We start from the raw sequence: 72,089 nt of genomic DNA, 5'->3' as shown, positions 1-72,089 counted from the left end.
CAGAGTCAGACCAATGAGTGTTGAGTCAGACAAATGACTGTTCTTGGAATGTCTACCTATAGCTACATCTATAACACTGCAATAAGGCCTTCCCAAAGTACAAGAGATGAAAATTATTTGGCTTTCAAATGTAGTTCACATTGTACCGTCTGACGTGGAAACAAATAGCTCACTCTGTATCTAATCCAATGTGAGCATTTCTCTGAGTCACCTGAGCCTGGTAAAATACAGCAATGCAGATTCAGTGAACAAAAAGACCATTCTCTCTTCTTCATGCAATCGTTTGTGGTTAGATTTTTCAAAAAAAATTATATCCAAGTTGCTTGGATGTCACAGCTTCTAGAAAGGTCCAATCCAGACCTGTCTACTGTCAACGTTAAAGGTTTACTTACTTATACTAGGCTACAAAAACCAGAAACCAAACTGCCATGGTGACTGTTCTGGAGAAGCAGAGAGACAACTTGGAAGGTAAAAAGGAAACCAAGGTGCTCATTCAAGAAGATGAAGCAAGGACTATGGCTGATACTTCACAGCTTAGTCTTGTAGATACTTGCACACAAACTGTCATTGTCCTGTCATTGAGAAAATATGAAAAAGGCAATTCATATAATATTAATACCAGCCTGAGAGACAAGAGGAACAGGGAAGGAATTGTCTCTTATTAATCACATTGCAGTGTATAACAAAACTGTCCTTCTCGGTTTCTTCTCTGTGACATTTTCAAAATAAAAGACCAGAATGACATCTTCAGCCCATCTATTTCCACCTTGTTTCTTTAGTTATACTTTCATTAGAGAAACATCAAGTATAGCAGATCTCTTCGTATTGTTGAGCACCGAACAGGTATCATCCCTTCCTGGAAGCAAGAGAGTAGCTGGCCTAGTAGGTGGTGGAGGACAATACATCCAATTTAGCCAAAATCATTTTCTTCCCTTTTAAAGACAGAATTTGAGCTCTTTCTAAACCTAAAGGAACCTTGTGCTGTTTACACAGTCTTAATAAAATGGAGAATGAGAGAAAAAAAGGAGAGGAGAGGAGAGGAGAGGAGAGGAGAGGAGAGGAGAGGAGAGGAGAGGAGAGGAGAGGAGAGGAGAGGAGAGGAGAGGAGAGGAGAGGAGAGGAGAGGAGAGGAGAGGAGAGGAGAGGAGAGGAGAGGAGAGGAGAGGAGAGGAGAGGAGAGGAGAGGAGAGGAGAGGAGAGGAGAGGAGAGGAGAGGAGAGGAGAGGAGAGGAGAGGAGAGGAGAGGAGAGGAGAGGAGAGGAGAGGAGAGGAGAGGAGAGGAGAGGAGAGGAGAGGAGAGGAGAGGAGAGGAGAGGAGAGGAGAGGAGAGGGAGACAGGACTGGCGAGACAAACTCCAAACCAAGCCACTTAGGAAGCATCACACAGTTTTAATCATACCATGTGATATGATGATGACAGGCTAATTATCTTCTAGCACCATCACTCCTGGTTCTCCTGGTAATTTCAAAATTTTTTCCTTAAACACATAGTATATTTTTCTCTTCTGCCCCTGCCTGAGCAATGCTTTATCATCACTTAAGCAAATGAATAGAGAAAATCCATCTCTGCTAAAGCAAATGGAAAAAAATCTTATTTGACTTCCTTGGAGTCAGGATGTCACTGAAAAACCAGGTCCTGAGTAAACAAGCAGTGTATGCTGCTTTCATCCAGAGGCTGAATAGAGTGCAAACTCCATTGCCATACACTGCAGCACAAAGGCCTTGTGCAGCAACTGCAGAATGAAGTACAGCATTATTTTTATAAAGGATAGACAAAACTGAAAAAACACCTCCAAATATAAGCTGGAATTAATGGTATTCAAAGCAGATTTTAGCAACATGAAAGGAACACCACAGAAGACAGTGTGAATATTAACAGATGCACATTAGGCACACAGCCCACCCACGCGCTGAAAGTGCCTGTAATGGCTAATGATACATTTCTAAGATGGGTGAGACAGAGCATGTGAAATCATTTGAACAACAGGAAAGGTGCTCTCTAAAGAGAAAAATATTCCTGTGACCCAGTAAGGCAGGAGGAAAGGGGGTTTCCATTTTTTGTGGGTAGAAATTAGAGAACCTACATTGGCTTCGGGGGAATGACCCCATGACACCTAAGTTGTCAATGGGTAATGTTGTTATGAGGATGTGTTCTTATAGAATCATAGAATGGTCTGGGTTGGAAGGGACCCTAAGGATCATACAGTTCTTCTCCAAGAGTTTCTGAAACAGAATTTTTCCTTGTAGCTATGTGATTTTATTTAATCATATTAAGACCTCAATTAATACTTTTGTTCCTTCACACTTTTGTAAAACTGAGCCAAATATTTCCCAAGAAGAAATAGATGCATCAGATTTTTACTACTTTGGTCATTAAGAATCTTTTGTGAGAATAAAGCAAACTTTGAATAATTTTTTGAGAAAAAAGTTTTAATCCAAACCAAACTTTTTCATGGTCATATCCTGTTCCTTTTTAAGAACTTATACATAAGTTTTGGAACATATATACCACTAGAAAAGTGCAACATCTTGACTTAAAAATACAACGTGATTGTTCTTTTGTTTTTATCAGGGAAAGCTGTTAAAGCCACCAGCAAACAATTATTTGGCAGAGACTTTGGCTGCACGGATCAGCAATATGTTGGCAGGTGGGTAAACACGGTAGCCTGTCCTTCCCCATCCCTGATTTTATGATTTCTGATATAGAAGACAAAATTTACACTTTTTCACAATGACATGATGATGCCTCAGAAACATACCATTCAGCTACCCAAGCTCATCACATGAACCCATCTTTTGTAACACACAGGTACTCTAAAGTATATACAGTAAAGATGTATTGGTCATTTTCTGAGACAAATGATCATATAACAACAGCTGGTGTGGCTGGATTCAAAAGTAATTTCCATCCATTGTCAGTGCAGTGGAAATCTGGGAAAACTACTTTTCAAGGTTTTTCATCCAGCTTGGATAGGGCCTTGAGCACCCTGGTCTAGTGAGAGGTGTCCCTGCCCATGGTAAGGGGGTTAGAACCTAATGATCTATAAGGTGCCTTCCAAGCCAAACCATTCTATGATTCTAAGGATTGTAACTACCTGGAATTTCTTTCAGTTCATAAATACCTGAAATGTGTCTTTAAGGTCGTGTAATAATCTCCCTGCAAGGAGAAGTTCATTTTATGTTCTTCGCTACTATTAAGTCAACAGTCACGGATGAGCAGGAGAATATCAGGAGAAAAAGCCAATAAAACCAACATTAATGCTACGACTAACACTAACACTAGCACTAGCACTAACACTGACACTAATAATCCCACATGAAAATGTTTTAGTAGATAGGGATACCTGACCTTTTTGAATATTTTATTAAGCTGCTATGACATTTTTTTCTCCTTCTTTTTGGATCAATCCCAAAGGAACTTCAAACTGAGTTTGAACTGCATTTAAACCATTTAAAGTGAAGATTTACATCAGAACAGCAGGGTGGTGCAAGATTAACACTCTCACATTCTCACACTATGATTATATTTGTTCTTAAGAATGAAGGGCATTTCTGAAAGCAGAAAAATCCTTGCGTGAATTTTTAAGCACCATCAAATTTTAAAGTCAGTTAAGCTTCTTCCTGTCTTTGTATTCCATGATGGAATTTGATAAAAATTCCAGCCATCACTGTCTCCTTCTTTTGGCTTGGAAGGACACAGAGTCATGGTAGAAAGTTTCCCCCATGAATGAAAAGCCTCTACCTCACTTAAACAAGAACAAAGCTTAAGGAATGGTTTCTGTCCAGTGGCTTTGGTCCTGGGGTTATTGTTTATTGTTTTAAATCCATAATTCCATAGCAGAAAAAAATTCCCTATGCATATTTTTCACTTTCTTGGTTTTGTAAAGAAGCTGCAATGTGGTTCTTTTTTCATGTGAAAAAATAAAATACGTAAAGTGACAGCAGATGCATTTCTCAGGTTCAAGGATGGAGTTCTGCATCCTATGAGGCAAAAAGTAGTTTGTGGATGGATATTTTTGGGCTTTAGAATTATCTCTCTGTCTGCAAGATATTAAGTCTGAAGTATCTTATCTCCCATCCCATTCCTACTCCTTTTTCTTCCCACTGTTTCAATTCATCAGCTGTTTCAAAAGCACTCCCTGCTGTATTATGTTACATTTAATATCTGCAAGAAGCCACTTACAGAAAGACATTCACTACTATTAGAAGGGAAAAAAAAAACCCAACATTTTTTCCTGTTTCTATTAACAAGTTTAAAGCAACCTATTTAACTTTTCTGTCTTCGATTTTTTTCAACTTTTTTTTATTATTATTCAATTTGCCTCAGATAACCTTTTCTTTAGTGTATTAACTATAGCTACTCTGTCTGGAGAGATACACGAGATACACGTACACTCAGTGCCTGAGGGCTTTTGTACCCTCCAGGATGGAAATTCAGTATGATAATTTTAGCCTAATCAATTGAAATACAAGATTGAAAACTGCTGTTAATTGACTGAACAAATTAAAATTAGCAAATGTCATAATGTCAGTTTACTCATTGAAAAGTTTCTCACTGACTGTTTTCAGAAGAGGGTGCCTGAAATTCAGGGGTCGTGGTCAGGTGAGCCAGGGGAATCATGGGATAAAGACAAGGTATTAGTTTGAATGAAGCTGTCTTCTATCTTGTTGCAAAGTTGTCTGTTTTGTTACTGGAAACAAAATGTGTGTGGCCTTAAAAGAGTTTCCTCATAATATAAAGGAAGTCAATGATAGTTGGAAGAACAGAATAGAAATTTCTTTCACCCATTTCTTTCCTATTCCATTTGTTGCTTTCATAGGAATGTGAAAAATCTTGTCCTTCAGTAGGACAACCATGAGTACTCTTGAAATAAAAGGGCTGAATATCAAAAAATCATTTGCTTATTAAAGAAGTTTTTAAGTCTTGCTCTTGGGAAGGACTATTTCAGCATCTAGTAAGTCTAATTAAATTCATCATCATCTAAAAAAAAAAAGAATTCCAGATTTCTCAAAAGTTGTCTTTGAATTTAGATGCTCTCAAACAAACAAAAAAATATTGAAATTCCACAGGTTTACTTATGGGTGACAGTTACCTCACATACGGATCTTCAGCACTACCTAAACTGCAGTCAGATACTTTGATTATGTTAAGGGGATATTAAATCTTGCAGTGGCTTTTTATCAGAGGCAACCTTCACTTAAAATTTGCTGTTTATAAATAGCATTTACGTAATGCAATACACCGAAATTACTGGAGGTTTTCATACCACTTCACCACCAATGTTTTTATACCTCTGGATAAAATTTATAGTTGATCTCTTTGCAGAATTTTTATGATGCAAATCTTATAGGGAGCAACTTATATCCTGTAGGGATAGAGTTCATAAACTTTAGTTTCTCCAGCTGATATCCTGACAGAAAATAGAATAACTGCTAGGCACACACATTTTTCCTCAGATCTTGTGTTTTCAAAAGACCATCTTTTTTTCCCAAATATGTCAATGGATGTAGTATGAAGGAGTACTTCTGCCTACAAACCTGGTTTTGTCAATATCCTCAGACAACACTGGATACAAGTGCAACTCTCCAGTGAGAATAAATATGGAATTTTAAATTATTTAATACATTTTTACATATTTACACAGAAATCTTTTAGCTATCTGGAGCTTGATCTTTACTGTTGATGATACTTAACCCTTGTGTATACAATCGCCCCTTTACTATAGATATCTGAGGCAAGGTCAATGAAGCTGACCTTGATCATCCAATGAGGCAGGGGTATGCTGCAATTAATAAACTTAGAAACAGTTGATACAAAAAAAAATTCCTTGAAATTTTGTTTCCTAAGACTCTTTTAATCTTCCTGCAGTTCAGTAACCTATAGAGCTTGGTTTCAATCCTTACCTCCAGAGAATGACATGGAATTACCTTTTTCTCCAATGCAGTCTCCTAAATCCCCTCTTTGACTGGCACTTAGTTCACATGACATGAAATGTGCTGCAGGTATGGTACTCACAGCCTACTTTACATCTGCACTCATTCAAGTGTATTAGTCATTCTCTGGCTTGAGCAATTAAAAGAGTTGTTGTGTTTCTGAAAGTTTTCCTGCTTAAGGTTGTCCTTAGTTTCACAGGAGACAAGGGTTATGACTCCAAAATAATGCCACTAAACATATTTTACTTAACAAAGATTTCTAATGAGAACTGGCTTTGAAACTGAGTGAGAGAAATAGATGTGGCAAAACCACCCTTATGCGTCATTTTTGCTATGTCTATAAGTGAGGTATGTACATAAACTGGGACTAAAATCACTGAACTTTTTCCTGTTTGCAACGTTTGTCAATCTTGTTTGTTGGAATTTCCCTGTTCTTCTCTTCCTTCCCCTATATTCAGTGTTTTTTCCGTCTAAAGCAGGACAAGTTAAAGGGGGTTAGGAGTCAATGATCTCTGGAGATCCCTTCCAATCCCTACAATTCTGTGAATTAAAGCCTTTGCTTTTCCTAAAGGACTTTTTTTAAGTATTACAATGCTGATGGGAAAGGCCTTCAGAAGAAATTAAGGCAAAGTGTGCAACTTGACCAGTACTATTCCAAGCTATTAAATAAATTTGTTCATCTGTTGCATTCTCCAAGTGTTTTTTAAAAAGAAAATATCATCACATAGGTTGCGATGCAAATTGGTGACCATCAAATTCTCATGGCATTTATTTCTCAGAGGAGTAACTGCAATAGTTTAAATTGCAACAAATGATTAATACAGACAGGAGGACTAATTGTTCTGACAGTCAGAAGGTTGGAATGTTTTACAAAACTCAGGGAACTGATAAAGGTCTGGACCTGGGTGCCAAATACCAGTCATTCTTGCCACTTCTTCACCTAGGAAAAATTAGACATATTACACGTTTAGACCCACATTTAGACTCCAACGTAACTTTAGACTCCTGATCCAACTGAAGATGTTTGCCAAACTTTCCTTGGCAGACAGAGGAAAGGAGAATGAACATGACCGGGATGTTTATTTGGGCCTTGGACCTGAGTATAACCAAACGATTTCATGTTTCCTTAAACAATTTCATGGTCTTTTTTTACCTCAAACACAACATGTTTCTTTTCATATCCATAATTCTCATCAGATCTGCCAAGAGAATACACAAAAATAAAGGTCTGCAGTAGTGGGAATGCAGAAACTGCTTGAGAGTGGGAAGAAAATGCAGCTTCCAGGCTCGAATCTGTGTGATGAATTTAGTGATAAGTATAAATACGATTTCCATCACGGTAGAGTTCTGATTTGCATAGAAAGCAAAGCAGGGGATGCAATTTGTTTACACAAACAATTTAACTACCTTGTAACAAGGAAAAAGGAAATACACAAAAAAAAAATAACAGGGTTGCAGAAAAAGCCTTCCAGTAGTGACTCGATGCTGTCAAGGATGGAGATGAAATGACTCTGGTCCATATCCTTTGCAGAAAGGAAAGATGGAGTGTGATGAAAGGCTGTAGCACAGAAGAAGGAACAGAACCAGAACCAAAGAGTGAAAGTTTAAGCTTAATATTTGTGGCAGAGGAAATGAGTAGCTGCTGGTAAAACAAACAAAGAAACAAAAAAAAAAAAAAAAAAAAAGAGAAAAATGAATATGGTATCCTCATGAGTTTCAATGCTGTACTAATGCTTTTGTGGGGAATCTGTCTTGATAGGATCAGTATAAAGGTCCATAGGTAGAAATTGCTGGCCTAGTGGAAGTCAGAGCAGATGATCTAATAGTTTCTTCTGATCTTAAAATCAGAAATTTGGGCATCAACTGCCTCATAACTGCAAGAATCACAGGCAGTGAGTGCTGATGTCCATTCATTTTATGAGTAGAGTGGATTATTCTTGTAACGAGCCATCATGATATAATAGATGAAGGAATAGGAACCAGATCTGTTATTTAGGCCATGGAATACAGCATGGGACAGACAGGAAAAACTGAATGAAGTCCATAATGTTTTGCAGATGCTTTTCTAAAACAAAGGATTTATTGTAGGTAAGAATATTTCATTGCTGATGGGGATGAAAGTCATCTTCTGAACACCAGACTGGGGACAGTCCTGTGTTCTGCACATTAACCAGATGTGCTGCTCTCCAGTCTGTTGATGGGGACTTCATATATTTGCTTATGTGGCAGGGTAACAGTCTTTTCCCATCACGCATCCTGGTGTATAACAAGCATTGCAAGGACAGAAATGATTGTCAGGACAGAACTCCTCTTAGATTGCAGATAAATCACTTAAACTCATATTTTGTAGTCGTAGAAATAAGTTTATTGACCTAGATTTGCAAAGACTACATCTCCTCAGCTAAAACACATTCTGTTTGTTCCTTGGTAAGACATCCTCACAATGTCCCTTTGATGATTCTCGTACTGCTGTTTAGTAATATTAGTATTCAATTCTGATCCCTGGTTATGTTAGCACATGAAGGGAAGCACAGAGAGAGAACACTTTTTTTTTTTTCTTTTTTGCAATGACTTGAGAAGGGGTTTTTTTTATTAGCTGGAATATCAAAAGTATCCCTTTGTACAGTATTTCAAGTGTTAACTAGCAACCCTCGGACTAAGAGCAGCTGCTAGCTGATTAGCTGCTCTACATCAAGAACATCTTGGTTCATATTTTTTTCCTATGAACTGCCTAATAGTCCTATAGATAGGTGTGTATGTAATTACTATAATTAATATGAGATAACTAATTAACAGTGCTATAGGAAGTACACAATCAAATTAATGTTCCTGTGGTAATTTGGAAGAGAACAAAGATGTTCAGAGCAGGGAGATCATCACATTTCTCAACCCCGATAGTGTTCACTTGGGCAGCTTGCATGATTGCAGGCTGTGGTTAAAGCCCTAGACAATACAACCGAGTGCACTGGGTTTTTATCAGAACAAATATGAAGTTAATAATTCAGGGTGGAAAATTGAAAGCGCTCTCCCAATCTGCTCAAGTATGCAAAATACCTTTTTTAATTTTGTGCAGCTTTTACTCAGTAAAGTTTCTTCAGCCGGTTTAGTTCACCCTGACATTGAGTACTCACTTCAAAATAATGTTAAACCATTTCCAGGCAGCTCTGCCTGCTTTGGAGTCATGGTAAGTGTGTTCTCAGCCCTACAGACACCTGATTTGGAAGCTCATGTCCAAGCTGCTAGACACAAATAAGACTAAAAAACTTTGAAAAAAATAAACCTGCAGTATGACTGGTCAAGATTTTCTCATTAAATCTTTTTTCTTCCATCATGATTTGCCATTGTCCTCAGAGACAGCAGCACCTAGGAGGTATAATTTTACTTGTAAGTCTACCCAGTAATATAGAAGTGAAGGCCTGGGCAATGAAAAAGAATTCCCATAATCCTAAAAGGTTAGCTCAGGCATGGTGAGATTAGTGTCAGACTGACCTCAGGTAAACCAGTTCTGCTTGGCTGGTAAACTAAGACCTTTTGGTTTGATCTCTTATTGATCTTATCTTTGTTTTGATGTACTCCCATAATCTTTCCCAAATCACAGTGATTTGGAGTAAGATTACTGAATTTCCTTTAGGGGGAGTAAAATAATCTAGGTTTCCAAGGAATAACATGAAATAATTTTCAGGTGTTTTTTTTTTCAGAAAAGCAAGCTAAAAATCCATCATGTTTCTCAGTTCATTCTATTACAGTGAGCAATAGTAATTTCCAACCTTTTTTCACAATGATGATTTTATACAAGTTCAGAAACTGTCATTTGAGAGCTTGTGAAAGTCTAATACCTTCTTAGTATTGCGACCAATAAAAAGAGATAGACTGACATAATCATTTCCGTGTGAGTACAACACTAGAAGGGCAGTACTGATGCTTTGGCCAGGACATGTACCCTCACTGCAGCCAACTATGGCTTGTTCTGACTTTAAGAGATGAGTGAAATGGATTCACTGCATTTTTCAGGTTCAAGTCCATACTTTCCTACTATCCTCCTCAGTGCTATAATGATTAGAATATGTCACTTGTATATCCTTCCTTCCTTCCTTCCTTCCTTCCTTCCTTCCTTCCTTCCTTCCTTCCTTCCTTCCTTCCTTCCTTCCTTCCTTCCTTCCTTCCTTCCTTCCTTCCTTCCTTCCTTCCTTCCTTCCTTCCTTCCTTCCTTCCTTCCTTCCTTCCTTCCTCTCCTTTTCCCTTTTGTGAAATATGACACCCAAAATTCACATTATTCCCCACAAAGCATTACTAGTTTATTTGAGATGGTTACAGAATTTCATATTAATAAATCTAATTCCCTAATTCTTACATATTTGAAACTTCTAAATGTTTGTTTGGGTTATTTAGAAGTTATACTACATGAATTCAAACTGAAATATAATGAAGAAATTGTTAACCTACAGTATCCGACTGTCTCAGATGATAAACAACAAGAGAAGGAAGCTGTAATGCTTCCCAAAACCAAAGTTGAGGACCAAAGACAAAAATTGTTCAGCATAACAACTACAGCTTCATATTTCCTTCCAGATTATGTTGTAAAATTGAACTTCTAGGGAACAAAATCTAGACGAATCATAAACCAGTTTACAAACCAACAAGCTGACCCATCAGGAGACCGCTAAACGAATGTTCTATTTTATTTTGATGCTGATTTGGAGTCAGGTTCCCCTTTTCCACAAGCAACCACAAAGACATGAGAAGGGAAAACTACGGCAGCCTGGTGTCTGGTTTTAGGAAGTTCTTTATCACCATCTGCTGGAAAGTGTGACTCATTGCTCTGGGAAGCGGTAGATAAAATAAAGGTAATGGCTGTTTCATCTGAAGATATAAATATATAGCTTGTTTTTCTCCTACTCTTAGAACCATACGAACTCCTGAGTTGGAAGGACCCAAAAGGACCATCGAGTTCAACTCCTGGCTCCACACAGGGCCAGACAGGTCAGAGCATGGGACTGAGTGCATCATCCAGATGCTTCTTGAACTGAGCCAAGCTCAGTGCTGTAACCACTTCCCTGGGGAGCCTGTGCCAGTGACCGACCATCCTCTCAGTACAGAACCTCTTCCTAATATCCAACCTAAACCTCCCCTGTCGCAGCTTCATGCCATTCCCTCAGGTTCTATCCCTGGTCACCGAAGAGAAGAGACCAATGTCTACCCTTTTGCTCCCCCTTATCAGGAAGCCACAGAACACGATGAGGTCTTCCCTCAGCTGCTGCTTCTCCAGACTGAACAAACCCAGGGCCTTCAGCCTCTTCTCCTAAGACTTTCCCTCCAGACCCTTCATCATCCTCACTGCACTCCTCTGGACACTCTCCAATAGTTTTGTGTCCCTCTTGTACTGTGGTGCCCAAAAATGCACCCAGGACTCGAGGTGAGGCCACACCAGCACAGTGCAGAGCCAGACAATCCCCTCGCTGGACCAGCTGGCCATGCCGTGCTTGCTGGACTTGTGGATACAGTTGGCCCTGCTGGCTGCCTGGGCACTATTAATTTTGTATATCTAATAGCAGTTAAATCCACACATCAGCAGATGTTTTCCACAAGGCCAATAATTTTTATAGCTGAAGTTTTGTGAAAAATCTGACATAAATTTATAGTTTCAGCTGTCTCTGAACAGTATTTTTCAATAATCAATAGCAGTGTTAGAAACAAAACAGAACTTCCCAAGACAAAACACTCGTGCTCACATGCACTTATGATCTCTTCTGTGCTCACAAGTTTATTTTTAATTCATTGCTTAAAGAGTACTTCAATGTGAAAATATTTTAATTATTGACTGAAGTTTATTACAGTAACATTTAGCTATTCTGAAAACTGCTGGAGTTTAGAACTATGCATAATAAACTGACAGGGAAAGGTCAAGTAAACAGTAATACAATAGCAGTACATCAACATCTTTTATTCAGAAATAAATTTCTGTCTTCTGCTAGAGATGGGGTGATCAATGTGTTTAAGGAAGAGTTATTGGAATAAATTCTTCCTCTTAAAACTTTGCAGAAGTTGAGATGTTAACTGCAATGTGTGAGTTCTTCCAAGCCTTCTCCCTCAAATTGCCCATAAAAATCCCAACAATTGATAACCAAAGAACACTTCTCCTCACAGTAACAATTACTGTGTCTTTTGGAAACTTTGCTGCTATCTAAATTTAAGCACCTAATTGAAATGCTTTGCTTAAATGTAGGTGTTAAGCGTCACAGTTGGAGAGTGTCCAAGAGCTGTCTCCAGCTTCTGCTCCAGGAAGTTTTCTACATGCAAAGAAGCTGTGGTATCTGCCATGTTGAGGTTATGAATACCAGAGGGTTTGAAATGCTTTTGTTTTGGCAACTGATTTGTGGCTTGGTGTCTTCATGTAGGTGTTATCCACAGCAGGATAAAATAAGTCACTGCCGAGGCTATTTTGATGATATTGCCCAAAACTGGATGTTAAACACCCAGAAAACCAGTAAGCATCCATGTGTAGACGCAGTTGTCTTAAGGACTTGACTCAGCTGCCAACACAAGAGCATCTAGTGTCAGTTGCAATATTCCAAGCTATTATGCCTGGTCTGCTGCTACTGGTGCTCTGGTGAGCCCTGGCCACATTTTTGTGGGAGCTATCAGTGGCTGTGACTTCTCAGATGGCACTTAGGCACGACCTTAATTTTGGTTTAAATCACACCTTTGTTAAGTCCACATTCATATGAGTTAGCAGTCTAAGTCACTAAGTCAAGTCTGAACAGTTCCAATGGGCAATACCTCCTGAAATCTTGAACACCTAAAATAATACCCTGAAACAGATTATCCTCTGGGATACTTATTTCCTTTCTCTGATTACAGTGGAAGGGATGCTAAGAACACATTTCTTTATAACTTTAACAACAGATACAACTTCAGCAGCTCATGCAGTATCCTGAATTCTGCAGAAACCTCCCTTTTGCTCCTGCAAAGTTGTATATAGTATATTTAGCATTTTCCTGATATCTGAAAGTGTACACTATCCTCCTCATTCTTTCCTTTTACATGCATACACACATTGGTTCAGATCACATTTCATAAATGTAGTATCTATAAAGTATCTGGCTATCCTGGGATATCCCAGTTGGCATCTAAAAGATAGCACATAGGTCTGTGTTCTGCATGCAAACCCACATAGACATGCTGGTGTCCCTACATTATTCCAAATGGTAGTAGAGCTTGTGTTTAGGCAACTGAGTCAACTTCACACCTTTAGTGTTGTGGTTGTATTTACCAATAGCTTTAAGACTAAGTAGTGAAATGCTAACAAACCTTTGTTAACTTCTCCTGAGAAGACAGAGGTGTAAACAAGGGAAAGATTACTGTGATTGTGGGAAGAGCTGAAGAAAAAAAATCAGAATTTAGTTATTTTTCCAAAAGGTGTATGCATCCCATAGGAGAAAAGGGAATGGTAACAGCACCTTAATTGGTCTTTGATCATAAGGGGGAAAACTTACAAATAGAGTAAACATGACAAAAATTCAGATTCTTGCCAATATGTCCTGCTAAGGCTTCCTGAGTAGGTCAGGTAAGATTATATATTTTATTCAAGGCATAGTTTCTGATGGACTGGTAGCATCCATTATCCTATTAAATATTTCTAGGAAAGGTGCCTGATCTATTGTCCTTAAAGTTTGGGGTTTTTTCTCAGATAACCCATACTGTTTCCTCTGGGGAAGATGTTGATTTTTAACAGTACGAACCACCTAGGTGACTAACAAAGATTTACACAACCATGATTTAGGCCTCCAATATTGTAGGAATGTAAATCACACAGAAGGCTGGTGTGTAGTCTGTGCAGGAAAGTGGCAGGGGATTTTCTGAGTTCAGGGGATTTCTGCTTTACAATGTCACTCTTCCCTTTTTCTGTGAATAGCAGAGGTCGTATAACTAGCAGCTATGTTGATTCACAAGCTTTTCCCTGCAGCTAAGACAGCAGTGGGTTACTATCTGTTGCTGATCTGTCTTCTGCTTTTCTTTGGGTGACTGGTCCACTAAGGTTAGTGGAACAATTGAAGAATATTCCTGGTACAAAGTGGTATGTTGCACAAGCAACATTATCTAGCAAAATATATTCATGCTTTGCTTTAAACCAGAAATGATTCCTTTGATGTAAACTAAATACATGCAGAAATGCTTTGGTGGGTTGGGGAGAATGCTCACCATACCGTGATAATGAATACCTGGGTTCATGAGCAAATACCCTTCTTTGCATGTGAATGCAGCTGTTTCCTATAATATTCTCCTATTATTTCTCTGCATGAGCAACAGTGCAAAGAGGAATCAAAACCACCTGTTTGAAATCTGAATGAATGTTTGCCAGAAATGTTTTTTAGTATTTACCCAATCCTACCCTGAATGAACAAGTGCCCATAAATCCTGTTGGGGTTTTATTGGTTGGTTGTATTTTTACTATGAGATCAAATACCAGCTGCATAATTTAAAGAAATAAACCAATTGTTTTAGAGGACTTTTTTGATATTTTATTTTAGAGATGAGTTTTTGTTTTATTTTATTCATGAAATCAAGTCTGGTAGCTCAAGAAGTATTAGAGCCACAGAGTATTGGAGCCTGAGAGTGTAGTCTGGGAAAATATCACAACAGACTTACCCACCTCTTATACTCTCTTTATGATCCACCTTCCTAGATACACTCACAGTTCAAGGTGTGGTACTGCGTGGGTATTATGAAAACTCAGTTCAACCCCTTGTGTAAGGAGTGGATATCTACCTTTGGCCACTGTTGGAGACAGGACGGTTGGCTAGGAGGATCTTTGGTCTGAATCACTATTACTGCCATTACAGTCAGTCATTTATTTTTCTTTAATATTTAGCAATCAAAATATCTGCTTCCCATCCACATGCTCCCATTAACACAGGATCAGTTCCTCAAACTTTCAGTGTGTAAACCTGAACTAGGACAGAGTTAGATCATTTGTCAGACTAAATCATTCCAGCTGCTAAATTGCTGAACTGCTGTCTAACAGTACCTCTCTTCTGACTTCTGACTCCATTCAACTAACTAAACATGAACAATTTATGTCCCTGGAGACACTGCAAGCTATGAGAGCTTCACATCACTGGATGACACAATCCCTGAAATAAGCAAGGAACTGGGTCCTCATAGAACAAGGTACAGTTGGTATCAAATGTCTCATGGCTGAATCGAAACCTAAATTACTAGCATTGAACAAACACCTAAAGTGAGATTCATCTTACCAAATGTAGACATGTCCAATGTAAATATTTACATGAAAACCAAATACCTAGGCTATTTTCCAACCAAAATAATGAAATCAATATTTTAGCCAGCATCATAAAATAGATATGTAAAATATTGGGTAAACCGAACTGGTTCAAAATTTGTAGGAAACAATTTCTTCCCAAAAACATTATACTTACTCACATGAAGGCACCTTTGTAAATATCTTGCCATTAAACAATAAAGAAATATTTTCATATTTTTTCAGCTCCTCACCTAAAATCAGGACATCAAACTTCTATACATCCCAGGTTATGTGTCAGGCATTTGGAGACTTTAAGGCACATAGCAAACCTTCACAGGCTGCTTGTGCAAATGCCCTTTGTTTTTCCTAGAATGTCAGAAATATTTGTGGACATTGGTCATCACAAGAATCAGCGGGACAGCTAGTGTCTTTGTACCCTGATTGTAATGTGCCTGACCTTTCATATTCCAATTGCACCTCAGGTTCAATCCAGAGGAAAACTACAAGCACTGCTTATCCGGTAGTCCTAAAATTGCCCCAGAATCAGCTAATAATGGACACAAGAGGCAATTTTGGCTCAAGATCTTTCTGAACTTCTCACTACACATCTGCACTAGCAGCTCTGACACAAACCAGGTCCAAACCAGGAGCACTCAAGAATATAAACAGTCACATAATTTAGATTATGTGCCTATTTCTTAGGTGTTATCTGAAATTCACTAGATTGTAGACTACTATCCTTATCTGAAGAGTAGGTCCTTGGTGAACCTGGTGAATCCATCAATTAAGTCCATTTTACCATCCTCTTTTGTATCCTTCTGTGAAACAGTATGGTTTCAAAAAAATGCATTTTTTGTGATGTTGCTTCACAAAAAGAGCAAGGATGGAAAACAGAACGAATCTCAGGGCCCTACCCTGAAACACTGCATTTCTGCCGTTACATTTGATAGCCCTTCTCTGCGGTTTGTCTTCAGAAGCTGTCTCCCAGCTTCTCATTGACTTAAAAATGTAGTAGATTGTGAGTTTCCCAGTCCAAGATTACATGGAGACAAATAGTTAAACCTCGTAAACCAATGTGGTTTGCATATTTGAGTGTTGCACCAAGACCAGTTCACAAGACACAATATGATACGTGGATTTTAGCTGCCTTTTTTTCCCCCAACATCTTAAGAAACAAACTTCAGAGGACAGGAAAACTGACATGGGGAAAAGGCTTTTTCCTGAGACAAAAGTGGTGTGGATATTTCTGGATATTTTCAATATAGACGTACTTTCCTGTCAGATCATACATAAGAAAGGTTCACACTCCATTTTGCAATCCTTTTTGTACTGGACATCCCCCCTTTCTATGCAATGCATCGCCTGTACACCCTAGGGCTGGGATTGCTTGGCTAGGACTAGTGATATGAGGGGTATTTTTAAATATTTTGAAATTATATATATTGAAATATATATAAAAAATATGCTCAGGTGGCCCTGTCCTTTGTATCACCAGGTCATACCAGCAATGGGCTTCTGAAGGCACTGAGAGCAGGCAGTTTTTCACCATCACACATTTACACGTGTATATCAGGATTTCAGACAGTTTGCTGGAGGTTTAATAAAGATAATTTTTATCTGCTTGAAGACAGCAGTGGCCAGCAGGTGCCACTGCTGCTCCATGTCACTGTAGGGCAAGCACCGAGCGTGCTTTCCCAACAGCGAATTGCTGCGTATACGAGTTTGTTTAATTCACGGTTGAAATATAAGGTATTGAAATATATAACAAGTTGTGAACCACATTTTTTAGTGGAACTGTTTAATACTTAGTGCATTTTTCTGCCCTTCAGTCGTATTGTTCTGCTTTTCACAGAATCACAGAATCAGAACCAGTAGGTTGGAAAAGACCTTTAAAATCATCGAGTCCAACCAAGAACTTTTTCCCAACATCTAACCTGACCCTGCCCTGATGCATCTTAGTGCCATTTCCCCTTGTCCCATCACCTGTCCCTCAGCTGAAGAGACCATCACCCACCTTTCTACACTCTTCTTTCAGGTAACTGTAGGCGATGATAAGGGCTAAACAACCCAAACTCCCTCAGCAGATCCTCATAACATTTTCCCTTCAGCCCCTTCACCAACCTCATTGCCCTTCTTTGGACACACTTAAGGACCTTGATGTCCTTCTTGTAGTGAGGGTCCCAGAACTGGACACAGTACTCAAGGTGTAGTCTCACCAATTCTTTTGCTCAATGCTATGCTATTTTTATACTTTCTAAAGAGAAAGAGTCTATCATTTTTTATTGTTCAGCAGAAGAAAAAGAAGGGGGGGGGGGAAGGAAAATTTGGAATTAGCCTACTGAATATCACATAGTTCATAAAATCAGCAGAAACATATTCAGAAGTCGCAGTAACAAATCTTTCAAAAACCAAAAGAAACAAATAAAAAAAACCCATATGAATAAATATTAGAAGCACTGTTTTTCCTCTCAGAGTGTGTGCATATGTGTACATTTTTATGTGTGCATTTGTAGGTGTATATTTGTTTATATTTATACATAACTCTACATTAAGCAGATGAGGTGCTTGTAGGTAAATATATATCTACATGTGTGTATCTATCTATATATATACAAAATTATATCATTTCTGGTTTCTGTAGCTCTACTGCATTCTCGACTAAAGCTGTCTGTCCTCAGTACTTGACAGAAACATCAGCTGAGAAAATCAACTTTTCTTCTCTCCACAAGATGTCGATGTTTCCTACAGTTTGCATCATGGTAAGTTTTCTTGTAACGATTATTCACCGTACCTTAAGAGGAACTAAATTAATTAAAAATAAGAGACGTGGTTAGAAATCTCAAAGCAGTCTGCTATTTAAGGAGTTTGCCTTAATTGGAGAAAGGAAACTGTTGGCTCTGCTTCTTTGGAGAAAACTCAGAAGTTTAACTCTGTAAACCCAACATTTTATCCTCTTCCTTCCTCTGATATGACAAAAGATATGAGACAGTTGCCGCTCAGAAATGGTATACCATGAATTGTGAAAAATGAAAGCGCTGTTTGGAAAGTTTCTGAGATTCCTATCCAAGAGCAAATGTTAAGCTCCTGTTAGTATACTACCCGTTTTAAAATAATATAGATGTATTTGTGCAAGCATTACTGATACTGCTGACCCTGACGGCAACCATTTATTTAAATACCAGTAGCTAAATAATGGTCATTTTCTGTGTGTCCACAGGATGTCAGAGTTCACTTTAGACTACAGTCATTAAAAAATTAGGACAAATTCAGTCTTTACCATCAGGTGGTTTAACGAAAAACAGTGAAAATGAGCACAGCACCTGGTGTTCAAGATAATAAACATGTCAGAACACTCATGTGCAAACCAAGTGGACATGCTGACTTCATTTTTACAGGGAAGAACGGATTTTGCCTTGATTCAGATTCCCTTCACTGAGTTTGACGTCAGTAGAAGTACCAGTTTCAGCAGAGTTCATGGTATGCCAGCCATTGGGTGCTTGGATATCCAAACCAAGCTGAGGTATTGTGTTGTTTTCATTGTCTGCTTTGTTCCAGGGGGATTTTTCACACCAAAATATTTCGCAGCAAATGGTACTGTAACCATCCCCCTTTTAGCCTGCTGTTGGTAACTGTATAATGTATAGTCCTGACTGTCCATGTTCAAACACTGCTGTGCTTTTGCAGTAGTACCATCAGAAACGTGATTTTTTTGAAGACAAAGGTACATTGGCTTTCTATCAGGCTCCATCATTTAATATCATATCAGGATTTGTCAGAGCGAGAAGAATGTCATACATTTATTACCCAGCTGACTTTAAGAGGGATCTGTGATCAATCACATGTGTGGAAGCAAGCATCTCCCGGAATAATCCTTCACTCCTTACACCAGAAAACAGACCACCTCCAACATCACTGCAGGCAATGGAAGCTTTGTTTTCCTTAAGGCTACAGAATCAAAGCTGTGATGAGAACATGGCAAGTACTTGTAGCAATTAATCCGCTGGAGGACACAGACTCTGTTTTGTTTGCAAGTTATCTGTGCACAAGGCTTCTTTGGAGGATCTGTTTGTTCTTTGAGATGGTTTGAACCCTTTATTTCAATACAGGGATTATTTAGCAGCCTTTTACTGCCATTGGACAGCTGGCAATTGGCAATTTGTTGCGCAGCTAGCAGGTTCACCAACTCGAGATTTTATCATGCATTTGATGGTATCTGTAGCATTTCTTCCACCCCTGCTTCTGGTGAGGGTCCCAGATTTGTATTAAAATTCTGCTCAGCTGAATGTCAGCTGACAAACAGAAGAAACCCCTTCTCTTGCTTTGAGAAAACACAAGGCTTTACCAATGTGATTTTTTTTTTTCTAAACCAGCTCCTTTAGCAATCAAATTAGATGGTACCTTAGGGAGGCATCACAGGCAGTTCCACCCTGCCTACATATCTGCATCACTATACATGCAGGCGCAACCATCAGTTTCCCCGGTGACTAAAGGAATTTCGCTCTTACCTGGTTTTAGATGGCTAATGCCAGGTGGAACCAATCTACAAGTAAATATGAAGCTGGGATTTCTATTTGCTTTAGTCCGAAAAAGGGATAGTTGAAGCCATTGAATGAAAGGAGGGGGGAATCTCACAGTATTGTGCAAGAGGACCAGAGCCTGTACTTGTGTTTTCTGCTATTCATTCTTTGTCTTCAGTCAGCCAGGAGCCTTAAAGTCCTCTAAGTAACTCCATGAAGTGAATAACAGCCTGGAGAAGCACCTATGTAAACACTGATGAGCTACATATAAACACGGGAATGTCTTTCCTTTAAAATGTCTTTCAGTGCCCTGTTTACCAATATGCTTAAGGAACACATCACTCTGTTTTACAGTCTGCAGTGTTTGCTTCCCAACAGCAACTTCTTCTAGAAGCCCACTAAAGCTGCAAGACAAGGAAAGGAAATCTAAAGTACAGATGTAAATACATGAGACTCATTGCCTGGAAGTGCAGAGCAGAACTTTGCAGGAGCCTTTCTGCACCTACAATTAAGGCAGTAGCCTTAAGGCAGTAGCTACAGTTTGTAGCTGAGTGCTCAAATGTACTGCCATCTCATAGCAGAGAGTGCAGATGACTTTGATTTAAATGACTGCTGCCACATTCAATAACCTTTCTCTGAACAAAATCACTGTGGATTTTAACTGTTGTACACTTGGAAAAAAAAATCAGAAAATGGTTCATAATTCTTTGTCTTTTATTTCTCAGTCACCTGCTAGTTCCTTTTAGGAACCTACTTTATATCTGACTCATGAAGGACCTGACAAACTAATGATATCTCCTGTCTTTAAAGTCCTAATCTCACTGCAATTATATCAATTTTCACTGCCTGCGCATGTGGCATATAATACTTAAGGAGAGGAAAATGATGATTCAGCTCTTCATTGTGTGCACTCACCCTTAAATCAACTGTAGCTTCTACCCCTTCCTCAGGTTTCCACCATGGCCCTTTGGGGCTCAACTCCTTGTACGTAAAATGGGTTTAATGACATTTTCAGGAAAAAAAAGAAGGTTGGAATAAACACAAGAAAATTTCTGAGAAGGTCACATACAACAATAATTTGTATAATTAGATTATAATAAATACTCCCATTTCCATGCTGGCAGTGGTCAAAGATTTCCCCTCTTCTTCCCCGCCACCGCTTACTGCTGGCAGTGAAGCTCAGAGCTAGTTCTCATCTAGCACATCTCTTACCCTTTGGTTTTATGATTCAAATCAAACCTTTATGTTTACTTTACTTAAACTTTGCTTCATGCAAGGTTTCACTGTTTCAAGGAATAAAGCCTGTAAACTTAAAACAGTTGATCCTATTCCTGGTGAGGCCAGTGACTTTTGTTATTAATGATGCAGAGAACCAGCACCTTCCATTTTACCACCTAAAAGCTGAAGAGAAAATGGAAGTAAATTTGCTTCTCAAGCAGTCCTTTCCTCTGTGCTCACCCTCAGTAATATTAAGCGTTCCCTAAAGAACGAGTAAACAACTAATTTGGGTTGAGTAAAGTAGGGGCCTCAGAGGCGATCAAAGTCGCAGTTGTGTTTTTTTTCCCCTTAATCCAGCATTTCTTTGTGACAACACATTATGTCAGCTCCGCTAGCTCATTTGTCTGCTGCAGTTCTACTTTATCAGCCTGGAGTAAAAAGAATTGATATGTCTGGTTAGATAAAGTAAATGGAAACTCAGGACTCATTCCAATTTGCTGTACTTTGATATATTTCACAAACCTGAGAGTACTGCATGTAACACTAGTTGCTATTTGTATATAAATATTGCACATTAGAAGATCTCTTAAAGTAATGCTTATGTTTATTTCTCCCTTTCCTGTCTCCCCTGGTTCTGTGCTTATTGGTTTTCTGATTGGAAGACAAATGTCATGCTTTCTGACTACATTCTTTTTCAATCCAGGATGCTACCCTGAACAAGAATTCATCTTCATTGGTAGCTTGCTAGTCTGATAAAGCAGAAGGAGATATTTTCCAGGACCGTGGGATACTAATGCAGCTGAAGCTTATAACTGCAATAAGTTATTCTCTGCTGTGCAAGATGAGTTCTTAAAGATATTTGCTCATTGCCACCAACCAAATCTATCTTTGTTGTAATTTTGTTGGCTAGACTAGAAATGCACTGGGGAAGGTTCCTGAGCCAGGGCTTATTTATAGTGGGTTTTGTTCAGTGTTGCAGTGTGAGGGTCCAGAAGTAAGGGCAAAAAGGAACGGTGTGATCTGGAGGAACGGAGAAATACTCATCACCAGTGACCACTGGGCATTACATTTGTGGTGGGAGAGAAGGATTTCGGGTTTTTTACTTCTCTCACTGGGGGAGGGGGACTATATCCTGCCCATTTGAGTTCTTATTGAGGTGATTTACTGTTCAGGAAGGCTGCTTTATAATTAGGCACATTTTGACAATGATATCTCTCTCTCGTGATCAGCTGAAATGTCACAGCACATCAGCGGACACCTGCTATAAAGTAGGGACAAGTATTTCTATTTACAAACTGCTTTTCCTGCCAGCTCTTTTGAGAAGAGTAGGAGCAGATCTCAGAACAGTGAGGAAGAATATTGCAAACAGGGAGAGACTGGATTTTATCTTATTTCTCTCAACACACAAGCATAGGGTTTAGATCTTGTTCTGAGACATCATATTCATGCCCATGCAGGACAAATACAATAAAATACAACAATACAAAAAATTGATCTTTTTCTTTAGAGGCAATCTTGTATAAACAGAAAATGATCTTAAAGGTCTTTTCCAACCTAAATAGCTCTATGATTCTATGACTTTATTGTCCTGTACTGGGGGCGTCAAGTAATACTGTAGTACATAACTCTTGCTTCCTAATTTCACGTGTAGCAGTAAAACCTGGCATCTGTGATGGCAGCACTGGATTCCTGTTTGGAGAGGGCTAACAGGACTTGACATGTCTCAAGAGGAGACTATGTAGAAAACGCAGAGTAAAGCTGGGTCCATAAGAGATTTTACATGTTGGTGGCCAGAATAGAACTAGGGTGAAATGGTAAAGTCAAACTGATATAAGCAGTCCTGTGTCAGGTCTTAATTTTTGAAAATAATAGTAAAAAATCTTTTCAGGTACACCCATAGTGTTATATATTAAATTAAGTAGTCTATTTTGCTTCAAAGTGGTTTAAATCTGTATTTTTTTTCCATTTTCTGTATATGTCTTTTTTTAAGCAAAATATACTGCTTTGAAATGAAATGTCAGGAAATTTATTTTTGATGCTGATGCTGGTAGGGGTTTTTTTTTTAAAAGAAAGAATTAATTTAGGAAAAGTAAAAGCATATAATGTACACATTCAAACTCTTTTTTACTTTTATTTTCTTTCAGCCAAATCCACTCACAAAATTTAATCTGAATTTACAAGTAGTTTCTCTGTACTACAAAAAGAAAGCTTCTCATTTCTCACCAGATTTACCCTTTGTTGAGAAAGAGCTCAAATGCAGAAACCCTTATGCAAATTATACATCCTTTGGCAAGAAAGAAACCCTTATTTCAGCATCTAACAATGCATCCGCTATTCTTGCTCAAACTGGTATTTTGCCTAAATAAGACCATTTAGTAGCACGTCTGAAATTGTCACCATGAGCTGTTGGTATCTCAGGATGCTAGGGGCAGCATGGAGGCATCTGCATCCAAAGCATCAGCCATTAATATCAAGTCCATGTAATTACCCTGCCAGGCCACAAATGATGTTCAGGTCTGTGGGGAGAGCTGTGAAGACAGGGTCGGATGCAGAAACAGGGAAAGGCTTTTGCCTTTCAAAAGTGGCACAAGCTGCATCAGTGCATGCAAAGGCCGGGAGTGGATAAACCGAGCCAATAGTTTCTCTGCTATGATAAACAAATGTGTCTCAAGGCAAATTGAAAGCATTATCTGCATTTGAGAGTATATCCACCCTGTCATAAATCCCACTTCCCAGGTACACCCATGGAACAGTTTTGTGCTTGCTGGAACTATACTCACACAGCCAAAAAGATGCCTGAGAAAGAAAGAAAAAATATTTTAATCAGAAAGTGCCAGGTCGTTGCTCCATCCCACACTGTCTTGAGTGAAAATGAGAACCATGACGGCCCCATTCTGTGGGGAACCTAATCTGATTGTCATGTTCTCAGAATACGTCCTGGTACATGCCCTGGGAGGCAGAAAGGTAGAGAACACGCCTGATTCTGCCACAAATATGAGGATTGTGGTTAATCATGTGTCACTCCAAGATTTAAGATCTCCTGGATCTGTACAGAAGCCCAAGCACAATAGCTACTCAGTATGCAATTACTTTAAAAAGAAAATTCTAAAAATTTCCTTCCCAAGATGGGCACCAGGTGAGTTCCAGCTGAATTTTAGGTCTGCAATCCTGAAAAGTTCAAGCTTTTTGACAGATGACAGCCACTGTGCTTGGCAAAGTTGAAAGCGTGTCATAGCTGGGATCTCCAAAAGGGTTACACCACAATGAACAAATTCTAAGCTTACCATGAACTGCAGTTTTTAGCCCTTTGGACCTCTGAGGTGAAACAGTTTTCTGAAGTCATGAGAGTGACTGACTTTTTAAAAAACACTGGCCAAAATGAAATAAATTTCTCTTTAATGATGAAATTCAATTAAATTGCAAATAAGAAACATTGTAAGTTATCAGGTGCACATTTTTGTGGTTTTAGGGGAGTTTCTTAAGGTGGGAGTTTGGACAAAACAAATCACTACAAATTCATAAAATTAATTTTGAAGATTCAGTTTGTGAGAAACACATTTTCCTATGAAAAAAAAAAAGTTGAAAATGTACCCAGTCCTACAAACATCACCATAAAACAGACAGGTAAAGTGAAATGCATAATGTACGCAAGGTACCATATCAGCTATTTTCAGCTCCCTTAGAGAGCCCAAATAACAGGACTCTGGTTGGTATACCAATCTTCTTATAATGTCTACATTGTCCAGCAAAAAAAGATATCAGGTTTTTCAGACTCTGTGTAATATTAAACAAGCTTTATTTCAATCTGGTACTGCTGAGCATACGCACATATCTGCGTAATGATAAATACAAAGGTTCTGTGCATATGTGCTTGGTTACTGGTAAAGGATCAGTATCGTTCATGTTTTCAATTTCCGTCCCCTCCACCCTGTGCCAATATCAATTAGCCTGCATTACAGAGACAAATTGCTCGCAAGATTTTTATAGCCTTTTCAAAATCTTTTTTAAATGACAAAACACCAGAAATGTATTTCAATTCCGGGGCTGGGGGGAGGTGGACAAAAAAACCTCCCCAAACAACTTCTTAAAGAGACAAAGGGAAATTAGAACTTAGAAACAGATGACAAATTTCTGAGTCAATGGGAGAGAGGTCAGTAGGCAACCAGGGAAAGGGGCTTACATGGGAGTAACTTGAAGACCATGTTGTAGTGTCTTGGTCTGATCTCACTGTCCTGGTTCCATCCTATGTTCTCAATTCACTTGTACAAAAGTAACACAGAAGTCAAGGTGCTCCATCCCTCTGTATGGAGGTTTCACAACAGATGAGCTAGCAATTTATTCAGTCGTTTCACTAATTACCTGGGTTGATCATATGCTCAATCTGATTCTCCACAGCAGTGCATGATGAAAGCACAATAAAAGCTTGCTATAACTAATGTTGGGTTTTTTTTTTTTCATTTTCTCATGGTCAGTATGAATCAACCTATACACAGGCTTGGAAAATACAGATCAACATTTCTCTGTGCAATAAAAAAAAGTTAGCAGTGAAATTATGTGCTTTGCTGGAGAACACTTGCAAGGAAACTAAGAACCTGGTGAGTACTTCCAACATTGATATGAGTTTTGTCCCTAGCCTGAATTACTGGATGACTATCATGATGCTCAATGGTATTTTGCAATTGGTGAAATTCTCCAAGGAGTTTGCTGCTTCTTTCTATTTTTTGAAAAGGCCTTAGAGGACACTCTTAATTTAGTTTTTAAAGTAAAAAACCCCATTTCTTCAGTCTCTTGCACCACGAACAGGCAAAATCCTTGACATGCATTCTCAAGGTGGCAGCAGCTGTGCCATGAGCACACACTTACAAGAGCCAAAAAAAGTGTGCAAGTGCTGCAAAAGCACACATTTTCATCTCTGACTGAATTACCTCAGCTATTGTTTTTACATAAGAAGACCCACCTTTTGACCATGAATTAGGAAACATACTCAGAAGACACAGGTAATCGCTCTGTTTCTAAGGCTTTCAGTTTTTTTTAAGTGGTTGGAATGAATGAAATGAATAATGGAAGTTACGTGCAACACTTGGTTTCAGTTCTCAGTCTCTCTAATAGATAAATGTTTTCAGAAACTGTATTATCAATGGATTTTTTTTTATAGTTTTACATGAAGCAGCTCTTGGTTTTTCCACCTTGCTTTTCCCTAATTGAGGTCCCTCATATGGGGCCTCTCCTACATGCTGCCAACTTCAACGAAACCTTGAGCATTTCATCACGCTTGAAATTTTTCCCTATCACATTTGACTGACACTTGTTTAAGACTGAAAGTCTTTGAAAAGAAGACAAGCAATGGGGAGAGGAGAGAGGTAAATGGTCACCTGAATTTCATTTCTTCAGGAACACAGAAAAAAAAAAAATTCATTCTTTTTATGTGCAGGTCTCCACACAAAGGCTATTTCTTGAGTGTGGAAGAAGTCTTTACTACATAAGTTCCTCGGGTTCTCCTGATGACGGCAATCTTGGTACTGCCCCATTTTGTTGGCACCTGGGAGAGCCATTCTTCACCCCCTTAAAGAGAGTCCTCTGTCTTTCCTATTTCTGCATTGCTGGAGGAGAGTTTTCTTCTCTCTCAGGGATGGACTGAAGGAGATGTGCTTCTCTGTAGCTCCTCTGTCATGGATCCCTGCTTTCACCTCCCTAACCCAGCATGTTCTGTGCATCCTCCTTCACTGCTTTTGCTAATGCTTTGCTTTAATAGAGGAACGTTGCTGCTTAAGAAACATGGAGATTTTTTCCACTGCCTAAGTACTTCACAGTCTGAAACCCACTCAGAGATGTTAAAAGATTTTGGGTTAACTGTGCAAGCACACCTGAATATGATCCTTACCATTTGCTTTGTACCAACCCTACAAGTCTCAGTACCAGAAGTCTCAGAATCCTGTCTCCCCAGTGGGGGGAACAGATGACCATCAATATCAAGGCCACCCATCCTGAGTCATGGCAGAAGGTCTAGCCCTTCAATGATTGTTTCTGACAAGCACCACACACTATGTATGCGTAATGACCTTGGTGTTTCAGGAATAGTTTAATGTTTGCTGAAAGGTCATAGGTTGGAAAATTGCCCTCTCCACTTGTTGTTTCGAAAAATGAAATCAGATGAGAAGATCTAACAATCAGATCATACAAAATTAACCTAACACAATCTGTTCATCTTCCTTTGGGTTCTTCCAGCATCCTGGTAAGCAATAACCAATACTACACATCTAGGCAAATAAGGTACTTTTATTAAGTCAGGAACACATGAGAACATAAAATTGGCATTTTAGTAATTTATTCTCATCTTGGGAAAGAGAAGGGAGAATCTTCAACCTCAAAACGAGTCACCAGCTTCAGTTAACAAGAAAAAAAAAAGCCCTCTTTCTTAGAACACATATCTTTTTGAGATGCCTGCAGATATGACAGGGGAATCAATCAGAAAGATCTGTGTATGCCTGATTCAGAACAACAGAGAAGCAGTGGCAAATACACCAGGAAGAGCACCCGAGCAAGCACATTATTTTCATCTTTTGCCTACATTTTAGTCCTTAGTTTTGCAGGTTACATTCTGCAATGCAACTTCATCATCACCATCATCATCAGTGAGACTGAAACCAGTTCCACAGGTCTGCGTGCCCTCTCTCCCAAATGTACAAGAGGGAGTTAAATGTCATGTTCATAGTGGTCAGAATAAGTTGGGGTTTTTTTCTGAGAAAGAAGGAAGACAGATAAAATTTGGTCTGAAAATCTGATTTTAAAATTTTGAACTTGAACTCACACTTGGTATGCAGTGAATAGTTGATTATTTATTTTTGTAAATGATGATTCAAGTAAGACCTGAGCTACAGTAAAGAAAAATGTGAAAATAAAAACATTAAGTATAAATTAAAAATTCTATTTTCAGTTCTAGTGACCTTCCTTTTTAAGATATCACAACTTTAGCTCAGTTTCCAAAAGCAAATATTGCTTTCATGTGTTTGAAGGTTGAAACATCTTATGTTGAAAAATATTAGGAATAATACTAATGATAATAACATGCTTTGAATCTATATTTCTCTTTCACATGTTTATTGGTTTTGGGCACTGAAAGTGACAAGTTAGATTCTGTCCATAAATGACATAATTACAAATCTAAATTATAATGTTCAGATTTGCGTGAAAAACAGTTTCTGATTCCTACACTTTTCTAACAACATCCACTTCTTGCAGTTTGGTGCATTTTTTCCCCCTGTATATTCTGTAAGCAAAAAACGCTTTGCCAACTTAAGGGTGATGATTGTTTATATGTAGGACTCTAAATCTAAATTCATTTTCTTTCTTTATAATTGAAACATTTTAATATTACCCTTAATCTCAGATCCCCTATGTGATCCCAGTAATTATCGCACAACAGCAAGGGATGCTTTTAGCAATCCATATTAGTTCTCTTTTCAGCTCTCAATATTTAACTTCTCTGAACAATATACTATATTTCCTGGTAACTGGGAGGCACTACAGAGATGTAGAATAATCTTGCCAGTATAGATTGAACTACAAAGGTATACATTATTTCCTAGCTCTATAAACTGCAAGTAGATTTTTTTCCCAAGCTCGTATACACTTATTTTATGCTTTATTGCTCTGGTGGCAAATTTTAATTTATTTTTATTTCCAATGTTTTATTATGTTTGCACTCAACTGAGTTAGAGACCAGAATGGGTGATTGTTATACAGTAGTTTACTTTTAAAAGAAATAGGGCTTCTCAAGCAGCTAATACAGGAAGATGTATCACCAGCTTGAATAATTGTGACAACCATAGACGGTATCAGTGCCTGTTTGTTTGCACAATACCCTACTGCATTAAGAAAGCCATCCCAGCTGTCTTGGGCTCTGGAGTCACCCATTTCATCACTTGACACTGCAGCAGATGTTATGGATTGATAACAGACTTCACTTCATTCACTCCACATCTAAGATTACCTCTGGAAAAAAAAAAAAGTCAAATACATTATAACACTCCCAGCCATTTGTAAAAAAAAAAAAAAAAAAAATCAGCAATTTATTCCCTCTTTTGCAGCATTAAATGGCTCCTTTTGGGCTTGGAAAATATATTTCTAATTATTAATTTTTTTTTCTTTACTTAACACGTTCAGAGTGAGTGGTGGGTGTGCATCTTAGTGCTTCCAGAAAGAGAGAAAGATGTAGATAGGTTTAATGATTTAATTATATTAGACTTGGACAGGTTTAAGGATTATGAGTTACATTGCCATTGTATCAGATGCCTTATGTTTTTAGTGATAGTATGTTAATGCATCATGTTCGTTGTGTCAGCGGCAGAAACACCAGACAGACCAAGCCCTGCAGTTTTTGGTCTAGCAGATGAACAGCAATGTTTGGATGCACTGTGCTTTCCTTCTGGTGATGCTGGGCATTGTGCTTTATTTGAGATGCAGTAGGTGGATGTGTAATTAAAAACCGCAGTGTCATGCAGATAAGTGACCAGAAAATGCATATTTGTGTCAGGGAAGAGGTTGCCCACTCACTTTTTAAGAGTGCAGCTGATGGAAGAATTGGATAAAATACATTGGTGGAGTAAAACGCGTGGCGTTATCCTGCCATCGCTTGCAACATAAATCACAAGGTCGATGACAGTTATGGGACTCTCTGTCTTTGAACAGGCTGGAGTAACTGCTGTATCTTGTGGGGCCGTGCAGGGCATGCACTTAAGTTTAAGGGGTGCGAATGAAAGCGCTGAGGTTCAGTTTCACTTCACTGACTTTGGGCAATTACATGAATCACCTGAAGTGGGAGCATAGTCATCTTGCATTCCTTGTACAGCTGCTGGAGACAGGGCCTGGGCAGGCTGGATCACACCTTGGAGATCACACCTCTATCTCTCTGTGGCTGTATGGGCTCCCAGGGCAAGTAAGGTCAAGCTTGGCTCAACCAGTTTAAGTGGCTGGAGATATGTGGGAGGTTAAGAGTGGTATTTCAGTGGATTTTAAGGGAATGTGGTAGGTCTGACCTTGACTACCAGGTGCCCGCCAAGCTGCTCTGTCACTGCCCTTTCTCAACAGGACAGAGGAAGAAAATACAAGAAGCTCATGGGTCAAGTTAGGAACAGGGACATCACTCAGCAATTACGGTCACAGGCAAAACAGAGTTGACTTAGGGAAATTGATTTCACTTATTGCAAATCAAATAGAGTAGGATAATGAAAAATAAGAACAAATGCAAAAATATCTTCTCTCTATTCCTCCCTTCTTCCCAGGCTCAACTTTACTCTCTGCTCTTCTACCTCCTCCCACTGAGTGATGTAGGGAAATGGGGAATGGGGGTTGTGATCGGTTCATAACTCTTGCTCTCTGTTGCGTGTTTCTCCTCATGGTCCTCCCCTGCTCCAGGGTGGGGTCCGTCCCATGAGATACAGTTCTTCACAAACTTCTCCAATGTGGATCTTTCCCAAAGGTTGCAGTTGCTCACAGGCTGGTCCAGCATATGTCCTTTTTCATGGGTTCTTTATTGTTCCAGCATGGGTGTCCCACAGGGTCACAAGACTTGCCAGCAAGGACTTCTCTCTGCATGGGGCCACAGGTCCTGCCAGGACCCTGCTCCAGCATGGGGTCACAGCCTCCTTCAGCCACCCACCTGCTCCAGCTTATGGTCCTCCATGAGCTGCAGGGGCACAGCCTGCCTCACCATGGTCTTCTCAGTGGGCTGCAGGTGAATGTCTGCCCCAGCACCTGGAGCACCTCCCAACCCTCTTTCTTCACTGACCTTGGTTTCTGCAGAGTTTTGGCTCTCATAGTCTCACTCCTCCATCCCAGCTGCTGTTTCACAGTTTTTTTACACTTTTTTGAGGATGTTATCTCAGAGGTGCTACCAGTGTTGCTGATTGGCTCAGCTTTGGCCAGCAGTAGGTCTGTCCCGGAGCCAGATGGAACTGATTGTCCAACATAGGAGCAGATCCTGGTGCTCACAGAAGCCATTCCCACAGCCTCCTCTGCTACTAAAACATTGCCATATAAACGCAGTATAGCAAAATATTTCCAGATTTTACATCGATATTGCATAGTATTTGGATGCTAAATTTCCTTCACTTTGAAAACCCCAGTATAAAACACAAAAACAGTCCATGAGAGCTCTTAACACCTGGCTTTAAATTGCTTAGCAGCATACACAACTCTTGTGTAAAAATGGTAGTGGTGTTTCTAGCACAGCTGATAAAATTTTACTGATTGTAAGATGTCCAACGCTTCCTTGTAGGCTGATCTTGTTGTAAAGCAGTTCCGGCCTCCTCACTATTTACAGCCTGGCAAACCAAATCAGATGTTTCAAAGACCACAGGCAGTGTGGTCACACAACAGAGTGTCTGTTTGTGGAAGAACAAAAACCATATCCTTCATATAACAGCAATTTTTTAGATTTTTGTTTTTGGCTTGTTTTCCTGAAGGGGAAATGTTACATTGCTCAATCTTGTAAGGAGCCAGTAGTATTTCTTAATGTGAATTAGACCGGGCAGGTTTTACCAGGTATAAATGAGGTTTAATTAACCATATTTTTATTCATCTCAAGGTTCTTATTCTCTTCAAAATCTCCAGAGCATGACTCTGTAGTGATGGAAATTTAAGCAGAACCATTTTTGTTTTGCTGGGTTTTTTTACACTCACTGCAAGAGTTGGAACAACACATTATCACTCTGACACCTTCTAACTTCTCCCTGCTAGCATTAAAATAGCTGTTGCTAGGTATGACAGAAATTTGTGTTGGGGACCTCAAGAAAAGTATGAGCTCTGGATACAGACTCTGAACATCTGCAATTCTCTGTTTCACACAACTGCAGAAATACATGTTCTTGTCTGATAAAAGACTTGGCAGAGAAAAGCAAGTAGATTTCTCTTCCATCTCATATATAATGAAACATTAATATAAAGTCTCAATGAAGCTTCTCAACTGAGGAAAATACAGAAAAATTTCATTATATTAAGTCAAAGCCTCCAATTCATTTTGTCTACAGTAGAAAGACATGCAACAGTAACTTACTGTAGGCAACATTTCATAAGTTAATATCTAGATCATTATTCTTGTGTATGTTTCCTGGAAAGAATGTTAGATGTCTGGGTTGGGGGGGGGGTTCTATGAAATACATATTCAATTAGCTTATGAACTTTCTATTGTTAGTGCTTTTATTCTGCCTATTGGACCCTTCTGACAAGATAACTGCTAAAGTTAAACTACCAAGCTTAGTAGACTTACCATTCACTTACCCCAGTACTGTGGAAATTTGAATTAATGTTTCTTTGGCTGCTTCTGTGCGAGTTGTCAGGTATGAGATCATCCAAAAATCATTGAGCATCATTTATAGTAAATGCTTTTATTTTATACTACTTTATAGTAAAGCCTTTCTTTGGTGTTCAGTGTTGTCCATCTGGGGGTGTTGATCACCACAAACCATCCACCTCCCAGCTTGCTCTTTTTTATTGTTCATAGTGTTTGCTGCTAAATCAATCATACAGACTTTAAACAATGAAGCTTGCCAGCACCAACGCTCACCTACTCCAATTTTCTTTTTTCTGGCCACTTATACATCACTCCTAGCTCATATCTATAAGTAGGGGAAGTAATAGGTGAAGAGGCAAGGTGTCCTCAACCTGACTATTGAAATTTCCTTGTTTAGCCATGCTGCTGGTTTTGCATGAGATCAGAAAAGTATAATCTCTGTCTTTCAACAAAAGAATATATAAGGGTCTGAGTTCCCAAACGTTTTACACACAATTCCATTTCTACCAGGCATACAGCATGTAACTAACAGGACCAAAGCACAGTGGTCTTTTTCCCTCTATAAAGTCTAAGTCTTAAATACCATGCACACACACATTCATTGAAACAAAGAATATCACTGCCTGCATCAGGCACAACATCATCAGGTGTAGATCAATAAAGGTCTCTCCTGAGTAAGTTTTCCCCTCATCAAGTTTCTTTTACTTGAATGATCCATAACTTGGTGGTTATTGCTCCCTGCAAATGTTGGGAAAATGCCTGATGGAAAGACTCTCATGGATTTTTGAGGGCTTCCCTCCACATCTCACTGCTCACAGGGGCAGAGGGAAGAAACACAAGCAAAGCACATTTTTTTACAGTTTTCCTACATATTCATTTCAATCAAGTCCTACTACCTTCACCCTGTTCCTCATATACTATTGATAACCTATACAACTTTATCCCTTCCCTGCACACATCCTAAACATTTCTCAGGTTAGAGTATATTTTTCCCATTCTTCCCCTCTCCCCTTAGCTTGTCTAAAAGTGAATCTTTACACTCACTTTTGGACAGAGGTTGTCCAATGAAACAACAGCAATTAAAAATCCTGTTCAAAGGGAATCCTTCGTGCTTCTCATTTCTCTTCAACTTGACTTTTAACTCCTTTGTTCCTGTTTGATGAAGGGTCTGCATATTAAGTATATCAAAAGAATATGAATGGATATGTATCCTTTAAAACACTATCATATACATTTTTAGGGCTGGGATGTTAACATGCACAATATATAGAATATATATAGAATTGGCTAATGTAGTTGCCAAGCCATGCTCCGTGCTACTTGAAAAGTCATGGCTGTCAGATGTAGTCCCTAGTGACTGAAAGAGAGGAAACATCACAGCCATTTTTAAAAAGGGTAGGAAGGAGGACCTTGGGAACCATCAACCTGTCTGACTCACCTCTGTGCCTGGGACAATTATGCAAACAATGCTTTTAGAAGCTATGCTGAGACACAGGAAGGACAGGGAGGTGATCCAAGACAGCCAGCATGGCTTTACTAGGGGCAAATCCTGCCTGACCAATCTAATAGCTTTCTACAATGGAGTGACTGCATCAGTGGACAAAGGAAGAGCTACAGATGTCTATCGAGATTTCTGCAAGGCCTTTGACATGGTCCTCCCCAACAGCCTTCTCTCTAAGTTGGAGAGATACGGATTTGATGAGTGGATAATGAATTGGCTGGATGGCCTCATCCAGAGGGTGGTGGTAAATGGCTCCAAGTCCAGATGGAAGATGGTGACAAGCAGAGTTCCTCAAAGGTCTGTGCTCGGACTGGTGCTGTTTAATATGTTTATTACTGATATTGACAGTGGGATTGAGTGTGCCCTCTGCACATTTGTTGATGACACCAAGTTGAGTGGTGAGGTTAATGTGCTAGAGGGATGGGATGTCATCCAGAGGGACCTGGACAGGCTGGAGATGTGGGCCCAGATGAACCTCATGAGGTTCAACAAAGCCAAGTGCAGGGTCCTGCACCTGGGTCGTGACAATCCCCACTATCCAAATAAGTTAGGAGATGGTGTGCTTGAAAGCTGCAAGCGTCCCTGAAGAAAAGGGCTTGGCAGTACTCATGGTTGAGAAGCTGGACATGAGCCACTAATGTGCATCTGCAGCCCAGAAGGCCAACCACATCCTGGGCTACATCAAAGAAATGTGGCCAGCAGATCGAGGGACATGATTCTGCCTCTCTGCTCTACTCTGGTGAAACCTCGCCTGGAGTAATGTGTCCAGATTTGGAGCCCTCAACATAAGAAGGACATGGACTTGTTGGGTCGTGTCCAGAGGAGGGACATGAAAATGATTGAAGGAGCACCTCTGCTTTTTCAGCCTGGAGAATAGAAGGCTTTGGGGAGGGACCTTAGTGGTCTTCCAGTACCTGAAAGGTGCCCATATGAAAGCTGGGGAAGTACTGCTCATGAGGGCATGTAGCAGTAGGGAATGGTTTTAAACTCGAAAAGGGCAGATTTAGGTTGGATATTTGGAAAAAGTTCTTCAATATGAGGATGGTGGATCACTGGAACAGGTTGACCAAAGACGTAGTGGAGGCTTCATGCTTGATGCTTCATGCTTGAGGTCAGGCTTGATGGGGCTCTGAGTGACCTGTTCTAGTGAAGATGTCCCTTCTTACTGCAGGGGAGTTGGACTAGATGACTTCTAAATGTCCCTTCCAACCGTACACATTCTGTGATTCTATGATTCTATGATATTGAAAAAGACCTAGTCTTGCTCTTTGTTTCTTTCTCATGAAGTCAACATCTCTCAATTTCTATATTAATTCTTTTTTCCTTGTTTCTTTTCTATGGACTTTTTACTCTGAGGAAGGTTCTTCATGTTTTTGACACAAAATCCTAAAATTTGCATCCAAGCATTTCTGCAGCTCTAAATCTCACTATTCACAAAAAGTAAGTACGTGAACGGTTGTGAAGAGGTAAGTAATGATGATGAAAACTCTAGGACTGTAAAAGTCCACGTTCTCCTGTATTCTGCCTCTGATTGCCAGAAGAAATTGACTGAGACTCTCAGCATACCTGAGGATGTTAAAAATTTTAACTCAAAATCCACTGGTGAGGAAAGTATATGCCTCGAGGCATTTATTCATCTGAGCCTTACTTCAGGAGCCTAAATTAAAAGTATTTATATTTTTAATCCCTCACTATATAGGAGGGATGAATCTGCTCCTCAGTGCTTCATTCTTTGATCTGAGGGTTTCCCAGACATCTGGGACATGACTTCATTGCATTTACTACCATCTGAGACATACTGCAAATAAGTCAGCCACCGTGTGGGACTGCTAGATATGACAAGGGGTTACTACTTTTGCCACACAGTTCTACATTAGTCTTAAAGTTATATACAACCAAAATTTTTACTACTAGAAACTGGTACAGGTCAATGGAGACAGATCTTACTTATGTGACTCTGTGTTCCATGCTGTACTGCAGGCATCGAAAGAGGCACAACTCTGCTTTCATGTGCACTCATTTTATACTGGAATAAATCCATTGCCTGCCATGGAGTAATTCCTAAAACATGTCAGTACCAAGTGGAGAATCAGGTGCCTGCAATAATGTTTGCAAAAAGAAACTATTAATTCTTCATTAAAGAGGTCAGGAGAAGGTCAAAAAGGATTCCCTGCTGAGAAAGAGAACATTTATGCCCCTACTTAGAAAGCCCATTTATGATTGTTAGAAGATGATTAATATTTTTTTTTGTCTGCAAGTTTTCAACACTTATTATGGAAAGGAACTTTTGTTTTATATTGGATCATCTCAGATGGAAAACAGCCCAACTGTTATTAATTAGTAACATGTTTTTCTTAATCATGCTGAATATGTCAATCTTTTTAAACTATACCGGGTTCTTTTGCTTCTTGTAACTGTGGTCCATATAATTGGCATTCTCTCAATGAAAAATATTTTGCAGTAAAGAAATACTTTCTTTGTGTCTTTGAGTTTACACTGGGTTTTTTTCTGCCAAGGCACGCTCTGTGTACCTTTCACACTTATCATGTATAAGTCCCCTGTGATGTTGGAAAACACTGTTTTTCCTGCTTCGCAGACATATGGAAACTTTGCTACCGAAAGATGTTTAATTAACTCTTTCTCAGGCTATCCAAGAAATCTGTGGAAAGAACAGATGAAGAAAGCTGTTCTGAGGTACATGTTAACAACCTAAATATGAGACTCTTTAACAAGTTGACTGCTCCTTTCTTTCATTTAAAAGGGTGCATATGGGCTTTGGTAATAATTGTACTCTACATGTATGATATTTCAACATTCTTTCCTGTCAATACTAGATTCTAAATAAGTCACGTTATATGATTGTCATCCATTCTTTTTTCCAACTTAAAGAAACTATTGCCAGAGAATTAGTAGGCATTTTCATTCTATTTCTTTCTCTTGAGTTCCACAGAACAGCTGGTGCAGGCCAGCATGAGTGAAAAGATGCTGAAGATAAAAAGCGTGCGATGAAGTTCTACCTGAATATGAGAGGTGAAGCTTAGCTTGCAAAATCTGTCAAGAAACTGTATACATCTCTAATTCTATCCCTTTGCTACCCTTGTCAGAGAGCTGAGACTACTACGGTATTTCTGCACCAAATTCTAGTGGAGTGAAAAAAGCAAGAATATCCTATTTTTTACTAGCAGAACATGAAGTGTTCACTCAGAAGATTCAAAAATGTTCATTCAGTATTGCAGTGAGACAGAAATTGGGAGAGTAGCATGTGGTGTGAGGTCATGTAGAAGAAGGAGATCACATCACCGATCTCTCTGAGGTAAGTTTCAAGAAAATGAGATGATTTAGCGCCAGTGTTATGGTGTAATTGTTTTTTTTAGCTATAGAGCCAGAAATGCATAGGAACATGGTGTATCAGAAAAAAGCAGTTAAGTAAGGAAAACAAAGAGCAAAAAGAGCAAAATCCCTTTGGTTCTGATATTAAACAGGAAGTACAGAAGAGCTGCATTTTAAATTCAAGGTACCACTGGAATCAGAATTCTAATGAAGTGTTATCATTGTCCTTCCAAGCATTAACTCTTTAAAATAAGGCCCTACATCCTACTCAACCCTATAGAAAATTATCCGCCCAGGCAAAGATAGCTTCTTCTTTAATCAACAGAAAGAGACAGCCACACCAGAAACCGATTAGTGCCAGTTGTCTGATCACAGGAAGGACTACCTTTTAGGTGAGAGGACGTGTATTGACCTCCAAGGTTAGAAGCACCAAGGGGATCCTCAGTGTTCATGAACATATAGATTCCATGAAAACCATAGAATCATGGACTGGTTTGGGTTGTAAGGGACCTTTGAGATCATCTTGTTCCAACCCCCTGGTATGGGCAAGGACACCTCCCACTAGATCATAGAATCATAGAATATCCTGAGTCAGAAGGGACCCATAAGGATCATCAAGTCCAACTCCTGGGTTGACCAGGTTGATCCAAGCCTCATCCAGCCTCCGCCTTGAACACTGCCAGGGAGGGGGCATCCACAACTTCCCTGGGCAACCCACTGCGATGTCTCACCACCCTCACAGAAAAAATGTTATCCTTAATGTATAAGGAGAATATATTACCACCAGGAACAAAAGCCTCTGGCCCACAAGCTTCAGTCTAAAAGCAGGGGCTCCAAGAGAGGGTCTTGCTTGAAGCAGTCAAAGATACTGGACTACTAAACTATAGAACACCAGCACCTAAACAAACTCACATCATGCCACGCTGTAAGGATCTCCGGGCTCAGAGTTCCACAAACAGGTTTCTGCAATGTCTAGCCCATCAGGCGACTCATGGGGGGGGTGTAAAACGACTCAGCCTTGGATTGCCTTGGGGCCCCGTCTCAGCAGAGACAATTTATGGGGAACTGTGTAGATAGCTCAGACTTGAGTTGTCCTGTAAAACCTAAACAGGGCAGTGCTGCATAATTCAATGAACTGAAGCCTGGGTTGAGCCTTGGAGTTCAACAGACAATATGCCCTGAGTGCCAATCAAACCACTATTGAGTAAGACAAAGGCAAGCCAGAGGGTCCTCATTTGGCTTTAATGGGCCCAGACAATGCAAAGATGTGCAACAGATAGGGCGTAAGATAAGGGGGAACTAGGCTAATGACAAACATGGAAGGTGGCATTGTCCACTCCTGGCATAGTCCTGCCCACTGTCACGTAGATCAAAGAAATAAAAACAAATAAAACCCCTCGGATTCGTTCTTAAAGGGGGGAGACGCTTTTGCAACTCTGCGAGGAGACCCTTCCCCCTTGGCCAGGATGCTGGTTAAAGTAACCCATTGAGAACCCTTACCTGGAGAGGGGTAAGTGAATATTTCATATGCTTTAAGTTTGTAGTCTTGGGTGATGGACTAACACACGTGTAGTATTTAGTGCGCTTGTGATAGTGTGTTCCATGTATCTGCTGAGGTTGTAATATTGGATCTTGTGGATTGCCCGTGGTAGGTAACAGTGGTACCATGACTGTTGCGGGAGGTAATACTGAATTCCGTGACTGCTGTGTTGGCAGTAGCGCATTTTGTGCATCTCTTCTGATAAGTGTAGTCCTATTTCTAAACGGCAACAGCGCATTTCTCCATGGTATCCATGAAACCTGCAGTAGCGACGTATTGAATCTGCACTTGGGTTTAAAATAAATTATTATTCTTATTTTTTTATGTTTAAAACCCCACAGTCGAGTGTCTTTCATCACGTTACATACTGAGGTCGAATAAATCCAATATCCAGGAGAGTGGGGATGGTGTCTCTGGACTGCCCTCATGAAGACACTGTAGGCATGGCAAGTGTCGTTCACGCTGTCAGAACGCAACCCGCTTTCTTGTGCTCCTTCTCAGTTATTTTACTCTCCGAGTATGAGCCGTTCAGTTAGCCATTTTTCACTTTGAATGCTACAATGTGCACTTTGGGAAAGAATAATAAGCTCCATGAAATTTGACTCATTTGACCAGTTTCATAGGTGCTTTCACTCACCCTTGCCTGATTAAAACAAGGACAGAGCCGAGATCGTGCGCCGATTCGAAACGATCTTTATCTCATTTGAAGCAATACGATTCTGCTGTGTGGCCAGGACTTTCTGGGAAAATTACCTCAAGCCCACATATAAACAATATGCTTTGAAAACAAATTAAAGGAGAAGCTGAAAGTAAGTTTTCTTCAGTAATGAGAGTTTGAAAAGCAGAGTATGGTTGTGAACCTGATGTACTGACTATGCAGTCACGTTCCTTGCCATCCTTGAGTATTTTTCCCTTTCCATTTGCCCTCCACAGAGATTTTAAGGTCTGTGGGACAAGGTATCCCCTTCCATTTGAATTTTCATCGTCTCTAGTGTACCACAACTTCATATGCCACCACTTGAGCATAACCGAATTGATATATGCGAAATAAATGTGAGAGTTGCCATGCTTATATTCAGCAAAATGACTATAATTATTCTTAACGCTGAGAGCTCTTGAGAAGCTCAGCTAATTACTGCGGTGGAAACTCCTTTGGAAGACACTTGGGGAGAAGCTGGGGAAAAGGAGAGAAGGGAAATCTCTTGAGATAATCCTACTATACAGGCATTGGGGTTTGCATTAGAAACTCAAGGCACTATAATGAACAGTTCCAGTCAGCACTCTTTGACGCTACACTTCAAAAAGGAGGCCAGTGTAGCACGAGGTATTACCAGATTTAGATGTTTCCAGGGAAATAATCTTGATTTAAGTAAAGATCAATATAGTCCTTTCATAAAAATAACACAAAATTAAGTATATTATCTAAGGACTAACTTAGTCACCTTATTTATACATGATCTAATAATTCTAATAAGGCACAAAGATATTAATATTTAGCTGAGTGATGACGCTGTTAGGATTCACTTCAAAGAACGAGCTGATTTTGGTTTTCTTCAGTAGATTACTCTCCTCAGAGAGAGATTTGCATGCTACTCTATCAAGTAATGGCCATACACATGACACTGCCCTCCTTCAGAAAATATTTTCATACGATGACAAATCCCAGAGCATGAAAAACAATAAATGAAAAATCATTTAGTGTGGGCCAACATCTTAAAAAGAAGAGATAATCACAGCTAATACTGATCACATCAGTAAATTCCTTGGCTCTGTGGGCTGAAGTTCTAATGAGAAGTGATTGCTCCCATATAATTTGCTTTACAGCCTGCAGCATTGAAATCCCAAACAGTAAATAAGGGCAATGCTGAAAAAAACACTATGTAGGTGTGAGAAGGACAGTGGCTATCTGATAGTCATGACTGGGATCCTAAATTGTGGGAAAATGTAGGCAGGCTGTGTGAGATAAAAGGTCAGGAAAAATAGAATGCTTGAACTGAAGAATAAGATTCCTTCTGTCCATGCACTTAAGCTCTGAGTTACTATGAGAAAGAAGAATCTCTGACCACACAGAAGTTTGCTTTAATTATTCCACTGCAAATATCACTTCTGATATTTATCAGCTGCTCAGCAGTTCCTTATTACTGTCATTGCTACTCTGAGTGAACAATTCCTCCTCTAACATGTTGCAGGAAAAGCATCTGGAGGCATGGAAATTAAGATAAAATTTAAAAAAAAGGGAGAAAAATACAATATTTCAGACATTTTCTTTTTAATTTTCTCCTAAATTCTATAGAAAACATCTAGTGCCTGATATTTCATAAGCCTCCAGGTGCACGAGTGCATAAATTTTACCACTGTAACAGTGTACTACTTATCTAGTTACATGCCTAATTCTTCATGTACTGCAATGAAAAGTCTGTTTTCTGTGGTACCAATGTCCCAAGGGGAAATCCAATTGCAAATGTAACTGTGCTTCTTCAGTGTTCCAACGAGAAATCAGAATTACTTTGGAATCCCTCATCTTGCACAGACCTTTCTGTGTCAGGCTCTACACATGTAGAAGCAGCCATGATGAAGTATTTCTAGGGTTTAAGATCTGCTGAGTTCTGTGCTATATATTGGTTTAAAATGCTTTCAGATAACTCACAATTCTAAAGATGCAGAAACAACCAAATCAATTGTTTTCATTTGGCACAGAAATCCAATAAGATGTGCAGAAGTGGCAAAAATAATTAAAGTCTTTGTTATTATTAAGTCTTTAATTTTAGAAACCAGGTGGTTTAAGAAAAAAATATTTGTAAGATAGTTCATAACTAGATTGAAAATATTTTTATATAACTAACTTTTGAAAATATTTTTTATGGAATGAAATTAAAAGTACACATGTTCTTGTTTATTTAATCATTTTAAAATCCCATCAGATATTTTTCCACACAGTTGGTTATTTATTAAAAATAATGCTCATCTGATTCTATGAGTCTATGAAAAATACACAGCTACTGACAGGGTTCTGATGACTTTGTACATTTCTTTAACCTCTACTGGGGGTGAGAGAAGATTAATATCATAGACACTGAGTTTTTCTGTTTGAAACTAATACAGTACATCTGGATTGGCAAATGCTAAATAATCAGTTTTAAGAATCTGACATACTGAAAAGTCTGGTCAGACTGCTCAGTTAATGGATAAAGGTATCATATGTGCCCTCTGTCTGAAGCATTTACAGATGACATGAGATCCCCTAACATGAAACAAAATCCCTGACCCTCATTTCTGACAGTAACAGTAGCTGCAAGTACTTAATATGTTGTGGAGCTGTAGTTGTGAAATCTCTCTTTCCCTATAAATATTCAGAGTGCTGTAAAGAGTTTAACTTCATGTCCCTCAAGTCTCAAATCGCAGTTTGAGATGTGTTCTCGAATTTTCAGGGAATCTTCACATTATGAAGCATTTCATAAGTTCTCAGGATCTTGACAATTACGTTTGGAAAATGTTCTTTGAGAAAATCCTGCCACAGATTAAACCAGAGATCCCATCCTCCGTTGATATAGATCAGATTAGTTGATTTTCCCCACGAGGATTTGACCAAGGAACTGTATATTATTTGCATTTGATTTGTAGGAACACACCAAGGATGATATATTTTAGATGATTAAAATTCTGTATTAACTCTGCAAGCATATCCAATAATCTTTGTTGGATTTCATTTTATGAGCCGAACTGAAATATCCCCATCAATGCAATTAATCAGATGAAAGAAAAATTGCTGTACCTGGTTGTAGAAAATTCTAGAGAACCCATGGTCTTGTCCACCCCAGTCCTTCCCCTCACTGTTTTAAAAGTGATAAACAGGAATTACACTGAAGGATGATGGATTTATATTAGAATCAATGGGAGCATAAATAGGACTGCTCAGATTATGTATATTATTTGCCATGCATGCATAGGTACATTCAGAGATCTATTATTTTCCTAAAATAATGTTTTATTAGATTTTTCTTTGGTTTGGGATAGTCAAACCAATACACATTAAAATAGTTTTGCAAAGTTTGTGTACTAACACTCTTGTTTATGTTTAAATTGCATAAATATACATGTGATTCTCTGCTAAATTGCCTAGACTGGACTGTCAATATTCTGGGGATCTAAGATCTGGGGATCTAAATTGTCCAGTAATACATACTATAATACCTAATCTAGTGTTCTGGTATGAATCTTGGAATATATGATCCTTTTTCAAGCTATAGAGATAGAGCATTTACTGTAAAAGTGTTTTGCTTGGCAAGAAAATAACACATATGCATATTTCTTATGCCACTGGCAACCGCAAATTAAACATCTAATTTTTTATATATTCATTTCTATTTGATTCAAATGAACTTCAATGAGGACTCCAAAACGACATGAGAGTCAACTGCACTGGGAAAGCTCTTCAAACATGGCTTGCCCACCAAAGCTAGACGCAGCATAATATGCATCCTTATAGGTATCCTCCCCTTTTAAATGTATGTATTTACATGGGGATTTCGACTTTCTGTCAGATCTCTTTTCAAACAACCAATATGAAACGAAAAGAAGTTTAAAAAGCTAGCTTTTCAAGTAAAATAAAACTTGGTTTGTCATGTTTCTTCTAATATGTTTTTCCTCTGTCTGACCTTTGCTCTGAATTTCTGCGATGGAAGTTTTAGGGGGTTGTAGGACTGGGAGGTAAATGTTTGTTAGCTTCATAAGCTTTTTTGGAGAGTACCCAGCTTTAGATCCAGCTTTATAAGGGGAAAAAAAAAAAAAAAAAGAGAGAGAAGGAAAAAAAGTAAAGAAAGAAATATTTTTCATGCCGCTTCAATTAGGCCCCCGGGTGAAGATCATACAGCTTTGAAACTGTTCCGTTTTGACAAAGTTCCAAAGTGCTATACGCATCAGGGAAAAGTAGAGTTTGCTGTAATGTAAACTGTTTAACATGCACACTGAGGTCAAATCTAAATTTTCCCAAGCATTTGGGTTTGTTTAAACATTAGAACATGGTTTGGTGTCAGTGAATAGGAAAACTTTAATGTTGTGGGTGGGAATCTACCCATCTTTCTTTGTTAAAGTTCCAAAGGCTACTGCAATAAAAATATTCATTTACCAAGGGGGCTATTGTGATAAGCGTCCAAAGACATTATGCATTGGTGTGAAAGAAGCAAGCAGGAATAGACATCAGCATTGTGGGTGAAAAGAAACAAGTCTTCCTTTCTTTTTTTTTTTTTTCTTTTTTTTTCTTTCTTTCTTTGTAGGAGTTCCAAAGTCCAGTTTTAAATGAGTTTTTTTCAGGGTGGTCTGGTTATCTGCACTCCCATATTTTTCTGGTTGAATATAATAAAGCTTGAATGGCTGCGAGGCTTGCTAAGTTCAACAATAACTACATATTTTATTTCTGTTTTCCAATCATACCTTTAAAAGCAACGTAGACCATATTTACCTGTAGAGCCTGAATTGCACATAGGAGACTCTCTGATGTAAATCAATACAGCTTTGCTAGGACAGCATCACAACTGAAGTAAATCAGGAATGGTTTTGAGGATATCGTTTCTGAACTTCAGGCAAATATTTTCAGTTCATAAAGAACCAAGTTAATATTGCTAATTAATAGTCACTTTTTGCAGTGCCAAAGAGCAGAGAATTTGTCATCAGCAGTAAAACACCCTACTGATTTGGTTGAAATGTCTTATCCAATGTATTGTATATTTGATACTTTTAGAAGATATGACCATACTTTAGAAGATAAACCTTGTGTTTATTTTTTACTCTTTTCTGCTTTTTAACTGGGAGTTCAAATCAGTTGTGGTTTTAGTTTATGATACCAATCTGGAGTAGGCAAATTTAATCCTTTTTTCCACAAATTTATGAAATTCAGATGTCTACAGCTTGCTGATTAGAGAAAGGAAATAATGTGACCCGATGAGCAAATCTCCATACCGTTTGGAATGGCAATCTGTGTGTTAAAATATGTACAAAAGAGGGCAGAAATGCATCATCCACTGTTAATCTGGTATCTGCTGTTGTACCAAAAGAAGTACATTCACAGCAACTCAGTTTGAGGTGTCTAATTAAGCCATCCATATTAGATAGCTAGAAGCATGCTAATTCAGTTGGATGAATTTTGTTGCCTAATATCTTTACAGTTCTTTATATGGTCAATGTAGAAAACTAAGGCTCTCAGCTCAGAGCATTCAGAAAAACTTTAAGAAATAATATGTTGCGCATCTCAGAGAAAATAATGGGGAGCTTGGGAACATGGGTAACAGACTCTTACAGATTTGTAAGAATTCTGCTTCCTTGCTCCAGCAGATGCACATGGAGAGCTCATCAGCTGTGTTTTTCAGATGACCTCTGCTGCTGTTAAAAAACAAAAACACAAAGAAAAGCAACCAAAACCCCCAATAAAACTGTGAAAAAACTCATCCCAGCAGTAGAAAATAATGAAATCCCTATTTATGCTTGCTTTTGAAACCTGAAGCAACGTTCTGGGATGATGCTTAGGAAGGCAGAGTTTAGTGTGGTCTCATAAGCCTTTGCATAAATTATGGCCTGTTGTTGGAAGGTTTTAGAAATGTATGATTTTGGAATGAAGGAAAAAAATAGTGGCCTTTTTTTTTAATTTAAGCCAGATGTCAGATTATGTCGACTTCGTAGTCTTGACCCCATAAAGAGCTGGTGATGTTAAATAGCTGGAGATATATTCCTACACTCTGTTCAGTTCTCCTTACTGTCCTCTTACAGTTCTCTCCATAATCAGGGATGCAAGGTCCCAGTTCAGCCCATGACAGAGAAATACTAGCCTAAATAATATTTGAATTCAGAATAACTTGTAATATCCTTTATCTTACTAAATTTCTTAGTGGAACAATAGGACCAGATACAATAACTTATTTCCATGACTAGTTTAAACATGACCAGTGTGCTTCCCACATTGGTCTGAATTCCATTCAAATAATAGCAACTAAAATCACTGCCATCCGAAAAGCTCTTCAGAGGTCTCTAGGAGCAGAAAAGTTTCTCTTTTCTTGAGTACTTTGAATATAACTCTCTACACCTTCAAATATGATCACAAGAACTATAAGATGGTACATCTTATCCAATTTATCGAACATGGAATATTTGACCTCCCAGGTAGATGCTGGTTTTCTGAATGTGTATGCATTGATGAAACCTCATTTCTGAATCCTGTTTTACATGACTGTGTCTGAAACTGTCGTGAAATGCAGTTTGTGGGCTAAAGACTCCTTTTAAGAAATGGTAGTTACACATCTGAATACAGGCTTTTAATTGAGGGAGAGAATAAATACTTATGACTACAGAGTCAGATGGTTTGCAATCCGAAGGACAACAGCTGGGGCAGGTTCTGTTATACAGAAACAGTGCTTTGGTGCACCTTCTAAAACTCCAACACCAAATTTTCCTTGCATAGCTGCTGCGACAAGGTTTTTTTTTCCCCAGAAATGTAATGATTGCATAAGAATGTGTGAATCTTTCCACAAGTAACATGTTGATGTTCTTTTGCTCTCATGCAAGGACTGGATCCAGATAAGAAAGTGGGCATCTGTTTCTTCAAAGCTAAAGGAAACAATTTAAGCCTTTATTAGGGAATAGAAATATAAAAATTATCCTCTCTGGAGAGATAGCTTCATGGACTTTGTTCGTTGTGTATCCATTTATCTGCTGTGTGATTCATAGCATAGATGCAGATCTTGGTCCCCCTGGAAAAAAGAGAGCTCTTAGATACTGTACTCTGACACTCCCAAAATTCAAATTCCAGCTGAGGATGACAACGGTATTGAAACTGGAACCCTGAGGTTTAGCTTTGAACAGAGAGCATGGCTTTAACCAAGTTACCAAGATGTCTCGGGTGCCTCTGCTCGCTTGCATATAAAATAGATGTAGTATAACAGTGTCTTAATGTAAGTGACCAACTGCATGTATTTGATAATCCATTTTTACCGATAGAAGACAAAAAAGGGCATTTTGGCATTTTTCCACATATAAACATCATTGGTGAAATGCTGAGAAATGCAAGCCTTGACCGTCAGCTTTGAAAGCTGTAGATATAAAAAGTATAAATCAGATTCCAAGACAGTGGAAACAACTTCAAATGGGAATGAATCCTCCAAGAGGTGGGGGGAGATTTCAAAAGACAGCAGGTGTTCAGAATTAAAAAATCGTGCAGAGTGAGGTTTATTATCAGTAGGATGATGTAATGAATTAATGAGCTGCAGAACACATGCAGATTTTGCTATAGAAACACCACTTTTCAAAACCCGGGATAAAGAAGCTGTGTCTTAGTTAATTCTTGAAACAGGAATCTTATTACTCGGGTGGGGTAAAAACTTGTCACAATACATTGCCTATATTGCAGAAAGGGGACATCACAGCTTTCTGCCCCTCTAGATTGCCATCCATGCTGCTAAGAATCACTTCTTACACAGTAAGCGGGATATATTGCACTGACCTGTGCAGGTAATTGTAGACTGATATAAGAACACATTGTAGAGCCCTGTTCCGGGCTGACTTAAGGCACATATCCATAGCACTGAGTCCCAAACTAATGTGTGATTGCATTAGCATATCACCTTTTGTTCAAAAACTAAATATATCTCTTGTTCGGCAGGTTGGGTAAAGAAAGGAAGCTTGACCACCTGAGCTAGCACATGGAAACTGCCTGGATTTGCAGTAAATTCATAGGCTTGGAGAAGAAAGAGCTGCCTCAGGCACGATGAGTACAGCACAGCCTTTTTAAGGCAGCCTACTTAGAACCTGTAGTACTGTAGAATTACAAAGGGAAAGGCACTTCTGTGCTTAAAGGTCTCAAATTGCTACAGAATTAAATGTCTGTGTAAAAAAAACTTACGGTTGAAGAAAGAGAAAATTTGTAATGAGGAAAAAATTGGCATCTCCAAGGGTTAAAAGGGATGATGTCCTTTTAGAGAGAAACATTCTCTAAACAGCAAAACACTCAATTAATTCACGTGAAGGGAAGCTCTTTTCCATTAAATCCGTAAGCATTATAAGCTGTTCTGCAAATATCTTTTCATTAAAATCATATTTAATAAGCCAAAATGACATAGAAGTTGAAATCTTTACCTTATTATACCTTGAACAGAGCCCAGCTACATGACATGGGTTGTAAATTCCCCTGCATGGTGGTTTAACACCGGTTTCAACAGAAACTGTGATTTGCACCAAACTGTACAGGCTATGAGATTTTCCATGTCTCAGAAGAATGTTAATCAATGCCAAAACTCTTTCAGCAAGAAATACTATAAAGTCTGGATGGAGACAATCTCTTATCTGGGGAGCTCCCATTGACCTCTGGAATATCTACAGAGTTTAAATCTTGCTTTCACTAAGAACGATGATGAAATGTTGATCCTGGTGACTGAGAAAAGCCCAGTATGTGGTCACTTCATAGAAAGTGACCATGCTTTTATTGTCTACTTTATATCCTTGACTCTGTCTGTCATAAGTTTTGGTAGCTTCTTAGAATAATTTATCCTGCAAGGGAAAAAAAATGTTTATGAAAGAATTAAATGCATTAATATATAGCAAAACATATTCACACAAACCTTGTTATATGTTACTCAGTGCTGGGTTCACATCTTAGTGATATTAATTTTACTGATTCAACTGATACAAATTATTACATTCTGATACATGCATTAACCTTACCATTTAGGAACTTTGGTTCATTTACTTTCTGTCCAATATACTGAAATAGTAGTGAGGAAAGAGCATTTTCCCTCCCATTTCTCTTTGTAATTCATAGACATAGAGAAGCACCTCCAGGGTAGAATTAATCCAACTAAGATTTAGCTTCATTGACTGTACAGGGGACCTACAGGAGCTTCATTCAGTTAGATGGGTAGAATTAATAAGTAAACAAGCTTGATCTGGTTTAAGAGAAGTCACCATGTCTTCATCTCTCTACTCGTCTTTAAATATGCATCACCTCTAAAGCTTTCAATTAATACATAGGTTTTCATTTTCAACTTCTAGATGTGTCACAATTAGAAGTTGTGATGACATCACATTGTGATGATTTTTTGTTGCTGACACTGCGAGCAGACACCTTTCTTTTGGTCAGATTAGCACATATTCCAATAAGGAACTGCAGAAGTTTTGCATGTACAACTACAAGTGAACCCTGTTATTCTTATCATGTTCATCTTCCTCCTAGCTACCCTCTTGTGATACCATGACCTCCTACATTGATGAATACTGCAGTATCAGAGAGGTAAATATTAAGGGTGTATTCCTGGCTTTTTTGAGGTCAATGGTTGTTTTGCCAACAACATCAGTACATCCACAGAGTCATTTTATGGAATAATTTGGCATCAGACTTGCATATGGTTACAAATGAATATATCACACCTCCTACTCACAGTCCAATTAAGGTTGGTTCTATGTATAACTACAATCCCTTCAACTGAATAGTCAAAGACCTGCAAGCATACATAGTTGTTACTCTGGTTGGAAAGGACATCAGGGGGACAGATCTAAGGTGAATTGATGTAGATACTCCTAGAAATTCATGGCACAATTTGAGTATAGGGAAAAGATTATTGCACCATCATCTTATCTTTTATCCATGGCAATATGAATGCAGCCAACAGAAATCTTTTTTTTTTTATGTACACAAGTAACAACTCGAGTATAAAAAGCACTGAAAGGAGAACTGGAGCCATTATACCTGCCATTTTTAAAATTTTGCCCTTTTTTGACCACAAAGATCCCATCCTGCTTCCATCATTAAAAATGAAGGAAAATGTTTTCTTCATTTCAGTTAAAGCTCTGCTTAACTAAAGGCCGTAGAATTTAGTCCACCACTTATACTGGCAAAGCCAATTCATGTTTCCTATGTCCTGTTGGTAATATTCATTACAGAACAAAGGAGTCTCATTTTGTAGAGATATGGTGATATTGCCATGATTAAAACCGTGCATGGAAATTACCAAATTTGGACACTGACAAAATCACAGCTCTCAAATAAGGGAAATTAATTCCTGTTATTTTTCACCAAATGAAGAAAAAACATCATAAAACGTGGACAGAGTTGATCTCACAGGGCATGTTTTCCACTGTGTGTAGTGCCAAGTACCCATGATCTTCTTTTTCTCCATTTACCAGATTCAATAGCACAGGGACAGCAGATGCCACCCTGTCAACAGCCACTCAGAATAATACATATCACTAAGGCTATATGCAGCAAATACAGAGCCATATATACAGTAATGTCCCAACAAATGTCAGAAAGGCAGAACTTAAAAATTCCAATTCACCATGCCATGGAGAACATAAAACAATAGTTCTCTTTTCCTTTCCAATGCAGCTTTTCTGTCTAGGAAGAAACAATTTATAGAGTTCATCATAACTGTAGTGTAAGAAAAGGAAGCACAGGAAAATAATTCATTTTAATTACACAAACCTGCACTTCAGAATTTCAAAATTATTCATTGCATTAATTTTCAAAACCACATCCAGTTATGTTACATGACTATCAGATTTTTATATTCTGGAAAAAAACTCATATACTGTGGTTATGTGCTATTGTTGAGACACCAGAGAGAAAGATAAACAGAGCGATTGGTCTAGGAATCATACTTGAACTAATAACAGAACCTCCCTATCTGAAATCTGTATCCTGACTTTTTTTTCCCTCCAGTGGAGGCTACAGGATTATCACCATTTCTGTAAAGTAAAAAAAAAAAGAAAAAAAGAAAAAATTTTAAACAAGCAAAAAAACCCCCACTCCACCCTTTTTTGTTTATGCTGTTTTCTGCTATTTTATCTAGGAGAACTTGGGAGCATTGAAAACCGCTTCAGGAAACTCAAGCCATCTGACCTTATTTCATGTGTTCCCTCATATGAGCTGGAACAAAGGAATGGGCTGGGTGGAATTAAAGAGTGGAGTGTGTGTGTGTGCATGTGTGTGGTGCATGTGTGCCTGTGTGCCTGTGTGTATAAAGAAGTGGTGATCAGACGTTACTGATAAGAGAAGCCAGTGGTGCTTCTGGGTGATGTGTGTATTCAACTCCAGGCTGACTCCTCTTATGCTAATACAGCCAATTTCCTCTTTTATTTCATTTCTGGAGCCTGAATCTGTGATCTCTGATAAGGTTCCCAAGGATACCGCCTTCACTCACAAATGGGCAAGCAAAGGGGGGGTAGGTGACGGAGACGTGTAACTCGCAGAGAGCACTAGTGGATGAATAATTTAAAACTCCACCCGGAGATTTGAGGCAAAAAGGAGAGATAAGAGACACCACAGGGTCTTCTCTGTTTATTCAGAGCTTCATCTTCCAATGACAGGTGACCTCCGAGGTCAAGGGCATTATGGGAAATGGAGCCAACAGTGGGGAAAGGTGCTACATCCCAGAAGGAAGTAATGATTCGCTTGGTGTCAAATGAAAAATTGATCCTTTTTCCCCCCCTCTCTCATAGTTTTCACAGAGAAACTTTGGGCCCAAGGCTGACGCAAGTCGGAAATGCAAGAGCCGCTCACCAACAAAATGGCTGGTAGCAATGGGATTACACCAGTGTGAAACTGGTGTGAGATAAGAATCAGGACCTTTGCCTGAGCAGCGTGCAGTCTGTGTCTGTACACAGGGAGTCTGCTTTGCTAGCAGTTTTATCAAATCAGATATGTATAAAGGCAGTACCTCAGAAACATCACAGGCTTGATCCACCTCATGTAAATTGCTGTTTTTCACTGGAGAGGCCTTAATTTACATCCACTCAGAATCTGCCCTCATGTTTTTAAACAAAACACTCCCTCCTAAGAGTTTTATACTGTAATTTCATTTATTTTCTGTTGGCCCAAAAGTATTTGCTGTCATGGTTTTACCTGTTGTTAATAGAGAGCTGAAAATTCTCAAGAAACACCTGGCATTCCTTGTGTCTTATGCAGAAAAGCAAGGCACATTCACAAGTTCTGGCTCTTGTAGTTGCCTCTTTCCTTTGAGCAATCTTGAACTCGATGCCACCTCTACAATTAGAAAAATCTGAAGCCGTTCACTCTGGTTGTATTTATGTTGTTAACTTTGGGATCTTACAAATCCTGACAGTAAGAAGTATCCCTAGAAGAGCTCTGCTCCACATTATCAAAACCTTCTGCTCGGTCATTCCTATTTGTTTCAATATAACGCAGCCATGACCTCTACAGCAAGAAAAGGCAAAGTCAAACGTTTCTCAGTGCTGGTTTACATTTCCCTGCCTCTTAAACTGCTGTTTCTGCTTTCCTCTGTTTGAATGTTACCCATGTTTTCATTCCTGAGCAATCACATACCTTTTATCTTTTTAGATAAACATGAAAACATACTAAGGTCACTGCCCGGTGAGAAGTTAAGGTTTTGCATGACTGCCACCCGCTTGTACCATGTATGTGCTTCCCTTCCAGCCCCTCTCCCCACACCCACTGTGAGCCAGTCCCACCTCAGAAATGTTTCTTGCAGGCTTTTGGAACTGTTTGGACAAGTCCTGGGGCTGACTCACATCACACCTCGCTTACTTGTTAACCTAACCCAAGCAGAGAGCAATGTGCAACCTGCCTGGACTTCTGGTGTGGCTCCCGCCCAGCCATCATGCCCACTCCTTTTCAACTCCTTGTTTTCATACTCCTCCTTGATGAAACAAACGTGGTCATGGGCCTAAACCTGAACATCTCACCCACAAAAGCCACACCACTGGGAGGGCTTGAAAGAGTTAGGTGAGCCGTACAGCCCTACTGCTATTTATGTTCACAACAGACATTCGCCATGAGGTTCCTCCCAGTTTCCTCCAGCTCAAAGACAGGTTTTGCCTCAGTTGTATCAGTTCGACTCTGTGCGGTCTTTGCAGTCTGAAATGTTGTCGAGCTGGAGCAAGTGAGATGGGAATCAGCCCTCCTGGTCTTGCAAAGGTGTTTTGTTTCTCCCTAGCTATGAGTAATGGTGGTGGGTAAACAAAATATTCTCCTTCATGTTGCAAGGCAGAATAGGGATATGAGTGATGCAGATACTGATTTCATTTTAAATCATTGCACCCCGTGCAGTAATGGGGTGTTTTTTTGGTTGTTCTGGAGGGCAGGATAACACATTGAGACTAAATGTTCAAATATTATAATGGCCGCTATATGTACAATTTTACATCTCAAAACCAAAGTATGTGTTTGTACATGTGCATACTCATATACTGGAGAAGTCGAGAGTATTTCAAGACATTACACCTAGTTAAGGTAGAAATGTATACATATCCACATTACCTCTAAACCAAATGTACTGCTTTCAGCTCAGTCATAGCCATAAAGCCTGTGCTGGACTTTACTGCTTAAAACTATTTTTCTCAAAGGCAGAGCGGGGGTTGCACTTTTGAGATGCAGTTATAGTTTATGCTCCAAAATTCACTCCCCTTTTCACAGAATAAGAAATGTGTGGGAGGTTCTGGTTCAGTTCCTTCTTCTGTCCAAGGGGGTGCAAACACACACTTATAGAACATTTTGGCTTGGTTACACGTTTGGAAACAAAGTTCAAGATTTCCTTCAAAGAGTAGAGGAAATGCATTTTTCCCCCATGAGTTATTTAACAAAAAAAAAAAAAAGCACATCTAGATGCTGGAGCAGGGTTCAGAACTCATGCCACCTCTCAAAAAAAAATGTCCTGACCACTCTGTACCTCCTTAATTATTTCCTGTGAAGGAGAACCCCTTCCAAAAAAGGCTGAATTCATGGAACCTTTAGACTGGTGATTAATTAATTTTTGATATGAACAGTTTATTAAAATAAGTTAACTACTTCTTAGTATGATTATGGCAGCTGAATGATGCTGCCAAAATATTTTTTAAGCAATGTGATAATTGGTGCCACATTTTGTAGGTTTACTCCAATGATAGTAAAAGAAGGTTTAAAGTTTTGGATTCCCTGGAGAACAGAGAGGTGGAAGGTTCAGATGACAGGTCTAAGGCATGAAGCGCAGAGGTGTTTAACAATGAGACAAGTGAAAAATTTTCTTTGGAGGGTAGAAAACAGTAGTCTGGGTTTGATGAAAAATTATCAGCAGAAGTTGATAGTTTTGATGCACCATATTAAAATTGTATCAGTCTCCTTTTATTTTGTCTGGTTTTGTTGGTTAAAATGCTCTTTTAGTAAGAGCACTTCGGTTTTGAAGCTGTGATTTGCTAAATATTAAACAATAGCATTTCTTAAAAATGAAATACATTCTTTATTGGTTTTGAGCAGAGGGATGCAGTGATGTTACAGAAACTTGAACTGAATCTGAAAAATTGCATCCACAGTAACATTCTCCGTAAATTTTTTTGGAAAAAATAACAAACCAGTGGCATTTATGAGAATAATCTTTCTTACCTGTTCACAAACTAAGAAGAAAAGGAAAAATGTTAAGTGGCAAATCTAACACTTTTTTACACTAATCTATTTTTTTCCCAATGAATTGACCTCTGTCTTCCTTTACCCCTCCCCAACCCAGATACTGATTGAATTAGCTTATTAAAAAAAAAAAAAGAAAAAAGATAATCATGCTGTTTAGAATATGTCATTTACAATTTCCTTGTTATCCACATGCTCTAAACTTCAGAAAAATGTGTTCTGATTCTGTTCTGAGTAATTGCCAATGGCAAAAAAAAAAGTGTTCCAGATGTTATTCAGTCCTGTTTGTTTTACCATACTGCAGTGAAGATTGCTATGGGACTTCATTGCTGAATGAAAGGATGGATCAACCTGATAAGATGAAAAATGGAACCAAAGTGAACATAGAGTCTGGGTAAATTTTTCTTACTTCTGCCTTACTTTTAAACATCACTAAATGCATCCCTCTTCCAGATTATGGTTAGTACAGGAAATTAAAGTGTGAAGAAACTGACTACAAGACTGGACCTGGTTCAATGAGGTGATTCATAGTTCTGTAATAAGTGTTGATGGTTGAATCTTGGACCCATTAAAATCAATGTCAGGCTCAGTGATTTACTCAAGTGCTACAGTTTTCTGTCTCTAGCAATCATATTCTCCATTGCATAAAAAGGCAAAGAGGAAGGACCGCAGACAATAAATAATAGAAATATGACTGTGTGTCAACTTTTCTAGGCAGCAGGTAGGAGTATAGGGCTCCTGAGTTCCATAGGCATACTCCATTCACACGACAGGCTGAACTTTGACTGCTGAAACAGACCTTTTCAGATGGGTTCACCCAGCAGTAGAGTCAGTTTCTAAAACTAAGGGCCTCAACAAGAGCATAAAGGCAGCACAAAGGTTGTGACACATATTAGGGGTTTCTTTTGAGTCCACCTCCCACAGAAGGAACAGTAGCAGGAAATAATGTTCAATTCTTCTCTTCCAGTTACATCAGTTTTACACTGACACAATACCACTCAGTTTGGTAGACCTACTCCTGATTTATGACGAGGTAAATGAAAGCAGAGTCAGACCCCAAAGGAATATAATATAGACCACCTGTTTTGAGAGAACAACTGGGCTAAGAAATGACTTATATACTGTATACTGTATATACTGTATACAAGAAGCATGTGAAAAGGGCATGGTGGGAGTAACAAAAGCCTTCAATTATCCAGGCCTAGACTGGATTACATTAAGTGGAGGAAATAAGGTTGGCAGTATGTTTGTGGATCTGGGACAGGATTGCTTCCTAATTCAATATGTGCCACAACCAACCAGGAAGGAAACCATATTAAAGCTGTGATTAAGCACTGAAGAGTCATGATTGAATACCTTCCCTCCCCTTCAGAGGTAGGGGACATGCAATGATCATAAGCTCAAAAGCTCAGAAACAAACTGAACAGATATGTTGCAGTTCAGAAAAATGAGCCAGTTGCTGAACTTGGAGAGCTTAATATAGGAAATACTATTTTTTTAAACATGACTTTTGTTGTCAAGGTGATTACATACCTTAATACCACTAAAACAACCCATCGCAAATTCATAGTCTGTGGCAAAATCTCCAGTTCGTTTAGAATAAAAATAAAATCCATGAAGAAGGCTGCAAAACCAAATAAAACAAATAACGTCTCATCTGCACTTTACAGTTTCATAGGGATAGCTGTACTAACAAAGCTTTGTTTTTGTGGACGCTGCTTATACTGGCAAAATTAACTTTTTGCTAGAATAGCTTATGTTGGCTCAGCAAGTGCAATGAGCTAGGAAAGGAAAAAGCAGTATTTTTCTAGTTTAACATCCATCCTGGAACTAGAACTCACCTCCCTTAACCTTTTCTACCTATTTGGGTGGTGTCACTATGGTCTACCCTTGGCAGCTCTGTGGTCAACAGAGGGAGACAGGTATTTCCAGAAAAAGATAATTCACATTTCTATTTAATACCAATTTGATGACAGGTTCAGTTCCTTCAGGGGTTCCTGTTTTTTCTTCATTGACCTCAGGAATACTGATGGGCCAGTATTAAATGTGCTGGGTCCCACCATCAGGCTTCTCAGATAACTATGCAATCCAAAACTTTTTAAAGTACCAAAATTACTTAGGAAGAAACAGGTGTGACAACACAGATTGAGTCCTACAAGTAGTAGGGTTGCGTCACTGTGGCTAGTTCCTGGGCTAATTAACCTGTCCCTCTGGTGGTATTTGATGACAATGTGGTTCCACTGTGTTGGGGTCCTGAGTTAGCCCCAGATTTACAAAATCTCCACACAATACTGTTTGTCATAGAGAGATCCTTTTGTCAGATAAACACCTAAATAGCAATGAAAAGCATATCTCTGATTTTTTTTGTGAAGACTTGAATTAAGTTACTGACTCCATCCTGGTTTGAATTCAGCTATCCAGGCGAGCAGGACTCCCTTCAGGAGTCTGGCCTACCACATCAGGTCAGAGGAAACTAACCTTATGGACAGTAGGAAGAACAGCTAGAAACCCTGTACCTCTCATTTTATCTCCTCCCTTCCTAAAGGCTTACTGCTTGGATTGGTAAGAAAGCAAATGGAGTGAGTTGAAAGAAATGGACTGGGGGGCATCAACTTGTGGTTTTGACAGGACTGTTCCATTTGGCTAAATAAACAAGGAATACAGACTTTTCAGTGGTTGTGTTTTATGAGGAACTGTGTCCTAGCCAGATTTTAATTTGAAAAGCTGCCTAATTTCCTTCTAAACAGGAATTTCAATAGGATAAGGTGACAAAGTTTCTGAAGGCTCTTAGAGGATTAAGAGGCACAGTTTCTTTTTATTTCAAATCCAGGAGCAGTGCAAAACTCACTCTCCAATGTGTTTTTAAGCCCTTCTCCCCATACACTCCCTTTCTTGTGTTACGTTATCCAGTGGTTTACACCACTGTTTTCCACACCACGATGACTGTATTAGTGAAGTTTCTTCTAGTTGTCCAGATTCTCTAAGGACCACTGCTGATTCCTATAATAACTGGGCTACAGACTCAAAAATGGACAAGTACAGAGATGATTAAGCTTCTCCTAAGGCAAAACAGTGTCATTACAATAGCTTTGCTTTCAAAATAAGATAATGATTTCCGTCCCATTTGCAGCCCACACATTCATGTTGCTTTCCTGCTTTTCTTTGGTTCCCAGATTTCACAAGGAAAATAGAGGAAAATTTGGACTATGAATGATAGATGGGGGTGGGCTGGAGGTGGTGAGGGGAGGAAGGATTAATAAAATGTCAGTACACAGAAGTGAAGAGTCATAAAAAAAAATACCAAAAAAGGCCCAGAAGTAGTAAAAGGAATTGAAGAACTAAGGAAAGAAAAATAATACATGAAAGAGGCAGATAATTTGAAAATGAGTCAGTAAGACTGCTAATAGACAAGTGTGGGAGAATCTGTGACAAATGAGCTTGACTTTTGACAAGAGTTTAAATTAATTCTTCCCAGCATAAAAAGATGTTAAGAATCAGATATCTGAGACTATCATAGGGATCTTTAAAGAACAGTAGTAATCATTTGTCCCCTTACTAAGCATTTGTTGATCAAACCTCTGGGTTCAGTACAAGAGCAAGGAGATGAAATATGATAGCCTTTGTTTTAGAGGAAGTTGAGTTGCATCATCTTATGGCCCTTTCTAACTCTAAAATCTTTGTTTCTATGAACCTGAGGTTTTCGGTGGCAGATACATTCATTAACCATCAGTTCATTAACCTATTTAACATGACTCCATCTCCAGTCTGGGAAACTGTATTGGTAGCAACATACTTAAGCAAGTGTTTGAGCATGTTTCTGAATTAAGGTGTAGATAACCTCTTTAGCATTATCCTTAAAATTAAGGTGAGATGAAAGACTTGAAAAAAACATTGCACAGGCAAAACCAGCTATCTAAGTTCAGACCCGCTGGCATTTTATGTAGTCTCTTTTCCTAGAATATACATTATCTGTGACACAAAATATCGATTACTAGAAGGATCAGAGTCATAATACAGCATGTTGATGTTCCTGGGTCTACTGCTCTGTATTATCTTCCTGGTGGAGAATTCAAGAGGTAAAAATAAATGATCAATACACTTTTCATTCTTTTGTTTACTTCTACCTAAAGAAACATACATTCTTCAGATGTTTTAGAAAACTGAAGCTATACTTCCATAATAGAGATATCATCACAAACAGTACTCTATAAATGCTTATGATGCATGTTGCTATTTTATAAATGTTTGTGAGCAGAAAATGTTATTTGTGATGGATCCAAAGTAGAAAGTGAAGCCTCTGATACTTGGTCTAGTAGCATGAAATCCACACAGTACTTCCCATCCAGCATATATACTCATTTGTGCCTACATATGTATAAATACTTCAGGTCAAACAATCATCTTGAAAATATGCAAGAACATTAATGTGAGGCATTTCATATATTCCACCAGTATTTCCAAATAGGAACATCGCCAAGCCAGAAGAATGGATGTTCATTCCCATGTCTATTCACTTTTCATTGTTCTCAGCCAGATTTTATAATGTCAAGCATTGCAGAAAGCAATATGGGAAAATATAAATGAGATCCTAAAATCCCTAAGATTGGCTTAAAAATCAGGACTTGGGAACCTGCTGGCATGCTCATTTTTGCTTTGTTTCATATGCATTTTTTTCTTCTTTGCAGCTGTGTTCTAGCTGATTCAAATGTAACTCTCTCACAGCAAAGTCACATTATTTCCAATTTCACCATATCTCAAGTCATCAACAGCTAATACTGAATAATATTATCTGCGACATATTTTTAAACTTGCTACCAGAACCACAAGAGTAAAAAGACTTGTGGATTTGTTTGTTTGTTTGTTTGTTTGTTTTAATGGGAATTGAAATATCCACCTACTTGTGTACTTCTGCAAACTAGGATTCACAAAAGTAAAGAATCTGATAAGGCAGGCAGGATTGGAATAGAGTTATGCTGAGGTGCATTCCTTTATTTGTCTGTGTGTTTATTTTCATCACAGCTATGGTGCATGGAGTTTCAAGTCTCAATTTTTGTTTTTTGTAGGGTAAAAAAATTTTTATTCCAAAGTTTAAACAGAAATGCATTTTATGTATCAAAACATATGGGTATTCAAAATGAAAATTGCTGAATTCTACTACTGTCAGGCCCTAAGGTTGGAAACTAATCATATGTGCCTGATTGGTCTAGGTCCCAAATGATTCAAATGAAGATGTCCTATACCTCACATTAATGGAAACTCTTTGAAGAAGTATTTTGACTTGGGGATAAACAAAGACTTCTTCATAGTCTTTTATGGAAAAAAAAGGCGTAAAGCCCAAGCCTAGGTGCTGCACCAATACAGGATGTACATAAGTTAGTAAAATATTTACAAAATTTCATGCAAAATGACATGTTTGTACCTCCTAAAAATTTGACATTGATTTCATTACATCAATCCAATTAAAATCTGTCTAATTGAATTAGGGCAGTGTTAGCAGACGTGACAAAATATCATATTTACATTATCCTAATTGCACATAGGCCTGTTCAAATTCCTCTAGGGAATTTTCTTAACATTATTAGTCATAAGGAGAAACTAACCCAGAGGTTATTAAAAATACTTGGTTCACCATGTTGCAGCTAGTATTGACCTGGTATTTTTAAAGCTTGTAATTTATCAGCCAAATCTACGTTTCTATCACTTGATCTATAGCATACATTTAGATTCTTTCTCGTATTCACTGTAGTTTCTTAAATTTCTTTCATTTCCAGTTGTGCAATGTGTGTGTAATTAACTTGTTGCATGTAATTAATTCTTGATCTCACCCTTTGCCCAGAGGGAGGCAAATGATTGCCATAGAACATTTTGTTTTGGTAGGGCCAGATGGGTACATGCCACTCTTTGCTAGGGAAATCAAGGTAAGATGCACCTGGTTGGAATGGAGAACAGAGTAATATTTGGGATAGTCTCTTGACCACCCCATAGTCTCTCACCTATTTCAAGGAAATTCTGCCTCCCGTACAAACAAGCTTCTGTTATGGTTTCTGTAGAACCATGCCAGAGAAAGAGTCTTATTGACCATGGCAAGAGTAGATGAGGGAGTACTGGACTCAAAGTTTCTCAGTATTTCTCCCATTCACCAGAATAATCTTTCTCATTCTTTCAGTACTGTTTAATATGGTGGGAGGTTGGGGACAGTAAATATATTTTTATTCTCAAGAACTAGCTAAAGCAAATATTACTGACTTTGAATGCCACAATATGTGGACTGCATGTGTATCAAAACCAGGAATAATAATTGAAAGGTTTTCAAGGTATTTAAACTACCACAGTTTCTCACAGAGATAAGTGTTTATAAAACCATCATAAAGGTCTTGGAATATTTCTTTGATAAAATACTCATTGTGGTTCTTTATTTTATATTATATGTACATATAATTCCAGAATAAGGGTGTTTGTCTAGACAGCATGGGGTATATTGTCAAGTAGGATGTGTTCTCTTTCTCCTCAGAGTTGATGCAGAGGTCTCTCCATACCACAATAAGCTCAGGCCCTCAGACCCAGAATCACACCTAACTCTAGGCAATTAGACGGGTTGCCTGAATTAAAAGCTGTCATAACAAATTCCCTAATAGTCCCTAGAGAAACAGTGACACAATAAGAAGGTTGTTCAGTTTTTAACAAGATTCAGCTTTCTTCTGCAGGTGTTTGTTTGGTTTGGGGTTTGTTTTGCTCACGACAAAGGAATTTTAAGACAACTGCAAAGGTAGGTACTGTTATCAGATGTGGGACCTAAACCCTGGCTACAATCTAGATATTGATGACTTTCTGTACTATAAAATGCTATAGAAGAAAAAACTCAGCCATTTAACTTGCATAATTAGGAAGTAAATGCTGCACCTAAACATCTGAAAACGCATCACTTGAAAAAAAACGACAGCAAAACTGCTAAAATCAAATGAGCTTCCCAGTCCATATGGTGTCCAGGGTCAAATTCATGAGTAAAACAATTCCATCTTAACCGATCCGGATGTTTCACAGCTGCTCTGCCTCCTTGTTACAAAGCAAGTATAGTGCACAAGTGAATTCGATGCCAACTGTAAATCTTATAAATATGAAATAGCCCAGAGGGTCAAATTAATCCCTGGTTGAGATGCATTAACCTTATTCACTATCTTGTCACCTTTTATATAACTTAGCGGTGGTGTCAGCTCTGTTTAGGATGCATTGGCGTAATAGCGATAGGAAAATGGCATGAAATATAGTGGTCAATCAGGTTTATAGATGTTTTATACTCATGTGACAAGTAAGCAACAGAGAAATGAAATTGCTAATGACTAAATGTTTTCTCCGTGTAGTAACCTCCTGCTCATAATTTGGCTGGGATCACTTATACTCTGTGAAACACACCATGGTCAGCTCCTGAATCCGGCATCCTCCTGAGTTAGTCATAACTTTTAATTGTCAGATAGTATATGCCCCCACTCCCCCTTATTTCACACTGGACTTTTCCTTACCTCTACAATAGGAAATACTTTTTCCCCCTCTGTTTCCATTTATGTTCCCTGTCCTAAGTGGAGATTTGTTTAATAACAGGCAAGGAGTTGGATTCTTCATAAAAGCACTAAAATATATTAATCACTTCACTTTTGTCTGTGGAAGGAGAGGCGGGAAAGGGAGAAAGCTTTGTATGAAAATGATTAAATTGGGATTGTTTGAACTCATTATTGGAATTATCAAGCTTTCTGTTCACTTGAAAGAAAAGTTCAGATCAATTATATGCTCTCACTACATGTTCTTATTTTTCTAATAGCCTAAAGATAGAAGCAGGATTTCCTGCACACAATTGCAGTCAAGGCATAAAAGATATATTTATTTCTACAGCAGAAGAGAGCAGAAGGAACAAGTTTGATTGCCATATCTTAGTTTTTCCACAGAAGAGAAAAAAGGTCAAAATCTTCCATCCAGCCCTACGCAGATGCCCAGTTCAAGCCCCAAGCTCTATTTCAGCTCCCTTAAACTCTTAAAGTGAAGCTTATGTGCTGTGGAAATCTTGTACCAGGGTGAGATGTGCTTTCTGTGATATGGTGCAAGGAAGGTTTTTTCATACATATGCAATAGCCCATGGTACCACTGGATGGCAATGGTTACATTTGTCACTCACACTTTCAACTCCTCCACTCACTGTGATCTTCTGTTAAAGGAACTGCAGCATTCAGGACCTGGTTTTCTTCCAGTGAAGCTGCTGAGAACTTTTCCATTGCTGTGTGCCAGAGCGAGATTAGACTTAATAACTTTTATTAAAGTATGGATAAGTACTGCCCAGCTTTCTCCCATGTTTGTCCTCTCCCATGTTTGCCAGCTGCTGACCCTTGGCAGCTTTCATCCAATGTGTGAGATATAGAAGAGCCGTCAGACTGCTCTAAGAGTGTAGAGTGCAGGAGAGGAAAGCTGGCATGTCACCGTCAGCTCCTCACATGCCTGAGCTGCCATGTGTGCTATGAAGAGTCTGACTGTGCAGGGTTATGTCAGCAGGAGCAGCCTTCCCCACAAACACAATTTGCCTGAGTTCTCTTCTGCTCAATTCACATACTAAACCAAGAGGGACTAGCTATACTCAAGAACTTGGTTTATAGCCTACATAGGAAAACCTACCATCATCTTCCTGTTTCTTAATCATCTCTTGCTGTCCAAAAGAGTGGACTCAGAGCAGGAATCAGCAATTATGCATCAATTGTGCTTGAAGGTCCTAATCAGTAGACACGAGGATATTGAGTGGCTTATTCATTTTTCTTCTGACTTACACTGTATCAGGTAATATGTTAGCAAGCCTACATGCTCAGTTTTAGGATCAGGCAGAGGAAAAATGCAATCTCTGCCATTTACAACCCTGTAATTTATCATGTTTTTTTGGTTCAAGCAGCAGATCTGCAGACTCAAGTGCAGCAAGCAAGGGCTGCTTCCTCTTGTGTGTGTGTGGCACTGCTGAGAGCTCAACTGACATCTACTGCTGCAAACAGCAATATCCAGTGTTTACAGCTAGGGCATGTAGCAATAGGATGAGGGGTAATGGTTTTGAACTTGAAAAAGGTAGATTTATGTTAGATGTTAGGAAAAAAACATTCACTCTGAGGGTGGTAGATCACTGGAACAGGTTGCCCAGAGAGGTAATGGTAGCCCCATCCCTGAAGACATTCAAGGTACGGCTTGATAGGGCTCTGAATGACCTGATCTAGTGAAGATGTCCCTGCTTACTGCAGGGGGTTGGACTAGATGACCTTTAACGGTCCCTTCCAACCTAATACATTCTGTGGTTCTACAATTCTATGGTTTGCATTACTTCTTAGCTATTTGTCTCAATTGTGTCTGATCACAGAAGGTGGTCAGATCTTTGTATTTTTAATCCAGGAAGTTTTGTGTTACTGGTTACTCAAAATAGCAGTAATTCAAACAGTATAGATCAAATATGAACATTATACATGCAATGTTGTTGTTCTGATGGTGTTTTAACTCTTCTGTTGTTAGGAAGAATATCAGCTGTGAATTTCAACAAATCTATTGAAAACTTTTCCAAATCTAAAACCTGTAATAAATTTGTGTTTCCAAAGTCAGGAAAGAAACCAGCATTTCTTGTTAAATGTGGCAGTCATTACCATTGTATCATTGGCACTATTGTCAATACAGAGAGGTAGGTATGTCTGTGATCTGACTCACCTGGCCTATTTTATGAGCCTACCCTGACAAAGATGAACTATATTTACAAACATTGAGCTCCACTCACTGAGTCTTAAGATCAATCTCCAAGGTTAAGTGATGTGAATCTCATAATTTTCTGTTGCTTTTTGGCTGCAACAGAAGAACACAGTGTGCTGGAACTATCCCTTAAAAGTATAATGGGTAGATACTGCTTATACTCTGTTGGTCATAGACATCGTTTTGTCTCATAGTAGCGACTGGGTCCTTTAGGTCCTCTATGTGTGCCTAGCTAAGAAAGTTTTTATTTTTTATAAGACCAGGCTAAGACATTAATGAATCAATATTTTCGTGGCAGAGCTCCACAACTGTCTTTTATTTGCAGGATTATAGAGTCGTTCAGTTGGGAAGTGACCTCAGAAAAGCTCTGGTCCAGTTTTCTACTCAGAGCAGGGTCAGCACTGAGTTCAGTCAGGTTTGTTCAGCACTTTGCCCTAACTGGTCTTGAAAACCTCCAAGGACAGGGATTTCAAATGCTCCCTATGTCCCCATTTCAATATTTATTTATCCCTATAGTGAAGATAAATTCCTCATATCCAGTTTCCTTATATCTTTACATTCTGTTTTAACTTACAACCATTGTCTCTTGTTGAGCCGCTATACACATGAAGATTAGCTCCATCTTCCCAGTATCATTCTCTGTGATGCCGAAAAAAGCCTAACAGGTCCCACCAAGCTTCTCCAGGCTGAACAAGCACAGCTTCCTTAGTATGTCCTCACAGGGCAAGTGCTCCAGCTCCTTACCATCCTGATGGCCCTCTGCTAAACTTGCTCCAGCATATCAATATCTTGCATGTTCTGAGGGCTCAAAACTGGATACAGCATTTTGGAAATACTTTTCAAGGTAGAAACTCATTTCTGTTTTGACTTGTAAACCACCTAATTAGTGATATTCCTCCCTCAGCTCCTTCATGTATGGGATCTGAGCTTAACTCTAGGCTATAGACACAGACAAGGACTCTCTGTATGGAAATGGGAAGTAGTCAGGATTGAGGAAGTGGAGTTATGAGCTAGCCTTTAGAAGGATGTTGGATAAAAGAGTAAGGAAAACTTACTTCACCATCTTCATAAATCATCAGGAATCACATTTCTCATGCATAGAGGAAGGTCAAGGAAACTGTACCTGTGAGGTCATGTGCTGAGGGCATGTTGCTCAAAATGATGCCTCAAAGAATTCTAGGAAACCATCCTGGAAAATGCAGATGAAACACTTCGCTTTCATGGAAATGAGCTCATCTCTGAAGTGGGAACGGGCATGTAGAGCAAAATTCACACTACTTTCACCTCTCACTCTCACACAAAAAGCCTACACAATTAGAAACTGGGAAAACTTTTAGGTCTTGCATAATTCACTGGGGAAGTCATGTCATCTAGCTTTAGGTGAACGGTGTAATAAACTTTTGCATGTGAATGAGTTGCCTAAAATCCCAACTGTTAACGGGGAGATACAGGCCTTCTTTGGGTACAGTTCACCTCATTCTCAGGTGGGTATATCATACTGGTAACTCCAGTTACAAATAATATTATTGTTAGGAGAACAGAGGCTGACTGATTCAGCTGTGTGTGTACCTTTACACACAAGCGTTTGCTGGTGACACCAGAGCTGTGATGCCCTGGAAGGAGGGGATGCCATACAGAGGCACCTTGACAGGCTGGAGAGGTGTGCCCTAGAGAACCACATGAAGGTTAATAAGGCCAAGTGGAAGGTCTTGCATACTGGTTGGGGCAATCACAAGCACAACTATAGGCTTGGCAGAGAGCAGATTGAGAGAAGCCCTGAGGTGGTCAAGGGAGGGGATTTTGCCACTATTTCATTGTCATGAGATCCCACCTGCAGTATTTCATCCAGCTCTGGGGTCCCCAGTACAAGAAGGAAACAGTTGTTGAAATGAGCACAGAGGAGGCCTCAAAGATGATCAGAGGGCTGGAGCACCTCTTTTATGAAGACAGCCTGAGATAGTTGGGCTTGAAACTAGAGAAGAAAAAGTTCTGGGGGAGACCTTCCAGTACCTATAGGGGCCTATAGGTCTACTTATAGCAGCCTTCCAGTATGTAAAGGGCCCTACAGAAAAGCTGGACACGGACTGTTTAAAAGGGCGTGGAGTAATAGGACAAGGGCTAATGGCTTTAAACTGAAAGAGAGTAGTTTTATATTAGATGTAAGGAAAAAAATCTCCACTATGGGGGTGATGTTTCCCAGAGACCTGGCTCCCCTCAGATCCCTGGCAGTGTTCAAGGCCAAGTTGGATGGGGCTTTGGGCTCCCTGGGCCCAGGGAGTGTGCCCCTGCCCATGGCAGCCTGGTTGAAACTAGATGGGTTTTGACGTCCCTTCCAACCCAAAACATTTTGTGATTGTATGATTCTGTGAACTAAAGAGCTTTAAGGGACTTTTAATAGTTACATGCTTTAGCATTAATTCATCTGCTCCACAAAATCAAGACCTGAGGCATACGGATGAGGGAAACTGTGGAAACACAGTGGTTGTGAGAACTTGAGGAACAGAAAAGGCAATTTGAGAAGACAGGTGGAAAAGCTTGGTGAGAGAAAGAATGAATGGAAAAGCTGTATGAGAAATAGACAAAAATTATACTTGACTATACTATTTTCCTCGATTATTTCTAAGTTGTGGGAAGTTTGGGGTTTTTTTAAAATCTTTTTTCTGTTAACCCAGCTTTCTTAAATGTTCTCCCTCAGTTCCATCAGTAGTTGAACCTTCCTCTTTCCTCCCACCCCCCTCCACAAACTCACTCTTTCCTCCTCCCACACCCAGGATGCTTGACCTTTCTCTGATATCAGTCATAAATTAGCTGACCCAGGGAAGAACTTTAATCATGAGAGCAGGCTGTAAGGAAACAGATTGCTGTGCGGAATTGGGCAACTTTATTTTAGTTCACAAAAAATGCTTAAAATGCAGCTTTAATTGAGGTAAAGGTTGTTTGAAACAATGTGAGAGAAAGACTGAAGTAGTCTTTCCAGTTGTATGCAGCTTTTTTCCAACTTCTAACATCAGGAAGGTCTACTTGTGATCAGCAAATTAGTCACCTAGACGAAAATTTTCAGGATGAGGTCTGTTTGGAAGTATAGTGTAGTTTTCTGAAGAGATGAATGAAATAACATATGGATATTCATATATGGTAAGTTATAATGAGATCCGTTCAGTATTGTATACACAAGTCTCCATCAGTACCCACATGACAGACATTTTTAGCAGACCTCTATTCTATTTATGTGAACTCTGGGCCTTCAGCATTACCATTGTTATGCAGTAGCTTATAAATGGGGAAACACTTTCTCTTATTTGCAAGGAAATAGCAGAAGTTGATTACAATGACTTCCTTAGTGTGATTTAATATAGAAGATTTTAGTGGATTGTTCCTCAAGCCTACATTTTCTACTCTAGTGTGGTAGCCATCACAGATCTTACTATATTTACTTGGCTAGCAGATAAGCAGCATCTGCCCAGTGAACCTCCAAGGGTATGGTGGTACACCATATTGGGTTCTTCCAGTACTCTCTGCTAGAGAAGTAGAGAGAGTCTGGACTACCATGCAACTAATATGAAACTCAGCATGGATTCACTGTCTGCTCATTATTCATTTTCCAGTTTCAGTAGTCCTCCTGGGAGGTGGATTGTGTATGCTGAAGATCTACCAGTGAGGACATTAAATGAATGAGGGCTGCACTGGAAATGAGGCCACGTTCCTTTCCCAGACTACTGTCTGTTATGAAATCCTGTAGAGTTTAGTCAGATCTTCTTGGTAGAGAAAATGTCATCTTGGGCATCCCTTAAAAGGAAGATGGTCACTTATCTTTTATGGTATCTCTGCTCGTTCATAGTACTTATAAAGTAATCTGACAAGGACTGGGATTCATGTTTGGAGAGAAGGAGTGGGTGAGAAATAAAAAGCAGGTTGCATTCCCTGGAATAATACCTGAGCTAGAGAAAGCTGAGTAAATACATTGTCTTTATTCCCATGGAGATCATGTATGGGATAGAAGAGGCACAGATTTCATTGGAGTTGGTGTGCAGATCCAATCTAATATGTTGAGTTAAACAGTGTTTATGGAATGACCTTCTGAAGTGAAAATAACCAACTTACAGATCATTCCTTCTTGTTAACACCTTATGCCCATGATGATATATGATATTAGAAAATAAAAGGTATTAGAAAGGAAAGGATGATGCTTTCCCTGCTCCCCCTTTCATCTCAGCCAACTGTAATGAGAAATTTTAAGTTCAGAAGTAAATACACTTCTATCTGTTAATGGTTATGCAAGTCTACAGTGACTGTTCAACTCTCAATGCATAAATGGGGCCCATAAACTAGGTACTAAAGAAAAACAACAGGTAGGCAACTAGATTTACCTGAAACTAAACATGCAGTGTTTTGTATCATTCATAAACTATTGCCATCTAAAGCAAAGGGCAAGACTATATAATTGCTACTGTTGTTCCAGCTACATGTGTTCTGTTCTTAGATACAGTACACAATAATATAGACATATTTTCAAGCCATCAAAGCAACCCCTAGGCCCTGTCCGGCAGACCTGACGTCAGAGGACTTGTTGAATCAGTCCCACTGATGGCATTCTTTGTGGTTATATATAATGTTTATACTTCTCAAAGAAAGAAAGAAAAAAAAAAAATTACGATGCTGACTAAAATGTCTCACATGCCTTCAATTACATTGACATTGACTACAGAAGCACTCCTTATTCTCCATGCTTCTGAGTGATGGTTTGAATTCAAACAGTGGAGTCTGGTCTTAACTTTGATGTTTCAAAAGCCTGAAGAGAAACTATGCAATCAGAAAAAATCTAATTAAAAGAAAAAATTATGAGATCTGAAAAAAAGTTTAAGGAATCAGAAGAGAGAAGGGAGGGCAGTACATATTAAGAGCTTACTTTTTACTCCAGAAGCTCCCCTTTAAAGTAAAAATAAATAAACTAAAAGACTTTGTTTTTAAAATTCTTTTTTTTTATGATAGTGAAGCAAAATTTGTGCAACTACATAGAAAAATAGAAAAATTCCAATTTAGAATTCCATCATGAAACGACACCATTCTAATTTCTCCAGGCCACGGTTTGTTAATATTCCACAAAGTCCCAGGATGCAACTATAAGACAGCATTCAAATCTATGAACATGAGGCAATCATGCTCAGCAGAGTATAACAATAATTATAATAGAGATTAAATAAAAATAATTAGAAAAAGTTCATCTAGTTTTGATGTATTAATTATTCTGACCCTGTTCTATTCAGAGTCTAATTATCTGGTTCAGTGAAAATGCCAAGATTTCTACAACTCATAAAAATTACATTCCAGTAATTATGTCAGCAAACTAAACAGTATTCATTTACCATGCCTTTTTATGCACACATTTGAATATGCTTTTTTAACTGTTTTTGCTCTTTGTTCCTATTCATGGGAAATAATACCTGTAGAGAAATTTGAAAGTCAGTAGCACTCTAAACGTAATGTGCAATTCTTGCTGATATTTTTCTTTTGTGAGGCTTCTGTAAGTCTCATATAACCTTTGTTTAAAAAACATGAATTAAAGTTCACTCTTCAGTTGTTTCAAAGAAGCATTTTGAAGTCTGTGCTCTAAAAAAAAAAAAAAAAAGTTTAAAGTGGCAACACAAAGCAGAATTTCCTTTCAAATAAGTTGGCCATAATGGAGACTACAAATGAGCTCATCCCCACAGTGACCATGATGCAGAGTTCTTTTGGATGGACAGATTCTCATCCTACCATGTCCCCTATTTTTGCCTAATGCAAAGGTAAATAAAATGTGCCTCACCAGCTACACAATGCCAGATGATAAAAATCACTGAAGCTCAATAGAATGTGGAAAAAAATTGCATCAGATGAGGATCTGGCCTTTATTTTGATGAGACTGAGGAAAGGCTAAGGCTGTCTTTTAATGCAGAAAAAAACTTCATCTCATCGTAAGACTTTAGTTGGTATTATGTTATTTTGAACTATATAATTTTATCTAACGCTGCAGCCTTGTGTCAGCACTACTTAAACTGTTGACCTCTATCCACATTAAACAATGGAGTAAATCAGTGTCACCTACCAAGAGGCCAGAAAAATCAGTCCTAGGTTAAAAAAAGAAAGCAAATGGGAAGATTGTATGTATACTCCACGAGGGGAAATAAAACAGACTAAAGTTTCCAGAAATAAGGAAAAATTTTCATTATATGAAATTTATTTGTTCACAAGGGAACAGCATAATGATCAACACACTAGGTTGAGTACTACACAACAAAAACAAAATGTCCCAAACCCAAATATTCAGTGGGTTTAAAAATTGGTTCTTCAGATCTTATTGTATGGTCAAGTTCCTTCACTTTCCCATTGATATTGCTTCACCTGCACAGAACAAGATTGGAATTACATACATTTTATTTGGTTGGGGTGTTCCTTTTTTTTTTTCCCCAGGAAAAAAGACAACAGTAAACTGATTTCCCTAACCTATGCCCTAGAGCCCAAAACAATATCCTATTTGGTGCATTAATTTCTCCCTCTGCTGTTGCTAGCAGTAGTTGACATTGTATAGGTGATCAAGCAGGACAAAAACAACAAGAGGACAGATCCCAAGACTTTGTTCTTTTGCACACTTACAAGCTTATAATCCTTACACTTTTTTAAAGTGGAAATTCACATCTGTCTCCCTGGTTCTGCTGAACCAAAATAATTTCAAATTATAACAAAATATATCAATTTCAGATGGCTGATTAAGTTTTTCCTTAGGAAAGCAAAATACATAAAATACCCAAAAATTTCACACTCCAGTTTACCTGTCATTCCCTAAATGAATGTACCTTAGGAAATTTCAGAGTTCTGGAAGGTTTTTTTAAGGCTTTCCTCATAGTGTAAATCGAATTTCAAATACACATTTTTCCAGTTTTTGGTCTAACAATTTCCAGCTGGTACAAGTCAGAACCAAAGCTACTTTCTCAAATAACTACCACTGTTATATTTTCTGTTGAGCAACATGATTTCTTTTTTGTCCTTGCTTTCTGCTTCATAGATTGAAAGACCTTGTAACATTGGCCAAACTTAATGAGCCATGAAAGAACATAAAATATTACAAGGAAAAGATCTTAAATGCACAGGTCCTGTTCCATTTCTGCAATGGCCACTTGTCTAGTATGTTTACTTTCTTGAAATGTCATGATTTGAAACTCGTTGTGTTCCTAAACTATATTTCTTTGTCCAAACTACCTGGGCTTTCACTTTCGTTGCTCGGGGAGGAAGAACCTCTACTACATATTACCCTTTGAATGGGAAAAATCCCCAACTCCCCCAAAAAACATTTAAAAAATTTTAAATAAATTATCCAATGAAATTCGATGCCTTCTTGTGGTTATATAATCAGCATTCAGGTAGAAGAAATACATAGATGCATTGGAAATATTTAACAAACAAAAGGATTAAAGAATTTTTGTGTCCTGGAAGAGTGAAGTGGTGCTGTTGTCATGTTTCACAGAGAACTATATTTCATGAAAAGACTGTCTGCCTAAATCAGTAAGATGAATTCTTAAAAACTATGGAACTAGAGTACCCTTTCACTGCAACAGACTTTATGAATTAAAGCATTACAGCTGATTTTGCAAATAAAGATGTCAATTGTCTCAACAGATGAAATATCTTGTTCTTGTCATAACAGCTGGGTTGACATTCAATTTCAATGTCCAGTACTACAAGCACAATTTGCTGCAAGTTGCTTGCTGCTCCCAGCTATTCCCCAAAGGTTACAGTATTATTCTGTATAGAATAGAAGTCTAAAAAAGTTCAATATTTTTATATACTTTGATATTTTTCATACAGTTTTGAGACAAGGAGGGAAAAAACCCACAGACCATTATAATATCTTCTTGCAAAAGATAAAATGTAAAAGGCAAAATAGGGAAGAGGGAGAGGGAGAGGGAGAGGGAGAGAGAAGAGGAGAGGAGAGAGGAGAGGAGAATGCTCATATTGTTATCTCCTCTGCAGGCAAATTCTGCTTACAATAATGTACTAAAAAAAGTAATGAAGAGTTCCCCACACTTCGTGAGAGTAACTGTGGGATTTTTAAAAGGGGAAAAAAAACCCAAACCAAAAAAAACACCCAAATATACCATACAAAGCCAGAGATGTAAAATATGTCTATTGTGAAAGTTATAAAGGAGTGAATATTATTCTGAAGAAGTTATTTGCCATTGAAATGGAAACTTTCCTTCAAAAAAAAAAAAAATGACCAAAATAGCAAACCAAGGTTTCTCTCTCTCTCTCTCTCTCTCTCTCTTCCCAGTACCCACTCCCAACCCAACACCCCCCCTTTCTCTCCTTTAGCTGGAAAGGC

The sequence above is a fragment of the Gallinula chloropus genome (assembly GCF_964237585.1).
Source record: "Gallinula chloropus genome assembly, chromosome: 1".
Classification (NCBI taxonomy): domain Eukaryota; kingdom Metazoa; phylum Chordata; class Aves; order Gruiformes; family Rallidae; genus Gallinula; species Gallinula chloropus.
This window is presented reverse-complemented; position numbering follows the sequence as displayed.